The 67,648-nt window shown below is 52.0% G+C and overlaps 8 protein-coding genes across 11 annotated transcripts; 4 read left to right on the top strand and 4 right to left on the bottom strand.

The window, feature by feature from the left end:
• Nucleotides 1-12,159: 12,159 nt before the first annotated feature.
• LOC100906387 (uncharacterized) lies at nucleotides 12,160-14,476 on the bottom strand. The gene is made up of 5 exons (XM_003738432.2): nucleotides 14,323-14,476; nucleotides 13,496-13,587; nucleotides 13,199-13,378; nucleotides 12,820-13,058; nucleotides 12,160-12,691 (listed from the first exon to the last, which is right to left on the bottom strand). Exons 1-5 carry the CDS (start codon nucleotides 14,396-14,398, stop codon nucleotides 12,562-12,564), a joined length of 717 nt encoding a protein of 238 aa, XP_003738480.1. The 5' UTR covers nucleotides 14,399-14,476; the 3' UTR covers nucleotides 12,160-12,561.
• Nucleotides 14,477-14,773: 297 nt separating this feature from the next.
• Gos28 (golgi SNAP receptor complex member Gos28) lies at nucleotides 14,774-16,945 on the top strand. The gene is made up of 7 exons (XM_003738431.1): nucleotides 14,774-14,940; nucleotides 15,432-15,537; nucleotides 15,641-15,728; nucleotides 15,838-15,940; nucleotides 16,043-16,193; nucleotides 16,305-16,449; nucleotides 16,605-16,945. The coding sequence occupies exons 1-7, from the start codon at nucleotides 14,925-14,927 to the stop codon at nucleotides 16,695-16,697; spliced, it is 702 nt and encodes a 233-aa protein (XP_003738479.1). The 5' UTR covers nucleotides 14,774-14,924; the 3' UTR covers nucleotides 16,698-16,945.
• A 233-nt stretch (nucleotides 16,946-17,178) lies between these two features.
• On the bottom strand, nucleotides 17,179-20,304 carry LOC100906534 (cofilin/actin-depolymerizing factor homolog). 4 transcript variants are annotated; one of them, XM_003738433.2, is made up of 2 exons: nucleotides 20,211-20,304; nucleotides 17,179-17,990 (listed from the first exon to the last, which is right to left on the bottom strand). In XM_003738433.2, the coding sequence occupies exon 2, from the start codon at nucleotides 17,865-17,867 to the stop codon at nucleotides 17,427-17,429; it is 441 nt and encodes a 146-aa protein (XP_003738481.1). In that variant the 5' UTR covers nucleotides 17,868-17,990; nucleotides 20,211-20,304; the 3' UTR covers nucleotides 17,179-17,426. The 4 variants fall into 4 exon arrangements, with proteins under 4 accessions (XP_003738481.1, XP_018497222.1, XP_003738482.1 ...); XM_018641706.1 differs by having other exon boundaries at nucleotides 17,179-18,003; nucleotides 20,211-20,291; XM_003738434.2 differs by lacking the exon at nucleotides 20,211-20,304 and adding an exon at nucleotides 19,494-19,549.
• Nucleotides 20,305-21,467: 1,163 nt separating this feature from the next.
• Nucleotides 21,468-25,890, bottom strand: LOC100906098 (solute carrier family 15 member 4). Its single transcript, XM_003738430.2, has 10 exons — nucleotides 25,629-25,890; nucleotides 24,595-24,693; nucleotides 24,325-24,476; nucleotides 23,927-24,217; nucleotides 23,566-23,811; nucleotides 23,209-23,412; nucleotides 23,049-23,120; nucleotides 22,675-22,899; nucleotides 22,399-22,576; nucleotides 21,468-22,310 (listed from the first exon to the last, which is right to left on the bottom strand). The coding sequence occupies exons 1-10, from the start codon at nucleotides 25,735-25,737 to the stop codon at nucleotides 22,111-22,113; spliced, it is 1,776 nt and encodes a 591-aa protein (XP_003738478.1). The 5' UTR covers nucleotides 25,738-25,890; the 3' UTR covers nucleotides 21,468-22,110.
• Nucleotides 25,891-27,095: 1,205 nt separating this feature from the next.
• Nucleotides 27,096-28,174, top strand: LOC100897575 (cytoplasmic polyadenylation element-binding protein 1-like). Its single transcript, XM_003738457.1, has 4 exons — nucleotides 27,096-27,164; nucleotides 27,254-27,445; nucleotides 27,556-27,752; nucleotides 27,889-28,174. The coding sequence occupies exons 1-4, from the start codon at nucleotides 27,096-27,098 to the stop codon at nucleotides 28,172-28,174; spliced, it is 744 nt and encodes a 247-aa protein (XP_003738505.1).
• A 2,409-nt stretch (nucleotides 28,175-30,583) lies between these two features.
• On the top strand, nucleotides 30,584-31,658 carry LOC100897425 (cytoplasmic polyadenylation element-binding protein 1-like). Its single transcript, XM_003738456.1, has 4 exons — nucleotides 30,584-30,652; nucleotides 30,752-30,943; nucleotides 31,046-31,242; nucleotides 31,373-31,658. Exons 1-4 carry the CDS (start codon nucleotides 30,584-30,586, stop codon nucleotides 31,656-31,658), a joined length of 744 nt encoding a protein of 247 aa, XP_003738504.1.
• Nucleotides 31,659-33,451: 1,793 nt separating this feature from the next.
• On the top strand, nucleotides 33,452-41,871 carry Dna2 (DNA replication helicase/nuclease 2). The gene is made up of 18 exons (XM_029113039.1): nucleotides 33,452-33,496; nucleotides 34,733-34,946; nucleotides 35,253-35,581; nucleotides 35,677-35,958; nucleotides 36,062-36,277; nucleotides 36,393-36,557; nucleotides 36,643-36,786; nucleotides 37,199-37,392; nucleotides 38,264-38,496; nucleotides 38,703-38,957; nucleotides 39,098-39,240; nucleotides 39,386-39,705; nucleotides 39,861-40,134; nucleotides 40,258-40,369; nucleotides 40,475-40,688; nucleotides 40,938-41,067; nucleotides 41,333-41,506; nucleotides 41,701-41,871. The coding sequence occupies exons 1-18, from the start codon at nucleotides 33,452-33,454 to the stop codon at nucleotides 41,869-41,871; spliced, it is 3,615 nt and encodes a 1,204-aa protein (XP_028968872.1).
• Nucleotides 41,872-45,547: 3,676 nt separating this feature from the next.
• On the bottom strand, nucleotides 45,548-46,909 carry Pli (E3 ubiquitin-protein ligase pellino). The gene has a single exon (XM_003738454.1). The coding sequence runs from the start codon at nucleotides 46,907-46,909 to the stop codon at nucleotides 45,548-45,550; it is 1,362 nt and encodes a 453-aa protein (XP_003738502.1).
• Between the last annotated feature and the right edge of the window lie 20,739 nt (nucleotides 46,910-67,648).

The raw sequence follows: 67,648 nt of genomic DNA, 5'->3' as shown, positions 1-67,648 counted from the left end.
GGGGATCGACATATCGGGAGCCAGCCGGACGGAGCTCCGGATTCCCGACCATGGCGACCGCGCAGATGACGCGGAGATTCATTGCGTGAGCTGTCGCCGACAGCGTACAAGACATCTGAGGTCGCCGGAAACGAGCGAGGATCCTCGTTTCCGGAAATCTCGGAGATTCGGATGTGAGCAATAGGATTCCAATTCTGCCCCCTGGAGCATTGGAACCAAGAATCCATGATTCGACCTACGGGATCTACATAGGTCCTGTCTCTATGCGCGATGGGCGTAAACAGGTGCTCGGACTTGGCCCTGAGCGCACGTAGGACGAGTTTTTGAGCGAGATGGAAGTTACCTATGTCAATGCCTGGTGAACCGTCGCCGACTCTATTCCTGAAGCGCGAAGCTAGTATCACGATGTGTAATCGAATTCCTCAAGCCTGCACACTATGAGTTCGGGAACCTGCGAAAACACGGGGAATTTCTTCTCCCTGGAGCAGGCCCCTTCGACTCTTGAACTCTAGAGGCGGGATTAAGATTCCTATCTCTGGATTCGCCGGAGAGTATATATCGATACCAGAGGATCAATTCGATTTGCTCGGCGAACTCGCCTAGCTAGATACGGAACTCAAAGAGAACGCAGCCAGCAGGGAAAGGGTTGGTGGGAGTCCTCGGCCTTCGAACTGCAGCGTCGAGTATCTCAAAGTCTGTACTCGTCTCAGAAATGAGTGACAATTTGTTGCGGTTCGTTGCTCTCTTGTCGTTCCCATGCGAAAGGGGCGATTGCGCCTACCGGGCTTCGTGTCGCAGAGGGATCACCGCGACCATCCAGAATCAGCGGCTTTCCAGCCGCCTTGTCCCGGAAGTTTCACGATAAATATTCATCGCGATATCTCGGGGAAAACGCAGTGGATCCTCCCGTCCCTGGTGACGGTTTCGATTCGAGCAATCTGGTCACGTAGTAGAACAACCGACTCTAATTCTCCGCAGGGTGCTTTGGTCTTTTTGAAGCTCGCTTTGCTGATCCAAGGGCGCCGACAAGAATCGATGGTTCATGAAACTCTTTTCTCCGCTTCTCCCGTCGATGAGCTGGAAAATCAGAATCGATATTCTTCGTTGGCATTCTCCACGCTTCTGGCGTGTGGAGCACGTAAGGAAATCGAGGACGTACCTGCCCTCATTCGTTTCCATAGGACGGCGGAATCTCCGAACGACATAACTCCGGGGGAAAAACCTAACTTTAGCTAGACTTTCAACTCAGCCCCGTCTCCTTCGATTCTCCAGAAGCACCACCTGGAGGATAATCCCAGCCCATGTGGGGCTACGGAGTGAAATACTCAGGAAAATCACGGGGAGGAGTCAGCAGCGCAGGCTACACAGAGAAACCTCCCGCACACGACGTTCGAGATCCGCTAAGCATTCGACCGTGCGTAGACTCGAACCGCAGCTCAGCCGGGAACCTGCCAGGCGTGATATGCGCTGCCGTCCGTGGTATCTGTGGGATGCATTTCATCTCGTCGCTACATCACCAGCTGAACGTGGACGTTCAAACCCACGGAATCATTCGCCTGTGGCAGGAGCAGAGGCATCCGGCTCGCTGGAAGCTTCCCGAATTCCGAATTTCCCAGTCATACCCGGGGCCGAGTGAACCCTCGCGGAAGCGCGGTCCCCCACCGAGAGTCGCGTCCGAAGCTATCGTCGCATCGACTTCCAGCTCACGATCATCTAGAGCTCGAACCTTTCCCGAGCTGATTTCCACATCCATTGAGAGCGAAGCTTTCAATACGCTATACCTCCTCCGATCACCCTGATTGTGAGCGCTGAGCGCACGCTGCAACCATCTCGCAGACGATAAGATTCACCAAACATCACCCTCAGCGAAACCCTCAGTCACGTTTCGATCCAGACGTATCGTCGTAGCTTTTGAGCCCGATGTTTTTCAGTTATCGAGTCCGATCTGCGACCCCTCCCGAGCCTTCCACCCAGGACCGCCTCGAGCTGACGCCGGGGAACGTTGCCCGGCGAAACGGTCCTGTGGTCCGCACGTTGGAGTTACAATATTAGGGGACGGGGCGGAGATAATCCTGAGTGATATTCAAACGAATTTTTCCAGAAAACCTACGCGGGGGAAAACTCGAGGCTCTGGCGCTTTGAGCGAGAACTTCAACCGTTCTGTCTAGTTCCCCACCGTCGTGGTCGTCACACGTCGATCCGCCAGAGATCTCGGGGATCGTGTCTCCAACCGAGCGGAGGCGAGAGGAGTAGCCCGAAGGGAGCTCCGAGCGAAAGCCAAACAAGTTTTTCGGCGAGTCTGGAATTATACCAAACATTGGGAGCACGCTCGGTGCACCACGTCAAGCAATCGAATTCCCGGAGCGGGCACCTACCCAGAAGCGAGGAACATGTCGGAAACTCAAATCTTTCTCTCTCCGCCGAGTAGGCCTGGTCGACTCCCCAGATGTTGGAGATATGTGTGTCCGCTGCGGCATAATGAAGATTCTCCTCTCTCGGAGAGACGTGGAACTCAACGGCGAGCTCAACGACCAATTCGATTTGCTCGAAGCTATCACGTCCCGTTTCGAGATCCAGAGATCGGGCTACGAGAAGGAGCGTTTCTACCTCTCAAACTCTGGTTACAGTCACCTGGCGACCCTTTTGCGTCTACGAGGTTCCCCTCGAACCGGGTCGACGTTGCACCTTCCGCGGTCGACGTCACGCCGCACCGTTTTGACGCGTCAACGAGGAATTGAGCCTGCCGAGCTTCGCTTGATGAGGGACCCCGATGGTGACTTGAAACCTTTTCGCGCGTGCTCAGAGCCGTACTGTGCCGTGGACACCGCGACTGATATGCATGGCGATATTCTGGGTCGAACGGAATGGGTCCCGTCCGTCCCTCATGCCGGATTAACATTCGGGAAATCTGGTCACGTACAAAAACCAAGCGGAGTTCATTAAAGCGCACGCGGGAGCTCTTTTCCATCGCTATCGAAGAGCCGGCAGGCGCCGCCGTTGAGTGTCGATGATATATTACGGTCTGTTCGCGAGTCCCACTGTCACTTCACCCACTGGAGGTTTTCATTCGGCGCTTTCCGGCCCGTGCCTGCACGTAATCATGCAAAACGTCGTTTTTTCTTCATCGCGGCTCAGCGAATCGACGAGTTACACGCCGGTCAGTGCCGCTTGACCCGGTCTGTTCACCTCTGCGGCTCGAAGTGACAACTTTAGAAGCTCGCCAAGGTTCCAGATCCTTTGCTCTTCGGGCGGGACTCGACTCAAGTTCCTTTGCTCCCTCGTGAAGAGACAAAACTTTGGCGTCTCGGCAATCCAACCGGAACTCACAGAGGGTTTCCGACTTTCGTCTAAGCCGGCGTGATGTGACTCTGGATAGTGTCGGTGTAGTTGTTGCTTAATTCGGGAGCATCCTGTTCACTTATTGCTCGGGGTGAGATCAAGGCGAGGAGGCTCCCGATGTAATTCCATTCGAGAGCAGAGACAGGAGCGTCGTCGCTTCCTTCAGTGTCCTGTTGATCCGGGAGTCGGGATCCACATTGATGTTTCAATCCGTCCGCTCACTTCCGTGACTCGGTGCTTATTGCGGATTGTCTCTTAGACTGCATTTTCCTCGCTGTGGAAAAGCTAGAGTGAGCATTCCAGCGAAGTAGTTGCGTCGGTAAGAGTGCGGAACCTCATTCGGGAGAGGCTTCAGACTGGACAGCGGCCGTCAGAATACAGAGTTTTAAAACTGAGAGCGTCATGTTGAAAGCTGAGGCTTGAGTAATGTGGATGAGGGAGGCTCTCGGAAGGCGGTTAGAAAAATTTTGATTGACTCTCCGCCGACGTTCAAGGACTCTGTGCGAAACTCGGTCCCGGGCTCTCTAAGCGCTGAGCCCCCTGAAAAAAACACCTCCCCGGCGGCATCTATGCACGGATGTGAGAAATTCGCCGCATGCAGGGGCTGCCAAGAATCTGGCCGCAGCTCTTCGGAGTTCCGGGCTCTCTAACAGCGGGTATTGCCCGGGCTGCTTCCGTCGGAGGAACGTCGACTAGGCTCCTGCCTGATGACTGATGAGTCGAGTCCTGCGCTGGACACAATTAGACAGGAGCGTAGCTGAGGCGTAGCTCAGTGAATTTTCTAATTTGGATCTTGGAACAGCTCAGAATGGGATAAAATACGGCGTACTTTCAAGGGGGATACACATACATATGAGCATGTCGGGCCATAGGGTTCTTAAGATACGGTTTAGGTAAAAAGCCGAGCTCTTACGTGTTAGGGGGCGAGTCTGGATCGACGGCGGAATGTCTCCTATCGAGACTGTGATTTTCCTTTCTAGAGAAGGCCGAAAACGCCGGAGATGGAAAAGCTTAATGCCCTATGAGCAAGCCCGGTCTTCTCAGGGCCCTGGCTCACCTCCACGAGTGAGCGAGAAAACTACTTTGGAGACCTGCGCTTCGTCCTGGCGGAGCCCCCCGGATGTGGTGTCGACGAGGTTCCAGGGAGCTTCGCATTCCTGGAATACTCCGCAAGGTCCCCGAGCGCTATACATATCGCTCTTGGGAATGACCGAGGAAGTGTAGAAACATAGGAGTGACTGAAACCCGAAAGGAATTTCTCTCCATATCCTACAGGACGAGCGGAATCCATGGCATTGAACAGAGAGGCCAAGGCAGAGTAGGAGGGGAAACGCAGTTGCACTTCCGAGCCTTCCCTGTTGTCGGTGTGCATCCAGCCTTGACTCGTTTTGCGCTAAGTAGCCTTGTCGTTTGTCGAGAATGAAGATCAGTGTCTTGCGCTGCTCACTTGGGTCGAATACCGGGAACGCATTGGGCTCAATATCGAAACAAATCCAATATCTTGTGACAATGATGTCCCGCGCGGAAAATCCGAAGATCAAGAGCATCGAGCCTAGTTCGGCCCTGTACTGTAGACAAGGAGCCGATGTTTTTTCTCTGGATCGATTAGACGGACGAGGTAGCCGATTCGCTAAACGACGGAAATACCTAAAAAAGTTTTCTCCCCTCCCGCTCGAGCTCGTCGGATCGCGAGTCTTGTTAACGACGACGCTGAACAACAAGTTTCAGCCCGCCTAATTGATGTGCTGCGCTTCGTCGACATCGGGCTGAGCGGGCAACTGGCGGCGACACTCGATTCCGGCCCCAGAGAGCCGAGATGCGACGAGGTTCTTCAATCGCGACGGGAATCGAGTTACGGTTATTCCGAGAGCGAGCCTCGGAATCGAGAATTACCAAGACAATCAAACTCTCATCAAAATACCGGAACTGCTGAGCAGCTCTCGTCGACTACGGAGAAGCGTACACGCATATCTCTCTATCTATCTGCGCCGAAGCGGTGGGTTCGACGGGTAAGCAATTCGCTCGCTGAACGGAATAAACCGGAAGAGGAAAATCCCCCATATGATATGCATGTACATAAAACAACCAATAGAGATCCTTCAGGCCTGCTCCCGGGGCTCTGTCTCCCGGCTGTGCGAAGAAATACCGACCGGAAAGCAAGGCTCGTTCGATTTGCGTTCGCAAAACTTCTTTTCGCTCGGTTTCGGCTGTCCAGGGGCAGCGACAAGAGAAAATAGAACCGTTTCCATCACTCACCTTTACAGCGCGGGGCTGTAGGACTTTGCAGCTGACGCTGCAACAGCCGAGGCTTCGGTTTTCAGGGCGTCTCTAGTCTTGGGCCGTTCCAAGCCTCCAACACGATTTTTATGTTCAGCCCGTCTCCATTATTCAGCAAAGATTCGCATACCCGATTCCGTGGCCCTGGAAGGGAGAGCCACCAAGCACCCCTCTGATCCGACGCTTGGTTTTTGGCATGGAGTGGATTTCCGACGCTCGAGTGCGGAGTTCGGCTCTAGAACTCTCGGAGACCGCAGAACGTAGCTTCGGCGATATCGATACTGTGTACATACCTTGTGTTTCTGCTTTGAGCGAAGTTATGGCTCCGAGTGATACGTCGGGATTTTATTCACATCCGGACCCCCATCCACGGTGTCGCGGACGCGGGTCGAGAAGCTGCGGATTTCTCCATTGTCATTCAAATATTCTCCTCGCCCCCCCAGGGACTCCCGGTAATTCCGCAGTCAGCGTCACCGAGAAAATAAACGCATGATAAGCGTCTCGTGCGCCCAATGGCATCGACGATATTCTGTAGTGCAAAAAGCAGGGCTGAGTCCTCCAGTCCCTCGATTTCCGGCAGACTGAAAGCATGGCTTTCGCTGCATTGATTCGAAGCTTCCTCGGACATCCGTAATCCTCACAATCAGACGACCCAATGTCAAGCGAGGGGCGTATGTAGATTGCCCAGGACTAATTGTTCCACCATGCGCGCCGTATATCTCACTCGAGCTTTTCGTCCCGTCGTGCGCGGGCCTGGCATAAACTATAATCTCTCCAACAAGCGCGAACCTGAGTCGGAAACTTTCTCGGCTCGCGGGGTTCTCCTTTCCGGAGGAAAAATAAGAAATCACGAGACGATGGGAATGAGTTTCTCGTAGCGAAGCTGAGACGTCAAGAACATGAACGCGCATATCTCCACGACAGAACCTTTCGTTCCCTTTCAGGTTGACACACAGCAACCCGAGAAGCAGCTCCGAGCAGACCTGTTTCTTTCTGTTCCATGCGGGAGGATACATTCACAGGAACGACCTGACCTCGGCATGCTGTTCACGGCCGCCTTGACCGGTGGGGTTCCCATTAAAATTGTTGCGCAGGTTCGGATCGCGTGCCAGGTAATCCGCTGCGTTGGAACTTTCTGGCGAATGAGCGAATTTTGCGCTAATTTTGACGTTGAATAAAAGAAAAGCGGAGCGAGGAACCCCGCTTACGGAGCAGTTGGGAATCGCTCCTGCGACATAGACGATTGACAAGCTCTCTAGACTCCGAAATAATTATCGACTTTGTTTCCGTGGTCAGAAATTTTGCCACAGGACGGAAATTATCGATTCGAGGTGGTCGGTCGAGCTCGATCACGTTCCGGAATCTGCTGGACTTCGCGTTCAGATGGACGTGACACTCGAGCTTCCAACGGAGCGATCGATCGATAACGATCCTACGGCGCGGGCAAAGGGCGTATGGGCTGATTCCTGCGATGAGGGGACTTCCTCTCGCAAGGAAATTCGAGGCGTCGGAAGTGCGTAGTCCGGCAAGCCGGATCACAGAAGTCGTGACAGGATAGCCCCTGAATTTCGACCGGAGCGCCACCGTTGAAGTATCTTGCCAAGAGGGCAACAGTCGCTCACTCGCCCAAAGTCTGTTTGTTGAGAATTGGCAAACATCCGTCCTGGCCGCATGATTCGATCATCGCCGGCGCCGCCGACGCCGATCTCATAATAATGATGAGAGCAGCATCTTGGTGACTCCCACACTCACTCAGTAAACAGGCCAACCAAACGGCGAAGAGCCATCTCGAGAAAACAAACATCCCGGCAGGAAATGGGATCAGGGCGGAACGGTTCACGAAAGTGCAACGGTTTCCTTGCCTCTTGCAGAGTTGCCTGCCTGCCTGCCGGTCCGCTCCAGCAATCTATTAAGTGGAATCATGACCCCAAGGCTTTGACGAGCTACTCATGATGTCCACGACCGCAGGACGGTGAGAGGGAGGCTGCGTACCGTTAGAACGATCGGAGTGAAAACAGTCCGAGAACGTGTGGGTAGAGAAAAGCGAGTCTGATGGCATACCGGGAAATCCGAATCCACACCTTGCCGCGCCAGATGGAAAGAGCCCGCGGGTGAGTCGGAGCGGGATTTGTGAATTATTCGAATCATCACCTGGTCGACAGCTTCCAAGAATAAATTCTCCATTCAGTCTGCATCGCGATCGGGCGTGGGCCGGTCTATTCTTGGAGAGAGCCGAAGCTTAATGCGACGAGAATAAGTTCCCATTCACAGATGAGCTGGTCGAGGATAAATAAAGCTCTTGCAGCGACAGTGCTATCGATAGATCATCAGATGGAAGTTCACAGATATTTGAGTCGACGCCCTGTCCTTCTTTTCTGTTTGAGTTACATCGAGATCCGGCTTCCCGAAAGAGATGCGATTTTGCAAAAATATTTCGATCACCCTTCGGCTGGGGAAAAGAACCGCACGTGAGCCGCTGCGCGTCCCATATTTGCATTTGGGAGCGAATGCTTCGTCCGTTTTCCTTGAGGTATTAAATTATACGTCCAATTCTCTTCCGCTACAAGATGTCGCGAGCGAAGGTGAAGTTGCCCGGGATATGCTCGGACATTCCAGAATCCGAAATCGATCCCTCCTTCTCCCTCGGTTTAGCTAGCGCACAACCATTCCTCCAACGAGGAACACGCCTCGCTCGCAGGGGTACCTTCGCATGGAGGCGATTCCGGTTTTCCGTCAACCTGTCTCCGGACATTCATCGGAGGGTAATTAGGAGGGGTAACCTAGTATTTGTTCTGGATCGTTCCTTCTCCTCTCTGAATGTGCCTCTATCGAAAGGCCAGATGATTTTCTCGCGTCTCCAATTCAGGATATCGAACCAAATTTATCAGATGCACTACATTGATCCATTTAATCCATTGCAACCTTTTTCGACTCGGGGACCCCTACGAGGGGTCCATGAGTCTCGTGGACCCCTTTCGGGAAAAAAATTAACGAAGACAAGATTCTCGAGAATCCAGAAGCTTCCCCAAGATTCTCTCGCATACACTTACCTCGTATCGAGCATATATCGCGAGAATCTCATGTATATTGCTCAAAGCGCATGTATACCCCTGACAGTCACCACAGGGTCAGAATATCTCCCAGCTCCGAGAACCCCCAGGGAGAGCTCTGAGGACCCCCAGGGATCTAAGGACCCCCGGTCGCGGAACACTGATTTAATCTCTTTGAATTCCGGATGTTGTCTCATTATTTTCGAGCAGAAGGGACCATGCACATTGGGCAGGGATCGTCCGGCCATTCATGGCTCCGTGGTTCATTATATCGGACCTTAGTATCGCAGAGCCAATCTACTGAATTCAGGCGTGATAAATCTCAGCGGATCCTTATAGTTTCCCGCTACCAAATCTCGTTGGACATTGTCGCGGGAGCAAGACTTCCTGACTCGAATTCTCGCATTGCCATGTCAGGTGGTCGAATTCATCGAAGAGAAACCTATTTGCGAAATATCCTCGTGGCCCTACTTGTGAGTAAGTCTATGCAAATGCAATGTAAATGCGGCGCTCACTACTCGGCAATGAACTCAACCTCGATGCAGCGAAGCCTCTCCGTCAGTCGACCTGCAGCTGTGCACTGAGTGAAAAAAAACTCATTTGGAAGTCAGAAACCCGCCGGCAACACGTCAAATGGAGGCGAAACCCAGGCGCACAGATGTTTTGATGCCGAACTCGGGTAGTACAGCTCCGAAACGAGTCCTACAACGAGCTAGCTCCATGTTTCGACAAAGGAAGGAGAAGTGACGATATCGAATTTCGGGACCTCCTTTCATCGAAAGATGGGCCGAGTGCTCCCGTCGAGCCCGGCGCTTGATGGAAGCTTTCCGCCTCCATCGCGAGAGACGTCCCAGAGTCGACCCACTGTCCGCAGGGTCATTTCGTCGAAGTAAGCGTCCCGTGGTCGCGTAGGGGACTTGTTTGGACGACATAAAATATTGATCGATATCGAACACCGGGACGCGGAGCTGTCGAGGAAAAAAAGGACCCATACGACCAAACTATGATGAATCGTGCGTCAGCGGTGCATATCCACTATGAGACGCCGACGATGTCTTCAGTCAGTCGATGGAGCGCCGCGAAGGGAACCGGGGCCGATGGAGAGATGAAGCTACGAGAAGATTCCTCATCTGGCAGTTTGTTGACCAAGAGACAGATTTGGAGGTTGTTTCGTTCCTTAAGAGAGCATCTCAGTGGAGAAGAGCATTTCTGGAGAGCTCGAGCTCAAACCGAGACGCGGAAGAACCTCTGGAGTACCCGTCCTCGGTCTTCCATGGTTAGGAACCAGAAAGAATCAAATTTGATAATCCCGACGATTGCGAATATGTATTATATCTACTCAGCCTACGCTCCGTCAACTGTCCAAAAGGCTGGACACTATCGGACGCGAGCGGATGCTTAATACCCCTCATTCAAACTATTTCGTTAGATTTTCCACCGCGGAGCTCTCGGTCACGATTAAATTAAAAATACGCGACTGAGCCATACGCGAGCTCCGTTGCGGTATCATGGTTCTCCCGAGATCTCGAGTTCTGATGGTGGAAGCCGCGCCTCCTGATCAGGGTGCTTCGAGATGACATGGAAATGCGGGAATTCCAAGTGTCTGATGTTGTGCGCGGCGATGTTCGCTTCGCCGCGAGAAACACGCGTTTCACATCATCTCCCGGGCTACAACTCCCTGAGGCGGCTCTGAGGGAAATTTCGGACAAGAAAAATGAAGCAAAGAGCGAAGCGGAAATACTAGTTCGCGACGCCCCCGCGAGCTGAGCAACGTCATGAATGCTAGATAAGAGGATACATGCGGGGTACACGTGTTCGACGGAGCTCCTTGTTTTCATCTGCTGCATGCATGCTCACGAAGCGGCCCACGCGTGGATTCCCACGGATGTGGAGGATGCAGCCCGCGGAAAGAATCGCCGCGGGAATCTAGATACAAGAATTGGAAGACCAACTATACCCCTATCGAACAACATCGCAATGTCTGTCTGTCCGTCACAGAACCAATTTTCGGCGCTTCCCCTCCTTTGAGAGGCTCCAAACTTCTTCCAATCGATGCCCAATCACCTCAGTTATCGAGATGTTTATTTCAAGCTGCCTTGACGCCTTCTTTCCACGAGCTCTACGCGTGACGCGCGGAGCGGCGCCCTCATGAGCCCTCCCAAGCGAGGGCATGAATGCAGGAGCTCTTAGCCTATCGATGGGATGATTGACTTCTCCGCTGACTCGGCCTTCTGCCGCCTGAGGAATCTTGCCTGGCCGACTCTCACCGGGGCGGCCCCGGTCCACTGTCATGTCGCCTAATGAGCGGAGTCTCGAAGTGATACATCGCCACAGACGCTGTGAACGTGATGTGAAACAAAATTAACGTTCTCATCCGATATCTTGTGGCACTTGTCCGACGGCCTCGTCCCTTTGGGAGAGACGTGGACAATGATAGATGAATGATGAGAAATTATGGAATCGCTCATCATTGAGGAAGAGCAAGCTGCCGTTGAAGGGAATTGCAAGGGTCTAGGACTTGGGGCTATGGGATGATCTTCCTCTGACGAGAGGCTTGAAGAATAGGCTTGTGCTGCCTGGAAATCGAGGGGAGGGAATCTTGAAGTTCCGATATGTCAAGCTCTGCGGGAGACGAGAGAATGCCTATGAGGGTCCATCCAGAAGCTCCCATGGCTTCAGAAAATGCCACCGGCGCCATTTATGTGGGAGAATAGTCCGTCACACGCTGCCAGTTTCCGACAACGACCGTTATTTCCTCGTGCCGGAAGCGAGCCGAAAGTCCGGTCGGCATGGACCAACCGAAATGAATTGAGAGCACAGATTGCCTTGTACTTCTACCGCGGGAGAGGCAGAAACGAGTTCGTTTAGATATTATCATCGGACTCAGGCCCGTCTGGGACCGTCTCATGGGCTCGGAAGATCTGATCGCTCCCAGCACGGAATTTCGCCGATATTCGACCTTGTATTGCGGCTCAGAATGATTAAGAAAATACCGAGTTCCCAGGAAAAGTACCGTGAGGATACCGAGTCACAGCACAGCGGTCTCGATCTTTCCCCACGAATTTCGAATTCGCCAGGTTGAATCCGGGAGCCAGCTAGTTTCCGAGGAATCCCACCGCGAACCGGGGATGCTCTCCATTATGGCTGAGTGGGCGAAGTCTGCTTCTGTTGGGCTCACTTAACAATCCATCGGAATCGACGGGAGCAAGCGATGTAAGCGTACGACATCGAGTCCGCCGATTACCTAAGGGGCGAGGATTGTTCATGCGTAACGAGGTCGATGATCGAAGGCTAGTCTTTCCTGTGTGAGTCAAATTTATTCTCGGCACAGCGTGCCCTTTGGATTTTCCGCATGTATTCACTTCATTAGACATAATCTAAGAATCGGAGGGTTAATGTAAAGGTGCAGTAGGAAATTCGGGTCCGGGTGGATCGTGAGCTGCTGTATGCAGCTGTCTCAATGGATCGCGAATACGTTCAAATTCGAGTTCCACATGATTCCCCCTTCCGCGTCATGTTGCATTTTTTGTATTGTTCGTTGCATACTGTTGAAAACCGGTTTACTTTCCCGAGCGAGAATGTGTATTCGAAGTTAATCCTCCTCTGATGAGTTTACCCTGCCCGGCGAGCTGAATCAATCACGAAATCGCTTGTTTCGCAGATGACAAATACAGTCTTTCGAATTCCTACGGATCCTCGGCAGCATAGCAGAACGGGGCTAGCGCCTGGGTGCTGGTAGAGCTCGGCTCATGATCGTAGGCCCAGTTCCTAAGGACCGTCGAAACGAATGCCGAGTTTATATTAGAGATAAAGTTGTGCCCCGGTCCGGCTGGATGTACAGATCTTTCCGGAGACGATTTGTCGCGAGCTGCCGCGAGAGAGTCGCAAAGATGCCTCAGAATTGATTGTGCTCTTGTCGAGAACGGTCTCGGATACTACGGGTAACCGAATTGAGTTCTTCGAAGCCACGCGTGACGTCTTCAAGATCCTGGCGGAACTTTCCAGTGGGAGTATCCAGCAGGAGCCTGGAAGTATGACGTCTTTTAAATACTTTCAAACCTCTCAAGATTAATGGAAGTCGTCATTGACCCTCAATGTTAGAGAGTCATGCCAGAGAGCGTCGCGGAAGCCGAGAAAAACTTCGCGGCCTTACTTTCGAGTTGTTTGGGTGCCCTTCTTAAAGTTCGGCGTGTTCCCAGCCGAACGCCGGCTTGACCGAGCCGCACGTTTGCCCTGGACGCTGTCCGGAGTTTCGATAGAGAATGGCGAATACATTTTCACCGGCGTGTCGCCTACAAGAGGGTCGTAGAGAGTCTTGCGAACGCTTCGGCGTCTCGTCATCTTCAGCTTGGTGGACACGTTTTCGACCGCTTTCGTGAGATTGCCCTTCACCTGTCAACCAAGAAATTCGCTGTTGGGTTCATCGCTGTCGGTCAAGATCCTGGTCTCCGGGGTCTCAAACTCGGTCTTCCTTCAAAATGCGGAGAACATTGAGGTTCTCCACCCGCTGCTGCATCAATCGAAACACTGACCTCTTGAAGAGCGGACGCCATAGAAACCGGCACTCTGCGCCTCGCCATGCGGATTCTAGCCGGCGATTCGGTTTCCTTGGGATTCGGAGTTCTGTCGTTTGATTTTCTCGCGCTCCTGGGTTTCGTCTTTCTGACATTCGACCGGACTGGGGTGTTCTCGTCACTGCGGGCACGGGGATTCTAGGAGAAGGAGAAATCGTTGAGGTACACGATTCCGCAGTCAAAGGATGTGTCTCGTCCGCATCTCGGAGCGTACAGAGTTGTCAGAGTCGCGCGGCCACGATGATTGGAACTCACCCTGACAGCAGGACTGTAAGACTTCGCGGTTGACGCAGCGGTAGTCGGGGATCCACTTTTGACGACGCCCCTACTCGTGAGCCGCTTCAGACCTGCAAGTTAACGTATGCTCATATTTAGTCCGCGCCGATCTTCGAGTGGCGACGCCAAGTTTCGAAATCATGAGCTCGTGCGAAGGCTTCCGCGACCACGCTATGGGAAAACAGGAGCCATCCATTTCGAACGGAAGTGTTACAACTGTCGCAAGTCGAGAACGTTCTGATCCTCATACAGTTCTTCTTTTTGAGGATTTCCGTATCTCAGTAAGGCTTTCCCATGCTCTGGACTCGCCGAGCTCCAAGCCCTGAATTTCGAAGCAGTCCAACGAATCGGTCGGCAGCATTATTGTACCACCACGTACGCCGCCATCACGCCCGTTGGCGCATCAGAAGCCATTTTTCCCTGTGGCCAACGGTCAATATACGCAACCGGATCAAGCATCACCAACGCTCAAGCATGGCAGAAAAACGAGATGGAAGTTGTAGGACAGAAAAACAATATTGACGTATCGCGATGAGCTCCCCGCTTGAGGACTCTCAGCTGCCCCGATATCTCTCGGAGAATTGAGATACTGGATTTCCGTGAGAATCTCTTCATCGTAATTCGAAATCACAGCTCAAAGACTGCCTGGGAATCTCACGATGCCGTCAGCGCAGAGAGAGCTAGATAAGAGAGTAAATGTCAGGAACCTCTCGCCGTGGAGCCTTCGATAGCTCAGTCACAGAAGCTTCGGACTTTCGACGAGCGACGGGAAGATAATACAGGCGTGAAATACTTGACACACGAACCTCGGCGAGTTTTCTCTTTCAACGTAGACACAGACAGGGACGACTTCATCTTCTTCAGTGTCCTTTTGGGCGACATGGCGGGGGAAAATCGCGAGTTTCTTCAGGATAGTCGGCACACCAACTTCGTACTCCGAGTACAAGCACCAACTGCCGCCGCTGCGGGAGCCCGCCCATACGCGATGGTGCAAACGTCCGCGGGATCGAGTTTAAATATTACTTCCATCTGCAGATGATCCATTCAGAACGTCAGGTCCGATTCAATGAACGGATCGAGGAACACTGAATCTTGTCATATATTTTAACGAATAAATCGGATTTGTAGTATTTTAATCTGATGAAATTCTCCCAAAAATTTTCGAACAACCGCCAAAAGCGTCTGCTGCTTGTTTGTCAACAAGAGACGAAATCGTCGTGGAAATTCGGAGAGAGCATGTTGTTCTCGTCGCTTTTCGGAGTGAGCGACTACTTAGACACAGACACCGGACCAAAAGTTCTCCTGGTGCCGTGTCGAGCGGAGGAATTCTTATGCCGCTCCACAGTGCGGCGAATTCCGACTTGGTGTGATCTGTTGAATTTATCGAGTTGTACGCGCAGCTTTAAATATGTTAGGCTGGGAAGGTAAATCGAACTTATACTTTCGATTCTTTTCTCTGTCACTCATTGACGCATCCTCCAACGTTGTTCCGCAGAACAGCTGTGCCTCAATGGTGCAGCTCGCGGAACAAGTTCCCGGGACTGTCGCCGAGTCTCCTGGACAGTTGTCCCTCGAGCGGAGTCGACCCACCAAGATATATCCGGGGGGGTTCGTCAGACCTCATTCTCGGAAGTCAGAAGAGCTCGGAGCGTACCGTCAGAGCACCTGACGCAGATTGACAAGGGATTCGAGCTGTGGAACTCTTTTAGAGAGTCGCAAATCTATGAGCCATCTGCCGTGGCCGGCGTCAACCGCAAAATTTTTCATCCTCGGCCATACTCCCTGTTCGGGGCGAAATCACATTCCCAGGGGAAGCGAGCCACGAAACTATCGAAACTGAAATGATTCAAGCCGCGTCAACCACGTCCAGCTTGAGGAGCCGGTATGAGATAAAAAGCTTTATCCTTAATTACAGAGCTCCGCAAACAAGCGCGTCACCTGGAGAACGAAATCGATCTCAAGCTTGTCTCCTTCAGTAAAGTGGGCACCTCGCTCGGTTCCCGAGATTTCACGCACGAAAAGTGAGTTGGCGAACGAATCGATCCGTACAATCTAATGCCATCCAATGACCATTACTAGACGGCCCGAACAAAAACACCCATTGACTCGAAATTCTTCTTGCAGCAGTGACACGGTCCCGTTATTGAGCAGCTCCGCATCGGGACATGTGGTTGATTCCATGACGGAAGAAATCGAGCACCTCCTCGGTTTGGTGAGCATTGCATTCGATGGATCCCGGGAAGGTCCGGGTGATCAAATAAATCATTTGAGCATCTTGGGTTTTAAACGCCGAGTTGAATCCGTTTTCACATTTCCCGCAGCTGCAGCAAGTCAACGATGAAATGATTCAGAGCGACGGCGGTGGTGCCTCACGCCAACACACACTGCAGAGACATCGAGATATCTTGAAAGATTACACCGCAGGTTGGAAGATTCGCGCTTACGGCATTCACGATCAGCTCTGGGAAATGATTCTTCCTGAATTTGTTCTGAGTCAATTCTGATATACTATTCCCGTCTCCGCAGAGTTCAGCAAAACACGAAATAATATCGAAAGCCGGCGACAACGCGATGAGCTTCTCGGCGGCTCCACGCGAGCTGCTGGTGACAACTTAAATAAGAGCAGCCTCAACAGACGATCCGACATGTTCCTTAAAGAGCACGATCACATACAGAAGTAAGCTGATTTCCTATCCTTCGTTCCGATGTATCGAATTTTCGTTGGTTTGCGACGTGAGGTCGCGGAGGAAGCGTCCAAGTTCTAGAACTCATGGCCTGCCCTTCACAGTTCCGAACGTTTAATCGGCGATCAGATAAATATTGCGATCCGGACCCGGGAAGAACTCCGCAATCAGCGTACAACTCTGAAAGCTATACAGACCCGCATGACGACCTTGGCGAATAGATTTCCCATGCTGAACTCATTGCTCCAGGTAAGGCCTATCTGGGATCGAGTAGTAGGACGGTGCCGAGAAATCCCCCGAGATCCATCCCGCTCGGAGATCTCTACAATCGCCTCCTCCCTCCCTCTATTGCCTCAATGGGCGCAAATGGAATACCAAAAGACCTATGATATAATTTCTTCCAGCGGATACACATACGGAAGCGACGCGACTCGATCATCTTGGGAGTCATTATCGGGATATGTACCCTACTCTTAATTCTCTATGCCTCGCGTTGAGAGCTCGCAAGCTCAATTTCACTGGACGTCCTATCGATCCCTCCACGGTGTGCTCTCCGGGGGTCCTATCAAGGCAGACTCCGAGCCCACAGCTGTGCCGCGAATCATTGACCAATACCGTTAAAACCTCCGTCAAGGAGGATATTGTTATGAAAACGAGAGAGGGTAGCGAGGGTCGGGGAGGAACTGTGAGCGGAGATCTTCGTCTTCGCCCGCGAAGGCGACAATAAAGCAAACTTCTATCTTTTCGAAACAAATTGTGTTTAAGAATATCAAACCCGTGAATATACGGGGATCGAGCCCCGCAGCTTCCCGCAATCATTGTCGACACCTCATTGATTGATCGAGTGTCGAGAATAGATGAATATACCCGGAGCGGTTGTGAATTGTGAACTCTCGACAATCATCGGAGGCTCAAATAAACTCAGAATTGAAACAGGACGAGATGGCATGGAGTGATAGAAAACTTCCGATAATAATGCTTCAAGAGACACGTTCAACCATCTCTGTTTATTGGTATTTGATGTCTAATGGGCGATATCAATCTTGAGTAGTACGACTCCGTCTTCTTTTTTCGAACAACCTTAAGTTATCGCCACCACGTTTTTGAATCTCTCGACGTTGGATGCTTTCCTCACGCTGCCAACGGTATCAGAGACACTCGATTGGTGGGCTTGTACGTTTGCTGTTCCGTTTAAGGATGACTGGACGCTTTGACAAGAGCTTGCATCACTTTTTCTTCAGTGCTTCTTCGATGGCCTCCTGCGACAACTCCTCAAAATCGCACGCTTGCACGTATTTGTACACTCCGACAAGCGATTTCTTCAGCGCGTCGTACGAGGAGGCGTATAACATCTTCTGTTTTACGCGCGCACCTTCCGGACACCAGGTCATCAGCACGAGACGATCGAGCGCAATCTTCGAGGGCTCGTTGGTTCCTTCTTGGGGAGCTTCGGCGGGAAAATCGAACAAGCAATACCTGCACTGGTCTTTGAGCTCTTTCATTTGTGTCAAGAAGTCCTGGTACGACGCGTTTCGATCTCCTTTGATCTCGACGCCGATCTCCCTTTCATCCTTGATGCAGTATATGACGTACCGATGGAGTTTGTTTTTCTTGACGTCGTCGTAAACTTGTTTAGACTCGGTCGAAACAGATACTCCGGATGCCATTTTCTAAACGGGCTTGCTTGTCTTAGTGTGCGTTTCTAGACGAGTGGGGTGGGAGGATGCGCTCTGCGGTCGGATGCGCCCAGCTGAGAATGTGTCCGGACCGAGCTCAATCCGAAACGAAATCTGCAAGTCGAAACTACGAAAGTTACTTGAGATCTATTTTTTCAGCTTCTATTGAGAATGCTGCGAACGATACTGATTCCACGACGACGACACGAGCACGAGGGATTTGTTTATGCGCTTCGGGGCTGTGTGAAATATTAGCGGGCACCATAACCAGAGAGGCCTGATCTAGGCTCGTAGCTACAACGACGCTCTGACTTAGGCCGACAGAGAGACTCGGGGATGACGCACAGGTCTAGCTTGAAAGGGTCCACGCCCTGAGCGCCTCGACCGATGTGGAAGAAAGCGAAATCGAGGACAAACATAGACCTAACCGGACTCGACGACTTCACTCAAAGCGGAAAGTATCATTCCTCGCGAATCTGACGGGGATGGGCCGCGCCGCCAAAATATCAATTAGATCGCTGAGTAAGTTGCCCCATTCTTATAGGGGCGCGAACCGATTAAGATTCAAGTTAAAAGATCAACTCCATGGCTTCGACCCTGAGTTCGGCTCGTACGTCAGATCCCATAAGATCTCTCCGATATCACTGGATCCGTGACTGCACTTCGGTAGAGGAATTTTCCGAGGCTCATCGTCGGGCGGGTCTCGCGATAGATAGAACGCCGACTCCCGTCCTCGAACGATACCCAGTCGGAGGGAGATCGTGCTGCATTAACACCCGTTGAAGAGGTTAGATAATAACGGTAAACCACCACAACTAACCTCGTATCCAGCGAAACTGTTGGCTCGGATGCGGAGGAGACTCTAACTGCTGCCTGCCTAGCTTAGGGTACTTGAGCATAGACACCATAAGAGAGGGTGGAAACCCAGAACTGGGACTAGCCCACATAGGTGTGCACTGTGAACGACCGCGCACCAGTAACTCCTGCGTTAGAGGAACTCAGCGCGCTGATAGTCATGGATGGAAATGGACGGGCTGTCGCCGCCGAAGATCTCCGCTAAGGAAAAACCGTGGAAACAGCAGCGATTCCGGAGCGAGCGCTAGCATAGGGCCATTCGATTTTTGCATCCCATTTAGGGCCTCGGAGATCTTGGTTCGACCCGGAAAGAAAGTCATTTCCCGGCATCGGAAAATATACTCTGAACCGTCCAGGGCGACGGTCGAAAGATGATGCGGCCCAAGCCACCGCATTCCCTTCGCACCCTCTCAGGAGGAGCGCGAAGTGAAAAAGAATCTCCGAGAGAATCTCCTCTGAGGAGTCGATTTGGCTCCAGTTTGGACTTGCCACGAGCAAAATATTCTTCTCGGATGACATTAATGTCTCCCCCATGAGCATTGAGTACCTTCTTTTCATCCATTTTCCGGACATTGACTACGGGTTCCCATGCGATCGAATTGCTCCACCGATGCGATCCGGATGGCTGTGCAAATCCTAATCAGTGGTCTAATTTCTCTACAGCTCTTTGGATTCAACATCAAGATGAAGGTTCCTCTTCCCCGGAACTCACCCGCAGATCTCGTGGTCGCCATCAAATGTGGAAAATGTAGCAAAACTCACATCTGGAACTCCGCGTCGTGGATCTCGGAATGTGGACCGTCCTACACTTCGTTCTCCAAACAATTTGAATGAAAAGGATCCAGGACTGATTATACGGGGCAATAACGATACAAAACGATGCACGCACTATCTATGCTCGTCTTCAGAGAACGATTCTCTGCGCGATACGAGCCGCGGAGGCGGTTTTTCATTCCTCTCGAGAGCGAGCCGAGCAGCTAGAACTTCGGATTTCCGACGAGGAAGTTGCTCCGACTCCTCGAGCTTCGAAGTCACCGGAATACTGCGAATTATATGCTCAAAGCTCACAAAGAAGGAATCTCCACCCTCGGTAGAAAATGAGATGGGTTCTTCTGACCAGCAGCAAGGATCTCAATTTTCGAAAACAGTGTGGAGGGCGAATGGAGGAAAATCAATTTTGCCCCCAAAGAAGGTTCATCTATATCGTGGCAGTCATCCATGTTATTCAGGCAAGAGGCTGCGCCTCAGCTCTTCTGGTGACTGGGTAATGATCCGGGGAGTGATTTTCGACAATTTCATCTTTATCGCGATTCTCGGTTATTCCCGCTTGTCACGATCAATCGTTATCAGAACTATCTACAGAAAGCTGCCGCGCTCGAGCTGAGCAAGGAGAAAGTTGGTGTCGATGACAAACAGCGAGGGCTCGCTCACAATTCGGAAAGCGATCTTCCTGGACTTCCTCATAAATATTATACTCACCCGAAGTGATTGTCCCGCTTGCAACTACTCATGAAACTTTTCCACCATGAGCCGGTCTCCCTTCGAGGGTCGCGGCCTAGCAGTCGGATTGTCTGATGATCGTCGTCGGGGTGGGAGCTAGCAGACGAATTCAGGGAGAGGAAAACGGGCTGTCGTTCAGCGCCCTTTGGCTGCTGGAAAAAGCGCGGAGGTTCGAATGTCGACGGCATTCAGTCGATCGCTCACTGAATGACGCCTGTCAAATCATATGGGAGAGGTGCGGATGATCTTCGTGATGTTTCAGAAGAGGGACCTTCGACCGAGGCGAATGTTCCCCTAAAGATACCTAGGAGAATAATCTGAGACCGATGCTCACGACCGATTGCGCAAAGTAGGTACCTGTACCATTCCTCGCATCGAATCTCGACCGAGTAGATCTTCCTTGTGGACCTCTCGACAGGGGAGGCTTGCCTAGCTTTATCAAATTGGTTCCTCCTGCCGGTCGAAACATCTCCCCAGAGAATCCTGAGAGAAGGACTTTCCAGCCGAAGCTACCGATGGCATGCTGTGATCCAATCAAGCACCTCGAGGAGATTTAGCGCGAATGGCTCGACTATGCATCCGATGGAGTTTTGCGACGGAGTCCGATGCTGCTCGAGGGAAAAGCTCGAGTCAGCATGAGCTCGAGATAGAAGCTCCGTTTCGACCCACAAACTTCTCGATCTGGGAACGATACTCCAGAACGGATCACGTTCGTGACTCTAGGTTTGACTGTAGATGTACCTAATTGTTCCAAAATCGACTGCTAGTTTCCGATGGGAAATACGTCAGAGAAAGTTTGCTGCGACCTTCAAAGACAGCTCACACCTTCAGCGTTCAAACACAGGTTGTTATCACCGACTTCTGGGAGAGACCTTGGAATTTTCCCACGCTCTCCGGAGGATGGTGTTGTTGATGAGTAGAGCGATGGCAACCGTCACGACCACGTGGTCGAGGCTACGCTCACTCCCACAACGATCTCCACGTCAGCTGTCACTCAGTTGCATCTTTGGAAATGGCGGTTGGCTCTGACGCCCGGACGCCTTGGTTTCGTGACTGAGAAGCGTCCCCGGTCCCCGCGAGCCCTCGCAAGTTCTCGCGAGCCAACAACCTGCGCTTTCACTGGTCAATTCCTGATGTTTTTCTCAATAGAGGGCATCTGACTGAGTGAGTCCTGACGCCTGGTCAAGAATGAACTTGTCAGATAGACTCCCAGAGCAACTCGCTCCTATATAATTGATGTAAAAACTTTATTACATCGGAAAGTTCGTTCCGCAGTCCTCTCCATAGACTTCTCTTGTATCTATGATTCGGAGCGATCACTCAATCTTTGGGATTGCCTCAGGGATCGTTGTAACATTCATTTCCGGAGATCCCAAACAACGATACGAGTAACGATACGAGTCCGCCCTTGGCGGACCCGATGGGATAATCGAGCATAGGGAATGTCTTTCCATGTCGCCTTTCAAAGCTCGGTCGCCGATGGCATTTCGATATATGTACTTAGGTGGACGATGATTCTTCTGGGCGATGCCGGAAGATTCCTCCGGGGACAACACTGTGTCTTTTGTGCGAATTGATCTCACTCTGCTAAAAGTTTACCCCCTCGAGCCGCTCAGAAGTCTTCACGGTTTCAAGTACAAGGTTTCGCTGTAAAATTATGGCATTCGGTAGGTAGACTACATATTTCAACGTGTCGGGGCGCTGTCCCGGCACTTTGGAGGGGCTTTCAGTCTTTCGGACTTCTGTCGGGGCTTCTAGATCTTCTACACACGTTATGTTGGAACTCCGATGATCTGGCTTACGCGATGGGACTCAATACGCCTCCCCGACTCGGTTTCGAAGCTGCGTGTACAATTCCTGCGGCGCTCAGAGGAGCTTTTCACTGAATCGATGCATAAGTATTGATGAAAAGATTGCGGCTCCTCCGCACGACACAGAGGAAGAAGAGGATGGACGACACCAGCTGAATTCCAGCGAGGAGCCAAAAGAAGAGATCTAGTCTCGAGGTGTTCGGACTCGAGTTCAACCAGTACGGCGAGACCAGCGAGAGCAGAAGCGAACCCGCGAAACAGCCGATTCCTGGAAGGGGAGCATGTTTTTCTAACGGGAGCTCGAGGAGAATATACCGATAGATCGTCCGAGGAAACTACCCTCGCTCCTGCCTTACCCGTTGAAAGGTAGAACAATCCCATCACGATGCCTTGCATAGAAACCGGTGCGTGGCTATAAGCTAATTCAACGCCTGATATCGATGCGAGAATCTCCGACAGACCCACAAAGAAGTAGGAGGGTATCTGCCAGAAGACCCACATGTCTGCGGCAACGTAGTCGGTTTTATCGATTATCTGTGCGAGTAAAGATGAATCGTCAGTTTTCGGCATCGGAATCCTTGCCCAATCGAGAATGTTTGTGAAAGCTCTTAGACGGTCGGATCCTAACATACCTGAACAATTGTTCGATTCTCATGAACTAATTCGAGTCGCTTGACTTCGACCCCTCCCGCGCATAGCATGGCTAACACTGCGCAGAGGAGACCGAGGAACATTCGCAAGTTGATGGACGGGCTGCTCTGTCGACTTTCCAAGGACGGATAGATGCATTTCTCAAAGACTGGTACAAACAAGATGACGAACATCACGTTGAACAGAGTCAACCAAGCGGCTGGGATCTGCAAGAGTATACGGGTCGACTTGATCGCGAATCCTTTCGGGTTCCGTGACAGAGAGGGCAGCATCAGAAGATCTTGCATCCTCCGTATGAATGATGATAATGCTCGAGCTAGGGCCCGAGTCCCCGAGGTTCAGGTTCGAGCCTTACCGTGAATGCATCAGACTGGTTGATCGGGGCGAACATCGACGATGGCAGCAGCCGCATGTGCAGCCCTTGTTCCTGGAATTCGAATACGTTTTACATGCTCCTACTCGACAGAATACGAATATCTGCGCAGGGCTTGCGCTAACCTGCAACGCAAGCTCACCTGGAAACTCGTCTGCATCTGGAAATACACCACCCAGTAAGGTATGAGCAGCGCGAAGACTCCGAGCACGAATTTCAGCTGTTTCACATCTTCTACGAGTTCGTTATCGAAACGTCCACCGAACTCAATCTTCGCCGCATCCAACCATTGACGGTTGGGGGGTCTCTGATGCACACGATTCTGCTGCCAAGCCTCGACCAGAACCTGTCGAGAGAGAGCACGTGTTCGCATCATAAAGTATTTGTTCGAGTTCGTCGGGAGCGAGACTATCCCTCGCTCCCCGAGAGAGATGATTCAATTCCCAGAGCCTCGGGCTCGCAACCTGACGCTGAGAAATTATTCAATAAGTCTGCATACCTGGAAAATGTTGTACAGAATAGGAGGTTCGGGCTGTTCTTGCACGAATAAGCCTTTCGAAATCCAGAACAGGAAGAAAGCAAGGACGAGGATGACGGTCGGGATGATGTATCCCAAACCGAAACCGCCTGACGTGCTTTGTTGGATGTACGACAGTATAAGGATCGACAGGAAGGCAGCTATATTGACAACCCAATAGTAGATGGTGAAGTAGCGTCGGACAGCCATGCGATTCTCCTGTTTGACCTGGAAGCGACGGGGAAAAGGGTGAGAATGCCGTGAGATCGAGTTTAAGACTCGATCCATGAGCAATAATGATAAGATACATGATTTCTCTTCCCAAACTTTTTCCGTGCGGTACCTGTTCAGCTCCGAAAGGTACCACGTTAGCTTTGATCCCGCTCGACGCGAGTCCTGTTATCACAAGTAGAACATATATCGTGGCTCCACACTGCATAGTCGCGCCTCTGCCGTGCGAGGATGCTTCCGATTCCGTTTGTGGGTAAAGCGAGGATAGTAAGCTCGAAGAAGCTAAGATGTTGGTTCGGTTCTTTATATGACACAGTCCGATGAAATCGCCCCCTCTACCGTTCTGGTATTGAGCTATTGCGACGAACGCAATCAGTCCAACTATGTAGACGAGAAGAGACACCTGGAAGAATCCATATGCGATTCGATAAGATCAGCATGACCCGGTGAGTATTCGGGGATCGAACCGAGAATTCAGATTGGGTAGTCCTACTCGATGAATTCACGAACCAAAATTATCCTGAAACGACCCAGGGCATCTCCGAGGTAACCCGTGAGGAAGGCGCCGACGAAGGCAGTCCCCGTGAAAACTAAAAGTGCTGTCATTGCACTGGTCGATGTCCATGCCAAGGGATGGTGATTTAGGAAGAGATACAAATTGCCTTTAAATGGAATGGGAACAAAAATCATTCTGCTTGCTCCTCCGGTTGTTCATTGAAAATAAATTCGAGAGCTTTCCTCCCGGAATCAACTTTTTCTGCGACCGATTGCCGTACTGACCGGACAAGGCGTAAAAGGCAACTCTCTCCGCGAACACCGTGAAGAGGATGGAAGCACATGCCAGATTCCTCTTCCTCTGCAGCCGGTTGAACAGAGCGACTGAAATCAATGAAGTTTCATTAGCGTCATGGAAGGGCTACGATAACAGGAGATGCCTCGCAGTGTCATGGACATCGAGGATATTCTTCCGAGGATTCTTCTTCCGCAAAAAGAAATGGGGGTCAGCCCCCGACGCTTCGCGCGGGAGCTCGGCGACCCGGTATAGCGTACGGCAACGATTCCTGCTGGAGCTTCCCTCCTCTTAGGATCTATTTCGTTCCTCGGGAGCCAGGGAAATAATTTGACTCTGTCTGCTAAGGGAGACTTGTCAATGACTCTCGGATTCCAATCGATAGAGCTAGGAGAGCGAGAGCTTGGCCATATCCCTCAGCGCGAGACTCATAAGAAAATATCCATGTTCCTCCCTCATTTCCGAGCTCTGATTTCGATCCTCCGAAAGGAAGGCAGACATGAGGCGGATACGCTCTACGAATTAAGCTCTCATCGTCAGTATCAGATCATGAACTCGCTTCCTGTCTCGAGAAATTCTTTGGTCGTCGACGAAGAAAACGGAAGCCAGCAGATGGCCTGGAGCTGCGAACTTGCATATCACACCGAGGTCTGAACGCAGATGTCGATATCATGCGATTTTCATTCCGGAGAAGTCCCGGGCCATCCTCAATGCTGACCGAAATTTTCTCGAGCAGAAGCTCATCTACACATAAGTAACCAGGAGCTGCTCCCTGGAGAGCGATCCGCGCTGACTGCAATCCCCCTCTGGAGTTATATCGAGAATCTAGGTCTCTTATCACGCCGACAAATAATCCTCCACCAAGCATGGCTAGGATTTACGCCGATCAGCTGACTCCATGGAACGTGATCCTCCGAGTTTCTCCAACTGAATTCAACTTCACAAGTTTCCGGCTCAAGCCGGACTTCGAGTTTCCTGAAAGACGCCGCCTGCGACGTTGGGGAATGATCCTTCGATATCTCACCTGGGACTCTGTCACCTCTGAAATCCACGCTCCGACTGTAGTAGTCCTCCGAGAGTGACGTCGTGTCGCCATCATCTCCGTCCGATCTGTGATTGCCGCTCGTTTCCATTCTCCGCAGTCGCTTGGGATATGGTCTAGATGTCACTCAGCACATAATTTCACAGCATAAATTCTCTGAGTGAAAACATAACAGAAGACGGACACAGCCACAGGAGGCAGCAGTGAAGCCGATGAGAAGTCGTACTCTGACTGGATCGTTCTAAATTGTGATCGTCGAGTGGCCGCGGCGGAGATTTAGAGGAGTGAGGGAAGCGAATGAACGCATGCTCGTTGACGCCAGGCGCTCCGGAGAAGCGCAGCCGTCTCCTTTCATTTCGATTGATTGGACTTCTCACAGATAAGCAAAACTGGATAATTTCTCCGGAATTTCTCAAAGATCAATGCGATTGTGTGCACCGATTCACCAAGCTCTCGCCGTCACGGAGGCTACGCGCTTCAACCTGGGAGGGGAGATCGAATCTCGGGAAATTATTTCAGAAAATATTCCCCATTCTCATCGGAGCTAGAATATCTGTTTCGATTGAGAACCGCGGCGATTGATCTAAGTTTTATTACCAGCTTTCAGCAAATGTCATCTCGTCACCCCGGAACGGTACGTCATGCGAGAACTCATTCCTCGCGATGATTGCCGGTCATCGGAGCACCACATTACAAACCAAGTGCGAACTATCACGCGCAGCATATCCATCTTAGCCACAAGTCGTTCCAACATCTAGGTGTTCTCGTCTTGCTCCCTCAGCATCGCTTAGATAAGGAATGTTCGCATCTCGGGAAAGCTCGTTCGCGAGCTGATCCATCTATCGCACAAAGGATAAAACTTGTGGAGGCTCGCGACGATCTTTACTAGAACCCCGGACTTTGTGCGAGACACTCGTTATAGAACTCGTGATCGATTTTCGCGCTCGCTATGGATCGTGGTGGTCACGCGTACGACGAGGATGAGGATTCTCACGATCGGCAAGTTCCTGATCGACGACAGGAACCCGAGGGACAACTTCGCGCGTCCGCCGCCGAAAGACCGAGATCGACGTGTAAGATATTTCCATGAACGGAATTTCCATGGCTAATAGATCATCTGCATGAGCCTGTTTCCACGAGTGAGAATTTCGCCGGTCCACAGCACCGCCTGATAATCCGCCCGGGACTGCGAGAGCCGCAAGTTCGTTCTCGTTCCGGAGTCCGGTGGTACTCCCGCCCGGCTATTACCCCGGTCCGCTCGGAACGCCTCGACCCCAGAATGTTCCTCTATCCATGCCCTATTACTATCTGGGGAGCGCGTCCTGGCGAGACTATCGGCCCCTCACCTCATCGCAAGGTAATCTCTTCAATTGGCCCGGGGCAGAGCAATGGGATGTCTCGCGGCCCGAACGCGATAGAAAGAGGGACGCGTCGCTCCGCAGGGCAGCGATGACGTGGTCGGAGAGAGGCTACCAGCTCCCAAGAAGACATCATCAGGATGCGACCTATTCCCGAAAGGTGACTAAACTTTCCCGCTGAAACGTTCTTCTGTTCCTCCTGGTTTCTAAGAATGATGGATATCCAAGGTAACCCGATCCTTTTCTCAGGTCTTCATCGGTGGCTTGCCCCCTGATTTTGACTCGGCGAAACTGGTACAGAGTTTCCAAGGATGCGGCTCCGTGAGAGCAATTAAGAAACCGGGGAAGGGTCACGCGTATATAATCCTAGAATCTAACGACCACGTGAAAAGCCTCTTGTCGAGGTGTCAGAGATCGGTATCCGGCGACTTCTACTTCTCGGTGAGGTTCTTCCTCCGCACGAACGATGAGGAAACATAACAATCATGATTAATTCAATTCGGGCAAAGCGTTCCATCACTGAATTTCTGGAAACATATTCTTCCGAGTAGATCGTTGGCCGGGCGACCCAAGTCATTCCGTGGGCGGAACAGGATAGTGAATGGGGGACGGAATTCACGTCGCCGAGAACCAACACCATTTTCGTGGGGGCACTGCACGGACAAACGACGGCGGAGCACGTGAAGATCATCATGGAGGATAGATTCGGCCAAGTGCGGTTCGTGAAGATCGACACCGACAGCTACAAGTGGGTTGATTCAATTCTGAAGTCGAATCCGTGTGAGAATCCGACTCCCCGTCGTAGTCTCCGGAGTACGGAGTGAGAGCGAGGGGAGCTACAGATGCTGTGTGAAGCGAAGTTAAAGCATCCGAATCTCTTGCAGCTACCCGAACGGCTCCGCCAGGGTCCAATTCGTATTCCACGAATCGTACTGCGCAGCTATAAACGTCAATATACTGAGGGTCGTGACCAAGGATTACGAGCGCAACATACAGCTGGAACCGTTTTTCGAGAAAAATATTCCGTGTAGCAGACGCTGTGGATCCATGAGCTCTGTCATTTGCAGACATTATCTGTGTCTACAGTACTTCTGCAGAGCTTGTCACAGAATACATCAGAACCAGCAATCCGAAAATCGGGACTTGCACAAACCCATCGGGCTTCTTTAACGCGCGGACGGACAGCCCAGGGTCAATCGCTCGCAGCGTCTCCTTCGCTTCAAGAGTCGATCCGAAACTCAAGGACTCCTAGTTCCTGATATTTCCTGGCCTGCTCAGTATCGGATACCTTCTCACCTCTCCGTTTCGCTCGACCGAGTCGAGTGTCGACCCAAGGGTCGAATCGGCACAGAGGCATGCGACTCGACTCCTGTCCTCCGATGAGGCTTGTAGTCCCTACTCCTCAACGACACCGTCAAGTCCAATTCGAATGAAATAATAAACTTGCTGTACTTGCATCCGTCAGCTGCTTCTCATATATGTATATGAGACACTCGCACCCGCTGCCGAAATCTGTCGCGTGAATCAGACGCATTACGAATCGTGGCAGACGGTGTACTTCGCCGAAATCCTCGATCGGGCTCAGATTCCGGGTCGATGAACGGGGAGTCTGAGTTCCGCTCAATTGATCATGCCCAGGTCTACGCCTGAGAAGACTTTACGGCAGTCAGAATATGTGTTCGTGTATAATTCGCCTAGGCTCCGGGATGGAGCATGCTGACATGAGGTCTCCCTCGCAGGATACGGGCCGCTTCTGGGTCGGCTTTGAGCGAATCGGCGCTTTGGGAAGAAAATGAGCGATCTTCTCACAGATCCTCCAACATTTCTACCGCTGAATGTCTTATGCCTGTCCAGAGAAATATGTTCAGTCACGGCATCCGAGGATAATAAGGGCCTGACATGCCAGAGAATTCTATCGTAGGACTGGGGAGCATAGCACAAAACTTTCTGATGCGAGAGGTGTGGAGCGGAGTCGGACGATCCCATGTAAGGGGACATCATTGCGTCGCGAGAATTGTGTTCAAATCGTACCGAGGAGAATGTTTTCGCGTGTTCCTCTATAGGAGCATTCATCATTAGAATGATTATGATTCCTAATCGATCTCGATCTCATTTCACCCTCATCACACTCCGTGCAGATACCGAATGAGGATCATGAGTTTCGGCCACCATAAGGACCAGGATAGATCCGTCTCGTCATGAGATGTACCGCTGTCCACGACGTGAGAATCACACGCGCTTCACAGAGGGGAGCGAGCTGAACGGATCCGAGAAGTTTGGTTCGATTTGTCCCCATCCTCGGTACGAATTCGATCAGAATCTCTCTGAAGAGACTTCTCAACAGCCAGGTCCTGCTTCGCAGATAATATTGTTCTTGAGAGAGAAATCCATTCGTTGTTTCTGTCGAGCCTGAGCCACTGCTGGGGATTTTCCAAGACTGATAGCTTTCTGCGGGACATGACGCTGCGTCAGAAGTTGTCCGCTCATTCGGCGTCAATTCTCAGCGGCGTTTCCCCTGGATGGATCTAACTATGGAGACACGGGATAGCATCTAGAGCGCCAATCCGGGTGGCGGGGCGAATATCCAGCCTCCTCGGGAACGCTGCGGGGGCCATCGAGAACGGTAGCGAAACCGCGACAATAAGTGTCCAGGAGATGGCTCCTGAGGATATAGTGTCGAATTCAACGATCAGCGTAGTTGGATTTTGCCTTGGCTTTGGATAAGGCTAGCTCTGCGAGCCTCTGCCAAGCACAATCCGAGAATGATATCTCGACATTTTCTCGTCGGCGATCATTCGCTGATCCCCAGCATCATTGCTTGCGCTGATTGTCGCTCATCGGATTTCCACACAGACCCAGCCTTCATTATCACTCAGAATGTCTGTAGTGTAACTAAACCTCATTTCCACATTGAGGTGTCCTTCTCCTGCCTCGTGGAAGAAGTCTACGATAAGCAACGTTCGTATCTCGGAGCATAATCGCTCAGCAGCGAGGTCCCCACCAGAAGCGCTCAGGATAAAAAAGAGAAGCACGCGACAATTCCAACTCAAACTCCGAATTTCGTGCGGAACCTCCGTCCCGCTCGTGCTTCCCAAGTTCTCAATGGATCACCGCGGACACCGCTTCGATGCTCCAGACCATGCAGAAGATCGGCAACCATCGGAGCCGCGTCGAGAACCCCAAGACGATCTGCGTGCATGCGCCGCTGTGACGCCGACTTCGACGGGTAAGGGACTCACACCTTCAGTGAATCGAAGTGATTTTCGAGATCAATCCAGTCTGGAAGGAAATTTTCGTCCAGGTCCATCCACCGATCGATCGGGAGCTACCGGAACTGCGGAATCGGTCTTACCCCGAAGCCCGGCACGCCCCCCGGTCGGACAAGATCCGGGTGCGCCGAATACCTCACGAGCTTCGGCTGTTGGAGCGCAATATTCTTTGAGGAGCTCTTGCGGACGCATTGCCCGTCCTCGTACCCGGCCGGATGATGATAGTTCCGATACCGCTCGGGGAAATTCACCGAGTTCAAGGCGTCCGGAGCGCGATGGGAGAGAAGACGGGTTGCTTCGTTCCGCCAGGATGACGTGGTCGGCAGGAGAAAGTGAGCCGTATAGGACTTATCCTCCGGATACGGTTTTCTCCCGGAAGGTACGCCAATACTTCTAGCTCCGAATTCCCCATCTATTCCCAGTGATCTCTTCGCAAATGCATCTCACAGAGAGAAAATTCGCCCGATCGATGATCTAGGTGTTCATCAGCCGTTTGCTGCCTGAGACCGAGCCTGCGAAACTCGGTAGAAGTTTCCAAGCCTTCGGCCTCGTCCGAGTCGTAAAGAACGCGGGAGACCGGCACGCGTACGTCATTCTAGAATCGGACGCCTGCGTGAAACTTCTTTTGTGGCGATGCTCGAGAACCGAATCCGGCGAATATCTCTTCCGGGTCAGCTTCCCTTGTCGCATTCAGACTTCGCAACCATTCTCGACCATATTGTGAGCGTGCTCGAACCCTCCAACCCTATCGAGTCGCGGTTGATTTCCACAGATTGCGAATCGGAAGATCCGAGTCATCCCATGGGCTCTTCGAGACATCGAATGGGGTCGCGAGAACACATCGCCGAGGATAAACACGATTTTCGTTTGGCCACTGCATGAGCAGACCACGGCGGAGCTCTTGAAGATCATCATGGAAGAACAATTCGGCCCTGTGCGATTCGTCAGGATCGACACAGACAATTACGAGTAAGTGACCTTGGGGGCGCCGAGTGAATCGATCTAATCAGGCTGAATATTACTGAATATTCCATTCCTTCATGAGAAAAAGCGGACAAGTCAGAAAACTGCAGAAATGGGTCATCTGCATATTTTTCAGGTACCCGAATGGCTCAGGAAGAGTTCAATTCGTATCTCGCGAGTCTTACTGCGCGGCAATCAATGTCAAAATATTGAAGATGTTGACCATGGAGTATGAATGCGATTTGGAGCTGGAACCATTCTTCGAAAGCGACGTTCTTTGCAGCAGGTGCCGTAGGGCGATCAGCTCTGCCATATGCAGACACTACTTGTGTCTGCAGTACTTCTGCGGACCCTGCTTCGAAATTCATCAGGATGAGCAGCCCGGACTGTTGGATCTCCACCAGCCGTGTGGACACCCTTGATCGACCTGATGACGACCAGCGTATCACACTCGGCGCAGAGAGCATTCATCGTTGGGATCATTCAGGAAATTCACAGGGGTCCCGTTCGAGGGACATCGTCCTCACACTAATTAGATATCTGCGAATTAGATATTCGAGTCACACCTCGCAAATCATGAGAAACGATAATGAGTGAATAAACATGGAGGCAGTCTTATCTCACTTCGGGCACACTCGTCTAACTCGCGAGCATGTATATCAAGAAATGTGAGGTCTTGTGGTGGAGACGGATCGACAGATTGGCCGATGGATCTCTGGATGAATGGAGTCGGGAATCGGAATTCATTGGCGGAAGTTACGGATCTCGTCGGCCGCGACATCCCGACACGGAAATCTCTGAGCATTGACCCAGAAATTCTCGGGAGAAAGCTGGAAATTGCTTTGCGACTGATCTGCATCCATACGGATGCTAAAATCGTGAGTCGGCTCGAAGAGCAGCTGGAGCCGAAACTTTTCAAGGCTTTGGAAATAAGTCTGATCTTAGAAATGGAAGCTCTCTGAAGAGCTCCGTGAGGACGAATAGCCTTGATTGAGCCGGCAGAACTCGAGGAAGCGAATTGAATCGCGGAGTGTTGGCGGGCGGTCATGTTGCCCGGGTCGGAACCCCTTCGATGCCCTGGCCTGGACCTCGATTTGATGCCTCCTTCGGAGTTTTTCTCGGTTCCTCCCAGCTTATCGCTTTGGGATGAAGGATTGCGAGGTTTTCTGAAAGAGGCCGTGAGTTGAAACGTCTCACCTCAGCGGAGGATCGCGCCTCATCGGGAAAGTTCGTGCCCTCGGACACATGATGCCCGGTAAAGGTTGCTCCATCCGGTGCGCCTCTGCCGATCACATCGCCTAGCTGCTGCATATGTCGCCAATTTGACAGAGGCTATACAAATAGATTGATTCAATGATGCTTTCTCGGAAGAGAAAACCAAAGGTTCTGTCTCCTGGGCATCGCGAATCAGCCCATAAGATCGAGAATCACACCGAACGAGTGTCCGGATGATTCCGTCTGAGCTGTGCCATTCGGCCGGATGACTGTCGACTGTCTCGACTTATGCAATCTCTCAACTACGGAGAACGGACTCTGGCCGGAAAAATGTCCCGGAGAGAAGCGGAAATCTACAAATAATCGGCGTAGCATTCTGCCCCCGATATCTCCGTTCGGGCCGCGTATTTTGTCGAGCAAAATGTGCTAAGGTTCAGAAACGATCCGATCCGACTCGAATTCGAGCTCAATGGGGGCTACCGAGAAATCAGGGGGCGGCATAAGCGTGGATGTTGAAGCTCCGCTAAAGCCCTCGACCCCTTCCAGAATCTGAGAGTTCCCGGAGAGAAGTAACCGAAGAACAGAACAAAATTCCTCCCTCGGCCGAGAGCTTGCTCTCCCTCGGCCCAGGAAAAGCTTCATACAACAACCGTCTTCTCGTACGGCACTCCTCCAACAAAGGCCTAGGGTTCTCCGTAGCCCGGAGTTTTGCTTCCGGAAGTGGCCGAGACGAGTAGCCATGCCGGAGCGCGGAATGGGGTCCCAGACACGAGCAAGAACGATTCTGTTTCCCATCAGCGTGGAGCGATTGGCGCGCGTAAGTCAGCTGTGAGCGAGTTGACGCGCTCCATCGCGAATAAATTTTTTTTTCTCATGAGCAGTGCCAAGCTAGCAATTATGAGTATATTTGAGGAAAATTCACATCGGGAAGCGGTATGATTCACGCTCCAGAAAGTCGATGTGTGCGTGCCATTAGTGGAGCGCCGCAAGTTCCCGCCCGATGATCAAGAAACTTGCGGTCACCGCAATCATGTCTAAAGCTCAGGTAAATTATTATGCTCCCTCCAGCTATACTTCCCGACAACTGACACCGCGGGTAAGATGATCCGAAAATCGAGGTGATCGAGGAGCGGAGGGTAGACGATCGTAAACTCGATACAGAGCATCGTGAGGTTCAACGTTTTCTGTCTCGAGACTTTCGAAGATATGAATGCGCTCCTCCTCGTTTCCCCGTTCCGGAAAGTCTGCGTTACTCTAACGAGACAGCTCGAGTGTCTGATCGAGGGCACGGTTTAAGTGACAGATTGTGTCCCTGTTCCCCTCGAGAATCGACGAGCACATCGCTTTTTCGCTTCGATTGACTTCTGTCTTTGACTTCCATCGAGCCTCAGCTCCCGGATCAGGGGAATACAGTCTTGCCCCTTTCTCGTATCCCGATATCCCAATGCTCTCAAGAGACTTACTCCCCTGTTTCCTGGTGGGAATACCTGTATCTGGAATCCTTTCCCGAGTGATTCTGACTCTGGATACCTCTCTCTCTTACGAATTATTCCCCACCTTCCTCCCGCTCTATGCATCATTCCAACAGTCAGCTGATTCCATAACCACCTCAGACAAACTCGCAAGGAACCCGACGAGTTCGGTGTCATCACCACTAATACCAGAGCTTTCGATTCTTATAATTACGCCGAATACAAAGGATTACGCTCACGGTGAGATGACCCGGAGAGTTGACCTGGGAGAGTTCCGATCTGAGGCTCGCATCGACTTGTCAGGGAGTGTCATTTCCCCACACGTGGCGACACCTCATTCGTGATCTCGGTTGCATAGAACAGCGGGGAGAGCCTCGTTCCTGCAAGTAATTCCCGCGGTCGCGGGAATTACGGTCGCGGTCAGCTTGATGAGAGCCCGCGATTTCTCATCAGACTAGGAACACCTGCAGAAACGGAATCGTAACAGCAATCGGGTCGACTTGCGCGTCTTCGATTTCTTGGGCGAACACGGGAAGAAATCGAGCTCCGTCTTTCTCGGGGTCGGATTCTCCTCGGTAGGATGTGCTTCTGTGAAAGGGACCAATTCAGCGAAGTTCTCTGAGGTCTTCGGGGACTGCGATTTTTTTTTCTCACTGAATACCGTGTTCTGCCCTGGAAATCCACTCGGATGAAGATGAAGCACCCAGTGGCGGGGATGTGTTTTGCTCTACCTACATTTTACGGAGACGAGTCTGCAATCAAATTTGCTGAGCAGGTCGTCGAACCCATCTCTCACCTACCTCCCACAGGCAGCTGCGAAACTTCTTCCGAAGGGACAGAAGACGTTGGAGAGGTTTTTCGGAACAGGAACGGCTCCCGGTTCTGGCAAGAAACTCCCAGCGGAGGGGAAATCGGATTCAGTCAAGAGGAAACGGTCGCCTAGTTCGAAAAAAACTGTCACGCTCACCGAAGACGCGATGAAGCACTCGATCGTTGTGATCGAGGACAGTCCCCCTGCCAAGAGTAAGTTTGCGGGAACCCCGTCGTCGACGATTCATTCTTGCTAGGCGGTGTCCATGCACGTATTTGCTCACAGTGATGGGGATGAGGCGACAGGAAAATCGAACTTCTTCTCCCGAAATCTTTTTCGATGCTTGACAACGAAATCGTCTAGACATGCAGCATACCCGATACCCGACTCGGATGTTCCGAGAGAGGGCGGAGAGCATTTTTCAGAGACTCAGAGCGTATATCCAATCCGACGAAGCTTTCATCCGAGGGCCCCATCGAAAAACATTCGTCTGGAACCCCCCTTCCTCCTACCCACAGAGCTACAGACGGCGATATCAGCACGGAGGTCGAAGACAGAGGTTTCCGACTTGCAGCGAAAGACCGAGGGGCTCGCTGGAAAGCAGAAATCACCATCTCGTAAGCGGAAAGAGCAGAGCGGAGCAGCTATCACAGAATCCGATGCGAAAGGGGAATGTGCTTTGCGGAGGAGTCCGAGAAAGAAAAACGAAAACAAAACGCTGGCCATGAAAGAGTCGAAACTCTCCTCCAATGGAAAAGTCTCAACCGAGGCACCGTCGAAGGAAGCCAAGCTCCCGCTTGCCGAGAAGATTGCCAATGGGATGCCCGAATCCACTAAGCGCGACGAGGCGAGTTATCTCAAAGCTCTTGGACTACCTAAACTCGACTCCAGCGCGTTTTCTCATCTAAATTGTAGATTCTAAAAAGCCGAAGACATTTCCAGGAGCCGGCGGGTAGTCGAACCCCTGAAAGACTGATCTCCGATGACGAAGACGATCTCTTCGATATAGCAACACCCGAAAAGAAAACCAGAATAAGGTTACCCGACGTTTCTGCGAGGCCAGCTGCGTTCAAAGTAGTCCGTTTGAAAGTGAAGGATTTCGAGCGCTCCTACTCTGAAGGAGTGAATCTTGTAGTTGGTGATGATGTTGAGAGCGATTCCAGCCGAATATTCGTTCTTCTCTCTGGAAGTTGGCTAATGACAAATCCCGCTCTCGACACCGAGGTGAGCTGTGTGGATCGGAATGGGCGGAAGTTTGTCGTCCGGAGTCTGCAGTTTCTCTTCCCTCTCCAGTCTCTTAACTCCAGTTTCGCTCCTCTCATCGCAGATCTTCGTGTTCGGAATGTTTCAAGAGAATCTCGGCAAAGTAGATTCACAATGTGGCTTTGTGGTTCTCTACCCGCAGCACCTGCTGTCTATAACGACGATCACAGCCGGACTCTATTGTAAGCGCAAGTCTCTCCTAAATCAGAAATTTAAGCGCATCGAGCCTTCGAATTCGCACCTGATCGTCGGGACCGTAGCTCACGAGGTTTTCCAAAGGGTGAGACTCTATCTTCCTCAAACAACTTCAAGGGCCGCTTCTAATTCTCCGAGAAGCCCGAGGCAGAGTGCTCTTTCAAACGGTAATTGTATTTACTGACATCACTCAATTCCAGGCGGTCTCAGAGAAACTGCAGAGGGCCGAGATCGTAGCCGTGCTGGACGAAATTCTGGCCCGGTCCGAAATCGTTCACGACCTATACTTGCTGAACTCGGGTCACTACGAGATCAAGGCTGCCGTTTTGCAAATGATCCCCCACATCCTCAGCTTCATGCGAGATGTAAGCATTCTCCTGCATACAATTACCCGGAGCTTCGCCCGATTTCCGTGATCGGCACCTAAACTTTTTGAACTTCTCTCCCAAGCATCTCTCACCGAGTCGGGCAGCCTTCCAAATCGACGAAATTATCGATATCGAAGATAATCTGCTGTGTCCGCGATTGGGCGTGCGAGGAAAAGTCGATCTGACCGTGAGGCTGAAGACTCCAGACGGTCGCGTCATGCCTCAGGTAAGGAAGCTGCATCTTGACGTCGACCGGCGGCGGAGATATGAATACCGTGTTCATTACAATATATAGGGGGGGGGCAATGAAAGTTGGGCATACTCTGAAAGATGGGCATCCTGAGATAGTCTGATGAGAGAGCCAGGCCTATTCTAGAAGACGGGCACCAGGGAAATTCTGGAAATATAGACGAGCATGTTTCAATGGGCGGGCGACTCGAGTCACGGAAAACTTCTCGTAGGGAGGTATTCTCGGAGGGAGCATCAACTCAAGGAACGCTTGAAGAGAGTATCGGAAGGAAGGCGAAGATGCCCATCTGTCAGAATAGATTGAGTACGCTCATTCAGTCGTCACATCTTCAGAAAGTTCCGCTGTGAGGAAAACTTCCATTCGCCGACGACCTACGAATTTCCGGCAGGTACCATTGGAGCTTAAAACCGGCAAACCAACTTTCGGGAACGATCACATGGCTCAAGTGTTCTTCTACACAGCGATGTTGAATGAGAAGAGCGGCAAGGCGCTCTCCGATCCTGATTCATGCGATACCGGGATTCTGACTTACATCTCGCGCAGTAACGACTCACGCCTCGTCAAACCCAACAGATTCGCTCTGTGAGTACAGGCATGTTCTCAACGAATAATTAGGGTTCCGTTCCTCCTTCACGCGGGGCCGGACCAAATGCTACCGGGTTCGTACAGCTTCTTCGAGACGTATTGTACCAGGGAAACTCACACACCGGAGACTCATTCACGTCGACCTAATAAGGGACTCCAAGTCCATGAACGTAGGGGGGAACATTCATTCATCGACCGGATCATCATCTTGCCGTCCACCGCGCTTTCGCCGACGGGATTCGGCGAAATCCCGCAGATTTCGCAGAATCGAATCAGGTCCTAGTGGTTGAGGTCCTCAACGTAAGGGGAAGGGGAATGGCGTAGATGGCGGCGGATAGCGGCAGGACGGGGAACGGAGAACAAAAGGGACGGGAGAAGGAATGCGGGGACAAGCTCCGAGAGAACGAGGGGCGACAAGGTAGGAGGGAACGGGAGAACGAATAGGGGGACCAAGGTCACAGGGAACGCTGGGTAAGAAGCTTGGAGGACCTAGGGGTAGAGCGGGATGACGCAGAGATCAGGACAGATTCTTATCTGATGATGATAATCGGACCCCGTAATGTCTGAATGTATATTCATCATCATGATTACCAAACGCGACATTCGCACCGTTGCTCACTCTGGCGATTCACTCATGGCGGTAGCGGCGCGGCGCTCGACCCAGATTGTGAGTCGCTTCCCGAAACACGCTCGCTCTTCCGCTTCTCTCGGATGAGGAAGACACTTCCACAAGTCTCGTCGCACGACTCTGAACGCTGTCTCTATTCGAAATATTCAGCGGAGCATGATCGTCAGTCCGAGCAGAATTATGGATGAGCGACCGCATCCAATGGTAGACAGATCAAAATCAAATCTTTTTATCCGTCAGGCAATCTCTCATGCAGCAGAGGAATGAGCTAGCGACATCGTGGGAAAAAATTCAAACACCGCGGAAAGGACCGGAGGGAATCGAGATCGACGCTGGCTCTCTCGGGGAATTCAAGGAAGATGAGAGAGGATGCTCTCAATGCTCCTGTAGAGCAGTGTGCTCCCTTTACGCCAAGATGACGAATGACCTCCCGGCCGGGACCGTGCGAGCGAAAGTCGCGGAGGAGTCTCTAGGTAAGAGTTCGGGAACGAGCTGATTCCGAACGCGAACCTACCGTCTATCTATCAGCCCTCTCCGCTTGAGACGAGTCCACCATCTTTCGTCTGAAAAGCTCAATGATGCTCGATCCTAGATTGCATTTCGGAGAACTTCGTGTCGCTCGCTTTTCTCTATCATCAATCATCACTCACCTCGAGTCCGATTCACGATAACCTTCCAGGAGATCTGAGCAAAGAACAAATCGATTACGTGTGGCATTGGCTCCGCCTACTGGATAAAGAGTGCTCAAAGGCTTCGAAAAAAACTCCGAGTGCTTTTTGGATGATACCGCTCGATGAACGAGTCGCGTCGGGCAACTGCATCAAGGATCTCCAGATCGATCTGAAACCTAAAAACGGGACAACCTCCTCGATGGGTGGATCGTATCTGCGATTGAGGGGTCCCATCGACCTCGAGTCGACCTCTTTGGCCCCGAGTAGGTGTTGGCTCACTCGATGAGGCGAAACCTCGAGCTGGGAGAGTTCCCTCCGAATGAGAGGAAAATTGTTGAACCTATGGGAATGTCTGGAGAAAATTCCGATTATCTCAACGAGTCCGTCGACTGTGATCTTCCAGATTCTTACATAGCCGTCAGCGAGCAGGGAAACAAAACGAGGGTTGCAAACCGCACGGGTTTCGTGCATGAGATAGGCCAGGACTTCATCACCCTGAGCCTAATCAACGACGTCGGGGCCGGCACGCCGCTGAATCCCAATAAGGTCTGAGGGGATCCGATCTATTGCTTTACGCCTCAGACTGAGCTCCGGCAGGCATTCCATCGAGGGGATGAATGACTCGAAAGGAGAATGGAAACGTTCCCAGAAGGTTTTGGGTCTACATTGGAGACTTCGATATTCTTCTCAGGTTTATTGCGTGGACAAGATGAACAGCTCATCATCCTCCAACACCACGTACACCAATTTGGTTCGGATTCTCCAGCCCCAATATGTTCATTTGCGCGAGCTAGTGATCGACCGCCGTGCTCCGACATACGAGCGCGATTATCCACGAAAGAACGTCGAGCTCTGCCAAGAAATCTTCAATGATCTCAACGATACACAAGTACGAGCAATCATCAAAACCCTCATGAGCAACGACTACCTCCTCTTGAAAGGTATGCCTGGTACGGGGAAGACTTCGGTAATAGTCGCCACCGTTCGCGCGCTCGTGAAACTGAATCAGAGGTAAGTCCTGACTCTGTTCTTAACAGAGGTCTCAGACTTGTAATCGAATTCAGAGGTTATACGGATGTCATCGTTCTCTAGAATTCCGTCTTGCTCTGACCCCGAGCGAGTCTGAACGCGAGAGCTCCGAGAGACGAACCAAGCTTGTTTCTCAGGGTTTTGGTGACGAGTTATACCCACAATGCTTTGGACAACATTCTGGAACGCTTGGATAAGTTTGGCGTGGATTTCGTTCGTATCGGTAATACTTCGAATAAGGTTATTCGAGCGAAGTCCACCGCTGTCGAGTTGGCCGGCGTGAACAACGTCAACCAAGTCAAGAAATTCTACTCCGAGAAAATGGTGTTCGGAGCGACCTGTTTGGGGACGAACAATGTGGTATTCGAGAAGGAGAAATTCGACTACTGCATCGTGGACGAAGCATCTCAGGTGAATTGAATAATGCAGCTCCCTGAATGCATTAAAGCGATCAGATAGTGAGCTCTGAGGAAACTCGATGCTTGACTAGTCGAATATCGGAGCGGGTTACGGACATGGAGGATTAATTTCCAGGTCCTTCAACCTACATGTCTAGGTCCCATAATGTGCGCGAAAAAATTCCTCCTGGTCGGGGACCCAGATCAGCTGTCGCCGGTTATACTTTCGAGGAGCGCTAAACGATTCGGTCAGGATTTCAAATTTTCCGGCTTTTTCCCAGACAGACGATATGGAAATTGAGAGCATCATGCTTGTAATATCGATATCAATCTTATCCTCGGATCATTCCCAGGCATGGACGAATGTTTGTTCAAGCGTCTGCAAGCTGCAGACTCGTCGAATCTGATCGCGTTGAACTATCAATATCGAATGAACAGTGAGATCATGGCGCTATCAAACGGCCTAGTCTATGAGAACAAACTTGTTTGCGGCAATGACCAGGTCGCCAATCGGACATTGAAATTGGACGCGACCAAGGACTCCAAGTTAGAAGATTGGCAGAGGAAGTGAGTCTAGGGAGGGCCTTGTTTTATTGCTAAAGTAGGTACTCTTCGAGCTATCGCTATCTAGGAGGGAGATACTCTGGACGGAGAGGAATTTCGTCAGAAACCTCGTCTCAAGCGGTGATCGAGTCTGCGGCGCGGTGCCGCAAATATCTCTCTCTCCCGTCTTCTCTAGAGCCCCAGAAGAGCTGCGGACTTTCTCTGACCACTGAAGCGTGACACCCGTAAGCTTTATAACGACCTCTATCGCAGATGTGTGTCGGGCAATCTCCGCGACGCTGTCGTCTTTTTGGACTTGAAGAAAAACAGCGAGAGCACGAATGGTCGGGACAACCTCGAAGAAGCCAATCTTATCCGAAACATCATAAATCTACTAATAGAGGTCAGTGGGGTTGGTGTCCGCCGCAGACGAATCTGCGGCTCGACCGATCGGAATCTATGCGCGCATCGCCTCATCATTACTGTCATTAGCTCTGAGAGTATGAATTCGTCGATTCGCTCAATTGTTTGATTGAGTCGACCCAGGTACAGACGGTCCATCCGACCGACTCAATCGTCCATCAATCTTCTCCGTCCATAGGCTAGGAGAACTCACCGTCTACATTAAGTTGACGGAGGAATATTCCTGACCCGCTTCTTATTTGCAGCGTGGCCTCTCAAAAGCGGACATCGGCGTGATCAGTTCATATACGGATCAGGTCACTTGCCTCAAAGGCATTTTACCAGAGGGCGTCGAGTCCAGTACTATCGACCGGTATCAAGGCAAGGAAAAGGAAGTCATGATCATGTCATGCGTTCGGACCGGAACGGACGCAACCTTCGTGAGTGTCGGGCTCGATCTGGCGGAGCATTATGAGATGAATACCCTTGGATCGTCTATCAGTGAGATAGATATATCGAGGGGCTCGAGAAATCTGTCGAGAGATATCCATGAGTTCGCAGAAAACTTGGACCCACCGGCAATCTGAACTGCCCCGAACTCTTTCCGATTGAGCCACTTCATTTTGTGTTGCAGGAGAACGAAATCATGAATGACTTGAAGCGAATCAATGTTGCAATCAGCCGGGCGAGATCCAAACTCATCCTGGTCGGCTGCAAGCGTTCCATCGGCGAATTTTCGTCCTGGGAGAAGTTGTTCGCGATAATGAGAGACGATCAGTTCGTAGAAGTCGAAACGCTTCTATAAACGACGAATGCGGAAAGTCCGGTGCGCCCACGATGGCCCATCTGATCCCCTCCCGCATCGCGATCTTTATTTTTCTAGGCAGAAAGATATCTGCCGAAGTCCAGGTCGAGCATGACCGGAGCATCTACTTATATGGACAGTGTGTCCGCTAGGCATTCCGCGACCGAATTGACCGAATTTCAAAAAGACATGCCAGCATTTACGATCGCTGTTTCGTGACATGACATCTCGAGCCTTAATCGGGAAAGGATTCCTTGTGTAGTTGGTTCGAATAAATGATGTCCCTGAATTTTGGTTGAGTCGAGATTGGAAATCGATAACAAAAATGATAGAACCTTTTGATGGCTCTCTAAATAGAAGACCCTGAACGCAAAATGAGCTCTGACACAAGATGATCCCAGAAGAACTGAATGAGCTCTTCGAGCATCCTCATCGTCGTGGGGGGTTTCACCATCAGCCCCCCATTGATAGTCAAAATCATCATGCGACCGGGCGGATCAGGATATAACTCTGAACCTCTGCCCCCAATTTTGGCCGGACCTTTCTCGGCCCGGGTTAGTCGAGAATCATTCGCGAGTCTCATGTTTGAGAGTGATTTGGATCATTGTATTCGAGCCTTCGTCCGCAGCTTTATTGAACATTCATGTACGCGACTTCGAGCTTATACATGGATTACACTTATTTACATTCATCATTAGGGCGAAGTCTTTCTCGCTCAACGAGGAGCGCCGAAACTATTTTTTCTCGCTTACTTCATGATCCGTAGTGATCTCATAGAGTTCCTCTGATATTACATTTGACTCGACGTCCCATAATAACTCATTCCACGAATCGTAGTTTATTATGTTCCACTAGGCCATAGACCTTATTCGGAGTGTCCCAGTGCTCAGTATGAGTCATCCGTTCCTCTAATTCGCGACTGACACACGCGCAAACAATTGATTTTGACTTAAAATTGTTCCTATCAACGATATCGTCAATCTCTTCCTATATTTTAATTCGTCGAATACGATCCCGGTCAGTGATAATCAGGTACCTTTGTCCGGCCATAAGTCATTTCGAACCATGTCCATCCTCAAAGCGAAATCATATCTAATATATCAACTCTCGTGGTCGTCCTCTCGTCGGATTCGAGAAACAAGGAACTTCTCTCCAAAGTGTTACGTTTCGAATTTCCGTTCGCATTTCATTAGTCTTGCTCCTTCATTTCGTTCGTGACTTCAGCCTCTACATCATTTGTACCAGAGCCGTATACGAGAAGGGCGGGATCGAAACAGTCGGTGCTCTGCTCTGCGTGTACTAGGGACTCACTCGCCATTTCCCGATCTATAACTCGGAAGAGCATCACTCGGAAGAATACGTGACCTGTACCAAAAATGAATGAATGTATGAAGTCTACGTGCAAAAAGTAATTTTCATCGGGTTCCGACACATCAGATCCGATTCTCCTTACTTTCGCCTCCGAATATCCGCAATAAGAGGTTTGTGACAAAGCTAGCATGTACTGGTCTCCGGTTTCATCTTCGTCAAGCGACCACCCGATGAGGGCTCGCAAGGGAAGTCGCGGTGGATGCCGCTCACTCAGTCGGAGCTCGCCTCATTAGCAGAACTTCTCGTCCTAGCGGGTCGTCCCAGCGGCTTCGTTAACGCAGCGTAGCATCGGACACGTCACTTGCGCTTTCCCGCGGAAATTCCCCCAAAAGGCTCCTGCTGGTCAACGGAGATTCATGAGACTGGGTCAAAAGTTGCCGAGCCACTTATCCAATCTTGAACAAAATCTCCGAAGGCTCTAATAACGTGGTCAAATCTCTATAGATGACACTGGATGGTCAGACTCCCCGATGATTCAGAATTTGATATCATGTGGTGATTACAGTCACTATGAGCTCACAGACGCTCAGAGTGCGACGATGAACCGAACGACTCGGGAAATCACCGAGATTCGATATTTCACGGAAAAATTAGGAACACACGAGAAGCATCCGGGTGACTTGAACACAATCGAAATACTGTGACTTCTGATCGCAATCATCATAGGTTTTAGAACAACGATTCCGAGTACAATATATATAAAAATACAATCAAGAGATAATTTCTAGACGTTCGAGCGTAGTGGGAGAACGAGTCGTGAAGTGACAAGAGAGTCGGATGCGCGGTGGAGCCTGACTTTCACAAACAGAGGCGAGGTTCAGTCCTGAAAATTATGACCGATGCGGACGAATCCTTATCGGGGTTTCGCTCACAGCCGCCGAGACTGTCCCTGCCATCCCAGGACACCACAAATCACTCTAATAGCATACCGGCCTCTCGAACTCAGCGAAAGTCCTCGAGAACACTGAGGAAATATTGTTCTTGGCAGACAAAGACGTAAAACTTGGCAACGTATTCCGGGCGAAATGTCTTGAGAAGACCGACCACAACGAAACGCTTCGCTTCAAGCTGCCAGGGCGGCTACCGGCGGGAACGCAAGCGATGAAGCGATCTGGCGCCAGCTAGCGTAATATTCCGTGGTCGAGGCTGAGTAGAGGATCCGATGCTGGTCAAGTCAATTGTTTTGGCAACCATCTCTTGCAATCTGAGTCTCATTTTTCCTTCATTTAATCCCGCTACGTCTCCGAGTCATTTGATACGGTCACATGGCGTAGGGTGCGGGTCGTCTTGTAATTATTACGATTCGATTCCTCCGCCGGGATCCAGAGCCCAAGTACGCAATCCAGCGTCTTCTGGGAATTCTGCGGTCTGCGCACCGAACAACGTCTCTCGCGAATCTCGGTCAGACGCAACTCCTCCCGAGAGAGAAGACAAAATTTTGCGGAGGTTTCAGCCCGGGAAACGAAAAGGACAAGAAGGTCAAATCCACGGAAAATTCCGAAATAACGGAAAGTGGTACCCGAAACATATGTACAGCGCAGATACAATCGGTGAGATTCGCAATAATGACGTATTTTCGACTCGGATTCGTCACAGCATCGAAACTCAGATCAGATCTCTACATTCCGCGGGAAATCACTCGCATGTCGAGAATCGTATGAACGTTGAGTGAGACCCCCTTCATCGAACAGATCGCCTTATTTGTTGGAAGTGTTGAGGGAGCTGTCTGATACAATTATCGCCAACGATAGAGGCAAGGAGTTTCGCAACGAGGTTTAGAGATTAGTTTCGGGAGGGAAGGAATGGTACATTTCCATATCAAGCGATCCAAGATGCGTCCGGGAGTTTTTCGCGAGGGAGAATCCGTGAGAGCCTCAAGGAACCTCAGGGGAGGGAATGTGACAGGGCGTCATTTCCGAAGTTTTTGGGATTTTTTTCCGCCTATATGCCGCAACTCTCCCGTACATCCTGTTCCGCCATGGTTCCTCCGGCACAGAAATCTCACAGAGCTCCAGACCCTAGTGAAACTGCGCGTTCGACGCCCATATCCGGAGTGGCACGTCGTAAGAAAAGCAACGATAGCATTCTTGTCGTACTGGCTGGGACAATTATATAAAGTGTGCGTGATTCAATATCGCTTCATAGGTTGCCTAAGAATCCTCATTCAATGATAATCTGCGCCACGTTCGATCGTGATCAACGGAAACCCCTCAGTTGAGGTCTCCGAGCGCATCGACAAGATTTCTTGTGCAGTCACAAAGTCTTCCTCTTATCGCGCCCATATATTGATTGATTAATTAATCGATCAATCGATATTGTCTTGGAAGATCAGTCGAACGTAGCCCGGGGTGTCGGTGAGCTGAGCCGCGCAGAAAGGACATATGGCATTCAAGCCATTGGTTCCGTGGGGCGTGGGCACAGAGGCCCAGTATTTGACAGTCTTCTCAGAGGCCATATGACCACATGGATTGAATGCGTAGTTCGGATGACCCCTGTCGACATAGAACGCTGGCTCGATCCCCATAACCAGCTTGACGACAGGCCCGCACTTGAGACACATGGGACACTTTTTCTCGTTGCTGTTCTGAGAACCCCAGCTATGCAGGCCTTGGACGTGGCCACACTTTAGATAAACGTACGGCTGTTTCTCGCGATCCTTGTGCGACAACGTCGATCTCGAAGGCACCACCAGCGTGTTCAGACCGACCGGACACTGCGGTCGACCGGCGTTGAGTTTTGCGACTTTTTCCAGAAGTTCAGATTTGGTCGGCGAGTTTGAAAGGCCTTCCACCGAGCGGAACAGTAAAGTTGCTCCACAAAGATCGATGAGTGAACCGTCTTTGAGTTCATTGGTCTCGTCTTCGATTCGGGGACCAGCCCTTCTAGCAGCGCGACTCTCACGAAGTCCGTAAACTCCGCCGTCGACACTGACTTCACGCCAGATGCCTGCGCTCGCGTCTTTGCAGAACGTTCCCATCGGATGCATAAGAAGAATGCCGTTCGTGGTCAGGCCGTCGATCGTTCCTCCGGCGCCTTGCCATGCGCTGGCGTTCTCTCCGAGGAATATATTTGAAGAGGCGTCGAAGCCCGCGGCGAATATCCGGGCCGCGTGTTCCTCACCGTCGCGGTCTATGAGCAGTCTACAGGCGTAGCGAGAGATGCCCGAGCGGAATTCGCCGTTTTTCTGTTCCTCGGCGATTGTGTCCATCACGACGAAGTCGATTTGGCTCTCTTTGCTCCGCCCGATCTGAAACATATCCGTGTGGGGGTCTTTCTCGTACAACACGATAATCGACTGGTGTCGCGACAGCGTGTAGGCTATCGAATGCTGATTCTGGTCGAGGACGGCCGCCGACGCCGCCGGATCGGCGACACTGACATGCCGAGATTTTCGAATGCCGTTCGCAAGGGCGCGCCGACTGAGAATATACTTGCTCCGTCGACGACCCTTCTCGTTTTCGTGCAAGCTTCCGTTGTAACCGAGCACGATGAGCTCGCCGTATTTGCTCGCCAACGAATTGCATTGCTGCCGATGCGAGTGGATCACTTCGGAGAGATGCAGATTCGTCAGCAGGTCGTCGTTGCTGATCGGACCCAGTCGAGAGTCTGCCGCTTCGGAACAGCAGTCGCCCATGGCCAATTTACTTTTCGAAGGTTTCGGGGACATCATAGCGATTCGCCGTCGTCCAACGCAGCCTCCGTCATCAGGTGTCCGCCTAGACCGTCCTGGGAAATTCACGACCGCACTCCGGCTCCGCAATTGTGCTCGTCGTCTCTGCTCAGGTGGAGAACAGCTCTGCAAGCATGTTCTCGCTGAGCTTGTTGAGAAGAAGGGGAGCTGAAGCAGCCGGGGGGGAGGGGGGCTTCACGAGCAGTTCACGTCCGACAGCTCACAAACAAACACTTTCCCTGCGGTCAGGCACGAGAACATCTTCGTTCCTTCGGTGGGGATTCCCCGAATCATCATCGGGGAAACACAAATTCACAACGAGAATCGTTTGCTTATGCTAGCGATCACTCGATTCTTCCAGCGAATGTCTGACTGACGTTCGCCTCCGTGGATTCCGTGAGCTTATATCCGGTGATGTTGCCGATCCACGACGACTGACGACTGACAGACGGATGAGCTCGACTGACTGTCCAATCGGCCGACCGGCCGGCAGCTGCTACTGTCTGCGGCTTGGCCGTTCGGCGAACGTGACGCTGACCGAATTGTAAGCACCCTCGACAACGACGGGGGAGCCGTTCGGAGTTGAATCTGCGCTCTGCTTATATCCACACACGCACTTCAGGAGTCGACAACAGTTGTATCGGGAGACCCCACGTCAGGGGATACCACGAGCATTTACCCTCCTTATGGCGCGCGCGTTGGCACTACTCGAAATCCCTCCTCTCGCGTAGACAGCGACTCCGGCTTGCACGCATTACGTGGCGCGCTTTCATGCGCTTTCACGTGTCCTCGCAGAAGCCGGGAGCTGTACATTTTCCAAGTCCATCGGGAGCGCGTACACGAGAGCGGTGCGGGGACGGATTCCACAAAAAAAAATGGATTCTCCCGCGACGACAGCAGGGGAGAGGAGCGTAAACAATGATGCCGATTATCTTTGCTGGGAGTTCGGACGGAATCATCGGGCGGACCCCTCCATGAGGGCACATCCGGGGCAATTGCGTGCGTCTCACGGCGGAAAACGTCGGGAGCCTAATTATTAAGGGAGCTCAGTCCTGCTCTGGTGGCATCTTCGGAACATCAAGCCTCGGCCTATGCGGCCTTCCCGCTGCTCCGTCGCAGCCTTCGGTAGAGGAAGGAATCCATAGGTAGGTACGTAGGAAGTTTCAGATATCTTGACCAACGTGGACACTTTCTCCGTCGTGAGGATAATTCTCTCGCAAGCACTCCTGACGCACCAAAGAAAAGTTTGATGTGGCCTCAGCCGATCGAGCTTGAGGGAAAGACGACAGATGAGATCCGGCCGGATGATCCATGATCGCTGTGCGCGCCTTCTGCAGCCCACGCATCACATCACACACTGGGATGGTACATGTAACATGTAACCTGGATCATCCTCCCGAGACTTTGGTTTAGCTACAGGAGAACGGGTGCAGGTATTGCGAACCGAGAAGAGGGTAGCTGTGGAGATGCGGCTCATGTCTCGATCTTCAACTTCTTGCAGAGCGGACGAGCGGACGAGCTTCGCATCGCTGTTCTCTTACCCGAAGAGTGATACGGGGGAATCGAACGAAGGCGGAACCTTCCTCATTGGTTCCGTTTTCCGTTCCAGGTCGCTCCTTCTGATCTCCCATTCATTGACGACACTGTCGTGTTGTCAACTCAAGCTCAAAAATCGAAGATCTCAACCTTTTGAGCCGTTAGAGCCCAATCCCGAGTCGGGTCTCGGACCTTACTCAAGAAATGCTCCGAGATGACGGTCTTCCCCCCCCCAACGGAGCGGACGAACGACGCACTTTCCTCAGGAATGAAAGGATAGTGAAACTGACACCGACATCCAAATCCAATGAATGAGACGTCCGCGAGAGATTCAGCTGCCAAAGCCCGTCCGTCGGTCCCCTGGTCAGGCGCTCTCGGACAGCTAGGAATTCGGTGAACGCCGTGAACTCATCAGCTCCGGACTTTGCCGAAGATCCTGGAGTAGATCGAGGGTTCTCTTCAAGACGACTGACGGACTGACGACGCTTGGCGATGGAGGGGGATTGAGACGGACGGTTGGAGTCAACCTTCCTCACCGAGAGACTCTACGGAAAGCTTCGATGAATGGCACGCAATGCGGTATCGGTGCCGTCCTGGGCCTGGCCTATTGTCGAAGTTCGGTGTTCAAACCTTCAAACTTCGTTCACGTCGACCCCATATTCCAGGATGATCACCGATGGCAGCTGTCCGAATAGAGGGGGAGTGAACCACCCTCTCCCGAATCCGGAAGAGCGAGCGCCGCGCCGCGGGAAGTGAAACCGTTACCTTGATTTCCCGTTGCGTAGGAGCCTCTTCCTCGTTCTCAGAGAGCGTGAGAAAGGCGTGGTATCCCCGTGAAGGGAGGCCTTGAGGAGCGCTGCCCCGGTGTTTCCTTCGCCGGGCTGCAGAAGTGATTAGGTGCTCGATGCTCTCTGATCACATCAGATACCGGGGGTTCCACCCGTGTTTCTTTTGTTCATCGGACGAGAGAAAACTTGCCTCGTGGGCAGACTCGACGAGGGAATTGGCGGTCAGGTTAGTAATATTTCAGTGTCCAGTTTCCAATATCCGCTCAAATGCCCCCCCTTTCCCCCGTGGCTCCCGAAGGTGAAGTTCGGACACTGGCGCTGTCGGAGAACGATCTACTCGGGATCCACCGCACGAAAAATTCTAGAAGCGGAGCGGCCACGACCATGGCATGTCTGGGGAACTTCCGAAGGTCAGCTTCGTCGCTAGAAGAAGAGCATCATTGATCTGGGAATCCGCGGGCGCCCTCTGAACTGAAGACACGATGAAGATCCTGAGCGATAGAAGTGTAGACCGTTTTATGACGGGACATCTACAAACATGAGATCTTGCCACCAACCAACAGTTCAAAGACTATCTCCGGCTGAACTGAACGATTACATCGAGAACTGCATGAACGTGAATGTGTCCATGGCTACTGATGCGGGGATAACACTGTCCTGGCACACCCATCTACATCAATGTTCATGAGGGATGATCTGAATAATCTGCGGTGTTTTCTTCGCACCATTGGCGTGTTCGGAAACGTGATTTCATAAGAGACCGTGTATGGATCCGGAGAGGAACTCCGTTTCCTGTCTCGGTCAATATTGAAGAAAATTACTTGTCTCATCTCTTCACCTAGTGAATGAAGCCCCAAGGACCACCATGAAACAACACGATGAGTGGCTCGAGTCATATTTTCATCAAAGCTTGAGGGAACTGCCTCAGATAACCACAGAAAATAATTTCTGATTCACCGAAAGGAGAGTCATGATCCATGGTTATGCTCTTCAATCGCTCGTTGATAGAATGATGAAGGGCCTTTATCATTTATCATGCTCATTACCTTATCGATGGAAACTATCTCGACATCCGAGAATGCATCCCGATACAGTTGCAGCGCCTCGAAGGACGGGCCACCACGGCGTTGCATTGTTGACATACTGAATGCATGATGATCTATTGCTCCATTAATCGCAACCGTAGCTTCGCCGGTTGACGCAGCGCTGATAATGACTGCAGCGACGATACACGACTGCAGCGACGATATAAGCATTCCTATCAGAAATATGAGATTCAAGCATGAGAATATGAGGAAATTGGCTCACAATTTTTTTCCCAATCTCCCCCCCCCTCACCCAAATCCTTGAGCGTAATCCTCCGCTAAAAGGACCGATTTCCCGTCATTCGAAAGTTTATTGGAATCTTTCCATTAAACTTCCTAGAATGGGCAGAGCTCTGATGGTACGCTACTAGTGTGCGCGATCGCGAAGGCTGCTGACTGAGTGCTCGGGGCGTATTCAAGCATGGGTACTTACGCCGACTGCTGACTCGGTATCGGAGGAATCCACCTCGATCTCAATGAGATCGACCCGTAAATAATGGCACGAGTTTCTCAATCCGCTCCCTTCCTTGCTGTCTGTGTGAATAGCGTAGACTCGAGCTCCGCGACAGGAAGACCGCCTACGGCTACGGACCCCGGTGAAGCTAAATGGAGCCGCGTCATCCCGGGTGCTCCTCTTTTCCGATGCATCTCGGCACCGAGAGAACTTATGCTCCTCTGATAGAGGAGCGCAGCATGCAGGAAGAGTCAAACTCAGAAACTGGACCGGCGCCCGCGCCAGCGGTTAGGGCGGGCAGTACAGAGGAGACCCATCCATTTTCACAGCACCGCTGCGTGAGCTCCCAAGTGCAAGATTGTCTTCACCTGGGGAGAAACAGCAGGCAGCGTTCTTCGATATTGTGGTGCAGCATTCCGACCAGTTAAAGGAAGATTACGCAATGATAGAGAGACAATTGTTAGAAATCCTGATAGCATGCGAGATATCTGAAAAAGAGAAGCTTCACCGTAGAGACTGACTGAGCGCCTACGGTCAGAAGTTCCCTGCCTCCAAATACATCAGTGGGAAGCAGAACACGGTAGCGGACTGGCTGAGTTGGGATGCGATTCCTACGATCCGGACGGCTCCATCCAAAAGGAGCTCGCAATCTCCATTCCTTCAAGTTTGAGACGTCAGAAGCTCGAGATCAAGCACCCGAGCCCAAACTGACATCGACTTCCGTGTCCATCCACTCCCTCGGCGTCCCAGGCCAAGCAACAGAAAGAACATATGGTACAGACATCATGAGCCACGTTTCTTTCCCAAGCAGTGATCCTAGACCTGCTCGGATTCCAAGAGAAACAATGACCCCTTACCGTCGAAAAGTTTTCTCGGAGGGGCGTTCGCGAAAAGGAATTATCCCGGCAGCAAAGAAGCGTTCCTCGCGTCATCGAATTCTGGTCGAGCGACACTGCGATCAGGGACCTCAGATCGGGCGAATCCCGACAATTTGTGACCGACTGGTACATCCCTGTTATCACCAGCTCACCATATTCCGCCCAAGGCAAGAGGGAGACAGAGGTGGGGTGGAAATCTCGAGAAGCCTCTGAACTAAGAAAGTGCATCGGACAGACGATCCGAGGCCGGAAACCGCATCGGTCCAAAGTGACTTTTCAGCCATCACAGAACCGGCACGAGAAACTCTACAGCCAGCGGAGCTCGTTCCGAGCCCCGAGCACCCCACTTCTGGACCGGAGGGCGCATAGCAGTCTGAGGCTCGTCGTGGGACGGGGGAAAAGCTAATCGTTTCAATTAAACTCCTGTCCAGTGCTCTGTTGATTATGGCGATCGATGTTCGTCCTCAGATATCATGGGAATCTCCTTAACTTCTTGAATCAAGTATATAACTTATATGAGAAGGAAACTGTGCCTGCATTGGAATATTGGAACCTCTTTTGCCCGCAGAGAACAGAAATCCTAATTTGCAAGGAGATCGCCCCAACTCCTCTTCTCCTCAGAACTCCGCCCCAGACTCCTACTAAGGGAAACAAAGAACAATTGAATAAACTCTAAGCAATTTCGATGCTTTATTCAAGCGTTGTATTTTCTTTTTAGCGACAGGGTCGGCCGTTAACGATAGGGTCGATAGAGTGAGGCGGCAGAATGATGACTCGTAAGGAGCTTTCCAACGCCGCGTCTCGATCGGATCTGTCTTGACGGAGACGTGGGCCTTCAACAGCAGCGTATCCGCCTCGAAGCTGGCTGGGGCTCCAGCCCCCCCCCCCCCTTCCATCCCGCTCTTCCCCCAAGACATTATTTCATTAGGCTAAAGTATTGGAGTGAGTCGCCGCTTCGGATTCCAGCTCCATACAGCTCAGAACCCAAAGCCCACCCCAAGCCCCCCAGAAAAAATTCTGAATACGCCCCGGGTCGAAGATGGAACGTCTCAAAGTAGGTGGGACACCGAGCGTATCCCGATCTGGGCATTCATGCTCCTCTCGGCCCACAAGACCTCCTGTGGATTGTTCATTGCTCCGTCACCGATGGGATTCTAATCTATCAGGAAGGAATCTTCTATTCTGAAGTAAAACTCTTCGTCGGCGAAAGGGACTGAGCAGAGACGAAACAGACGAGTCGTTCAGTCCTCTTGTCATTCTCCAAGAAATGACGCTCATCAAGAAAAAACGAGGGAACTTCTTCCAACTGAGTCCGATTCTGGTCAAACACCTCCGGCTTGATCTTCGATCTTCTTGGCTTCCCCATCACCAGGAAACCCGAAGTTTCGAAAGCCGCGCAGTCCACTATCAGCGCCCTCTAGCAATATGGCCGCCCTCTTAGCCAGCGACCCTGCCACCACCACCAACCACCACACGACGCCGCCATCTTGAATTGGAGCTGTGGTGTTTTCATCTCTTCGTTTACATACACACAAATGTATTCGTTTATTGTTGGTGCTGGCTGAGGAACGCTAGGGGAAATCAGGACCTGCGTTGGGCAGCGTGTTCTGGTGTCTGTTGTCGCGAGCTCGACGTCGACTACGGTACGTATTCCGAAAGAGCGTCCAGTCGAAGGGGAGCCATCATTCATCGACCTACGAGCGATTTCAGATGGCGTTCAGATGCGCCAGCCATGTCGCCCTGTGTTTTATTTCGGGAAACGTAACGTCAATATGCTGTAGTCAGCTCTTCTCGCTGAATCGTTCGCCGCGAGTTATGCTCCGAATGCCGGCATGTATCGGAGCCGTCATCGTCGGCGACTCGAACACTTCGTCAGATTCGTGCCCGCTGTCGAACTGACGAGCGAGTCAGGTCGGAACGAGCGATCACCCGATCCGAGAGTCAGTGCGAGCGCTCTGAGAAACCTGAACCCGCTCTCCCAGGTACTCGTCTCGCGAGCAGACCCAAGAGATGACAGCTCGCTCGCTCGCTCGCTAGACCTGACTGACTGACCGACTGGCTGGCTCTCAGTCAGACTTGTCTCTCCGTCGGAAGAATCGTCTGGCCGATCGGGCCAGGCGTTTTCTCGTTCGGTTGATTGACGGAGTGATTGCATTCATGAATCGCATCCGATGACCGCGCCGGGAATTATGGGATACTCCGTGCGGCAGAGATAGATTGTTTCGAAAGTTGCCGAAAGCTGACTGTTCGTGTCTGCGGGTTCGTCGCCGCAGAGCCGGTTCGCTTCTGCGCTCAGTTTGATACAATGGAGTGGCAAGGTAAGTGCGCCCCCCGAGGAGGGCTCAACTCGAACTCCGGTGTTACTCAACTCAAGTGGCTGTCTGCCCGTCCGCCGCCATCGTTGTCGTCGTCGAGATGGATTGTGCAGAGACAGGATTCACCAAGTTTTCGGTGGGGATTTGCTCTCGGTTTGAGAGCTCCGCGGGAGGGTCTGCATTAGCGTGGCTCACGAGCATTTCGGTTTCTTGTGCTTTCGTCACATCGGTGAGCGTGCTCTCGCCCAGGAGGAGCTCACGCCTTCGCTGATCGAATTTTTCCGTCGCAGGTGCGAACATTCATTTGTTTTGACGATCCAAAATCTAGCGGTCAACCCGTATTTCGCGGGTCGGCGGCCGTCATTGCGCTTCTCGATTGGCGTAGGCTCATACATATTCGAGTGCGCAATTCGTGACTGTCGCAACATAAGTCGTCATGGGAAGGCTTGTTCGGAGCGGTTAAGGCAAATCTGCATATCACCTCTCAGATGATGCGGAGAGATCACAGAATAGACTTTTCTGTTCCATGTCCAATATTGTCAAGTTGTTTCACATCCAATACTCGCAAAGCCCAATGAGATGCAGCGCAAACGCTGTCGGCGAAAGCGCTGAGCATTATCTCATCCGATATGAAAGGGCTGGAACTGTCGAGGGGGAGGAAGGGTCACCCATGAGCCGAGTCAGCGCCATACGATTCCTTCTATGAAAATTCAGCCCTGAAGTGTTTCATGGATCCATCTTCGATGTTGTGAAGTCGGGCGGGACATATGTAGCCTTAGAATCGCGAGAGTCGTTAAAAAAGTTCCTTCTTTCGCAATCAGACCAATGATGACCAATGAATGAGGCGTGATGAAGATTTCCCCCGTAGAGATCGCATGAGATAAATTTTCTGTTTGTTCTCCATCATCGAGGAGCCAATCGACGCAGTGGGATATCAATTGTGAGCCTATTTCCGATGACGCGCACCTGAGCGATTGACTTTAGGGGGGCTCCCGAACCGCCTTCCCCAAAGCCGATAGAGATCCGGATCGCAGGAATCGCTCCTCATGTTGCGCTCATTGGGTCCGAAATCTCAGCCAACCGTATCATGCGAAACGGATCTCCCGGGTCCAGATTGAGGGAAGGCTCCAGGTTGTCCCAGCTCTTCCAAGTCGATCGTCAGGTATGGGAGACTTCCGCGGAGAATCCTTCCCCCTGTTTGAAACCTCGTTTCTGGACGAGTCTTTCCATGGTGTCTCGACCCAGTGAAGGGCTGCCAACGGGACTCCGCATTGACGGACGAGTTCGTCCAGATCCCACTGGTTTGGTGCTTATCGAATAGCGCTGACCGAGTAGCGGCTCCTGATCCAACGGATGAATTTCATCTGGATGCAGCGAAAACCACTCGAGTCGCCGATGTACCTCTTGACGGCTGCCGATGGGCTGAGCCGACTCCTCTCTTCGAAAGAGTTCTAGGTCAACTTCGGACTTCCGAACGCATGTGGTTCGAGGATCTTTCCCGTGGTCCGCCGACGGACACGCGAGCGATTCCTCTTCGCCTCGAACGGTGTACCTCCCTTCGTCTGGGGGTTGCAACCCCCAGCCCTTACCTTTCGAGCGTCGGGCGCCCTGGGAGCCATCACGGTCTTCCTTGCCACTCATGTAGGCGGGCTTATCTTCCTAAACGCGTACTTTTCCTCCGCAGGCACTCGAAACGCTTGGGCGACACCTCTCTGAGGGCTTTCAGCAGCCCGTCCGGTTTTCCCACGTCACTCGAAACGTGAGTACGATCCTCATCGAGCAAAGATCAGGGAATGTCCCGCGCGGGCAGGGTCCTTGTCCTGGGAATCCAATTAATTGTCGCTCACCGGTCTCGGTTATCATCTCCGCGTCATAATCGGCGGTCAGAGCGAGAGACAAGAAACGCAGCAGAATGAGCAGACCTCAGAACCCTCTGAAAAAAAGGGATGGTTTTCGTCCTGTGCGTGGAGCGGAATATGGAAGGCCGGGCCGCGAGCGCTCCTAGTTTGCGGGTGGCTATTTATCACCGAGAGTGGAGTTTAGACAAAGAAGAAGTTTTTGTGGACGAGCGATCGTGTAGCGATGTTATCGAGTCGACGGTCAACTGCGTTTATCAGGCTATGAATGCGACCGATGTGCTGGCTAATGCAACCGTCCGGGCATTTATCCACTCGGTCGTACAGTAGTGTATGTTAACGGCCAGCAGCGGCGGCAATATGGAGGTCTAAAGCCTGATGTGGGTGCTGGTGTTTCCTGGCTAACGGGTCCTGTCCTGCGGCAGCAGCGGCAGACGGTGGTCCTGAGCTGGATGAACTCCACCCAAATAACACCACTCGGTCGGGTGATTACAACACACGGGGATGAATTTGTTGTTCGACTCTTTGTCCGTCTGTACTCCCGACGGCGCGGCGAGCTGTCGGCCTGCTATTGCCAAACAGAGAGATCTAAAAGGTTGCAGAGGCAATTGGACGCAGTTTCGTCCTTGCGGAGATGGGCGCCATGCATCGGCGCGCGGACCGACATTTTCCCGGAACTGGATGCGACAGACAGTCGTTTTTCCTGCCGGGGCTCCCTGATATCGAATCGAAACGGTCTCATGCCTCGGATTTCCCTCCTGCCGAAGGGCTCGGATTGGATATCTTGAGGAGTTTAGGCACTCGGCGAATCTCTGGGCCCCGGCTCGAGAGAGGGATGACGATGAGGGGAAATTCCGTTCAAGCACGGAGAGTTCAGAACCATCGGTACGGAGGCAGGGAGACCATCGACAAGCCAACCCCTCATTGAATATCGGAGGAATATTGATGAAAATAATTACTTCCTGATTATGATGATTATCGGACCAAGCGAGAGCGGCTAGATCGATGGGAGGGAAAGGTTTCAGCGCTTCAGAGAGGAGAAATTCAGGTACACTCCGCTCCGATTCTCCGAAACGAGCCCGCTGAGCTTCTTCCAAGTTCTCGTGTTGGACGTCTTCGGTGGAGACGCGAAACTTGCACTTCGTCGACTGGGACGCTCGAGAAGAACATTGTAGACACACTCCAGCGGACGGATTAAAAAATCCGCGCGAAGACACGGAGACGGCGCATTGCAGAGGAGATTTTTAGCGGCTAAACAAGCCACCCTAACCAAACACAGACCCTTGAGCGGATGCGAAACAATCCTTCGAGCCGGGAGCTTTTTTCCCTTCATCAGAAAGTTTCGGGTAAAAAACTCTCGGCAAAGGTTTCCCCGACGCTATTCCTTCGTCATTCCTCGAGTCGACATTTGATGTCCTTAATTCACCTTCGTCGTATAGCTTTTGTGTTTGTCGCTGAGCAAGGCGTAGGCTCGTTTCAGTGCACTCGAGCGTTTGGGCTCACCTTAATGAAGGGTTCCTCCCGTCAGAATCATTTATATCATCCATTTTTCCGAATGATGACAGACGATTCGTGCCATCACGATCCACCTGCTGCTGCTGCCGCCGCATTAGTGCTGACTATACCATCGAGCCGACGTTTTTTGTTGTTTCACCGTGCTTGACCACGACGAATATCGCCTAAACTCCGAAAGTGAGCCCCGAACGCGGACTCGTCCCGAATATAGCGTTCCCTGAGAGAGCAGCGTATAAAGTTTTTACGGTCTTGCCTTACCACAAGCGAAATTTACGTCTCGGGGAAGATTTCTTTCGAGGGAGACTGCTCCCAGTTCCGAGACATGCCGCGCTGCGAGCTCGCGGCGGCGTCCGAGAGCGGTTGTGAAAACCCAAAACGGAAAGTTCTAAAGGTGTAACTTATACCGTATGTGTTTCCGTTGGCCCCAGCCGAAAATTCTGCCCAGGGACCGCCGCTTGAAATTAGCGGCAGTGCGAGGCTTGATTTCGATTGAATTCTTTTTTGCCCCCCTCATGGTTTTCCCGCCATCTCGCAGTCGGATTATTTGCGCTCCGGAGCAACTCGGTGCAGCTTCGATCCAGTCCGATGGGTGCGCGTACATATCAAGGTCTGTAGAAACATCGAATTCAAGCTTCCTGGATTAGAGCTTCCTTGTATTCGTAAGAACGCGAAGGAAACCGTGGGCGGGTGGGTAACACTGGTACATCGTAGTGTTTTTGTCTGCCCTTTCCGTTTTGCAAGTTTGGGTTTCCCTCACCATCATCGTGTAACATCACCACTGGCAGCTGCTGTAGCCCTAGCGGCGGCTCTGTGACTCTAATATATCGTCTCTTTCCACGGTGGGCGCCCTCTCTGCTATGTCGAAGGAGCACCACTGACTCACGCGCGACCAGTTCGCACTGAAAGCTAAAGACGAAAGAGGCGATCATTGAAAAGTTTCCTCACCGACGTCGCTCAGAGAGTTGGTGTTTGTGCGTGGTGCGTGAATCCATGTTCATCCGTTGATCCGTATTCTGGTTGTCTAGCCGACCGGCAGCCCTTATGTGCAATCATCCAAAAAGTCGAGTTCGCCGGACTGTGATGACGTAACGTCTTGACTACAGTGGTCGGATGTGAACTAAAATGTTTGTCGTGATGGACTCGCTTTAATCAGCTGTAGCTAGCAGCTGCCAGATGGCGTATTTTCTATGTGATCCCGCCAGTTCGGCGGCTGATGGTACTTCATCTGGTTCAGGGATGCTTTCGTACACCGGTCAGGCGGGTCCTGGTCCACCGATGGCCTACTCGATACCCCCGCCGGGCATGGCACATCTCGGACATGGTTTGAATGCACCCACAGGTCTTGTAGCGGATCCTTCACTGACCATGAGCGATTCGCCGAGTGGAGTGACGGCTTTCAAAAGAAGTCGGAGATTCGTGTAAGTGAATATCCCTCTGGGCGGATAACTCGACTGTTTAGATCTCTGTTCGAGACTCAATCACTGCGAAGAACTTCGATTGTATTCAATCATTATCGAACTCCCTAGATAGCGGGGAATAACCGATGTCATTTGCCGGTATGAACGTTTTTTCTCGACTCTCCGGAACGCCGATCCGGAGGACCGTCAGCCATTTCGATTTTGTCGACTCGTAATCTCTCTTGGGAACACGAGCTCCGAGGACCAGGAATAAGTGATAAGGTGGTATTGATCCTCGGCCCAGACCAACGGAACAGAGAGATCTGAGTAAACACGGCTCGGACATGTCAAACACATTGCTCCGACACTGCTCTTTGGCGAGTGATAAACAGTTCCTCGAGATCGATGCGAATCGTTCTCATCAATCTCGCCGGGAGATATTATCGCGGAAGCGGATGGAAAACTCTGGAACTTTTCAACAATCGAATTGCGTAACTCTCCGTCGGGGAACGGAGCTCTTCTATTCGAGGGATACGATGAAACGATGGAAAGTGTTTTTGTATTCGAAGAAAATCGAAGGCCATTCTTGTCGAGGAGGGCTTTCGGCTAGGGGGAGGGGTATGTGCTCTTACCGGGATCGTGCCCCCTCGGGTTCGGATTTCGCTCTCAGAGCCGTCATAGGAATTATATAATTTTCGTCTCTTCTACTCGTGTTTCGGAGCCGAGAATTCCGACCGCCCGCGCTCTCTGCCGCGCTGCTGAATCGGGGGTTGTAGTGCCGGCTCCCCGGGATAGGCGCATGCGGCCCGACTGATCGGGGCGCCGTTGGAAGCTGAGGCATTTGGGAGATACGATTCACGTAGTTGATTTGATATCTCCCGTGGGTCCATGAGCTAGGCGTCGAGGGATGATAGGCTTGAATCTGGGAAAAATTCTCGCGTCTCGAGCTCGCCGACGAGGTCTGTCGGGCAGGTGTGGCTGTCGTATGAGGATTGGTAGAACGTCGAAATCATTCAGAGAGCGAGAGTTCCGGCTCCTCATTCGATCTGGGATAGAAAAAGCTTTGCGTATGGGAAGATACCATGACGAAGTATGAAGCCATCCCGCAAGGAATGCATCCATCTCGTTGACCGTCGCCAAGTGACCGCTCGTAGTTTCTCCCGATTTCTGGCCGGGGGACGTGGACGGTCGGAACCATATCGAGCGCATATCCTGGAATCGAAAATCCCCTCTCATCGAGATGCGAGCGGGAAGCGGTCGGACGGCGTTATCGAGAGCTCGATGTTGAGCGCACTGCACTCACCGACGGAGTCGTCGGTCTCAGCGAATGATCCGTCCGATGCAGGCGGCTGTCCACAAACTGCCGCTGCAGAAACACTAGACGGCGCTCATACGAACAAAAGAAGCAGCGGAAGGAATATCTGACGGATAAACTTAGCGGCGCTGGCTACAGTGCGCTGACGGCCTCAGAATCGTTTCGGACGGCTACGGTCGGCGGTAGGCGGCGGGGCGGCCGAACGTCCGACCGTCCAGTCAGGCTGGCTGGCTGCCTAATGGCTTGCAATTAGTTCTGAATTAAATCCTGAAGCCGGGATCGCGCGTTGTTCAGCTGCAGCCGGCCAGTCAGGCAAACAGGCAGGCGGGCAGTTTAAGCGGCTAGGCGGACATCCAGCCAGCCAGACCGACGCGGGAGAGTGTGAGTAAAGTCACGACCAAGTATGATCTCCCACAATCCTTCAAATGTTCGGCCGGCCGCCTGCCTGCCTACCTAGCTCACTCCAAACCAAGCAACCAGCCTACCTTCTTTCCTCGGTCGCTGGTGAACTGACGCAACACCGACAGATCCGCGACGGCGGATGCTCGGCCGCACATTGATCTATCTCATTCCTATATACAGACGTTGTTGACGAGCGCGCTCTTGAAAATCCCGCATGCAAGCGACCTGATAGCAGATTGCTTAAATGGAAATACTGATCGGCGGACGTTCGACTGGTCGAGTTGATTTTCCCTGAGCGATCCCTCGTTTTCGACGCCGACGAACGCTTCGTCATCTGGAGTCCTTGTCGGCCGACGCTTGTGTCTCAGCCCTGCCCCGTCCGAACCCCCGACATCAAATCAGCGGGCGACATCGATACAAACGGCCCCCTGTAACGGAACCTGGGGAGAGGCCCATGCCTGACGTCGACGTAGACATCATCCGACCGGTGGGATAGCCGAGCAACCCAACAACCTACAGAAAGATGTGCCTAGAGCACAATTAGAGCGGCCTCGCGTCACAAACCGATCGCTTCACGGTGCTCCAAGAACCGTGTGTTTTGAATGGTCGGATGAATGGGCAACATTCGATACGTCGCAACGATCCGTAAACGTTTCCGGCGGCGTATTCTCGAACTGAGAATGGAGATTCACTCCTCGCTCGTCTGATGAATGCTCCACGATGAGAGGATTCGATTACTCCTGGCGGATGATCGGCCCGCGGTCGTTGTTTCCGATTCGGGCTCTCCCTTGAGTCGTCGATCTCCGATCCTTCGACCATGAGCTTAGGAACCGCTGGCCAATTGGCGCTTCGGGCAGGGAATGTGCGACAGATGAGAAAACTTCAGCGAAAGCGAGAAGATCGCAGACTGGACTGTCGCCACCTCTGTCCGTTATTCCCTTCCGCGGTGGGAATGCCGTGGCGGGAGGGTGGAATCGGACGAGAGCGGGCTCGAGAGTCGAGGAATGAGCGAACCGATTGAACAAATAGCTTTTCGCTCCAAAGTCATAATTTCCTCACTCGTTACACCGGACTTAGCTTCTGTCCGAGCGAATGATCGCCCGGCTCCTTCCACTTCACTAAGTGAGTCAGACGTGAATTCTCATTAGGTATATGTACGGCACGGGATCCCAGGAACGGCGACCAGGAAATCCCATTCGTCCGGCAGAAATTCGACAGGGTTTTCGAGTTTTCCTTTCGACCTCAGTCGACCCTCGAGCAAAAGAGACGCAACGAAACGTGAGAGAACTTTGCATACGGCTCGTGATGATGCTGCTGCGGCGGCTGCATTGTGTTATTATTTCCCTCCGTGGTCTGGAACAGCAAGATTTCGGAGATATGATGTGTCTGCCGGCGTGCGAAGCTCCCTCAATGTTTCAGCACAAGGCCGCGCTGAAAATTGGATTCCTCCCATCAGCGAGATTTCTGCATTTTCCTCGTCCGGAGGAGAAGGAATAGCTGAGCGGGCCCTCGCGTCCCGTGCTTTCATTTTGTCTGTGAGCGAATATTCTCATCGCTGTGTACTCGGAGTGAGGCAGTCCCCGTAAGAGATGACGACGAGCAGTCAGCGTATCGAGTGAGTTAGCCTGCTCACTCACTCACTCACCGAGCAGACAAACAGGCAGGCTCGGTCGGTCGGATAGCCGACGACGGATGTCTTCCCTGCAATGGTGTCATCCTGTCAAGCTCCCGGTGACTTGACAAAGACGTGCGTTTGCATGAACTGCAAGGGTTAAACAGGTCTTCGACATTGCTGGTGATGGCGATGTTGTTGTTGTTGTGGGTCCCGCGTCGTCGGTGTCGGCGGCACTTCGTCGGTGCTTGCTGTCACCGTCGGGGTCCCGCTCCATTCTTGAGGAAAATAATAATTTCCTTCCAAGGAAGCCTTATGTCAGCATCGGAGATAATCGGGCGGAGAGCTTCTGGGGGCCTCCACTGCAAGTAATCGAAGTAAAGGGTCCGCGAACGCTCGCAGGTGGACATCAATTGTTATTAGGCAGAAAGACGACGACGGTCCTAGACAAGCAGCGCGCGTGTGTGTGTATCTCTGAAAATAGAGGGACGTTGCCATAGTTGGGGTTCCTCCTTAAGCGAGCAGGAACACAAGAGCCCCTCTGGGCTATGGCCCGCTTGCTCTTTCCCCCTCCATTCGCTCGATTCTTCCTCTCTCGCGGAGCCGTATCCACATTACACTCAAGCTCAGCAGTAGGTAGGTGGGTACGTAGGTAGGTAGGTAGCTAGCTAGCGAGCCAGCTAGGTCGGTTCCTCTGTTTCGCCAGAGAGGATCCAAGGAGGGTTTTTCGAGTCTCCTCCTGTTCCCCTTAATGGAAATGAATGACCGACTCACCGAGCGAGCGGGCGGGCGGTCGCTCTCGAACGGGGGCTACGAGCTCTTCCTTTCTGCTGGGAAGGGGGGGCGCTGTTGCTGTTCTTCGGCCCCGCTCGTTGCTTTCCTTGACTCTCCTGCGCGCGAGTGAATGGCACCCTCCCTCGATTCATAGCTTCCTCGGATACATTCAGAGAGTCAGGTGCGATGATCAAACGAGTTGAGACATTTCTCGCTGAAGACCGTCGTCTTGTCCTTCGCGTAGCCGTCCTGGACGCAGACGAGCGAGCGAACGAAACGAGATAGCAGCTTTGGGAGCCACTTGGCCGGATCGTACGTGAAGTCCAATTAGTTCCATCAGCGAAGACAGATAGCCTCCGACCACCACCACTGTGGCCACCACAACAACCACCATCGCCGCCGCCGCCGCTACATCTGACCTCCTGAGGCTTCAAGCAGCAGCTGGCTCCGGCAGTGGCGGTGGTGCTTATGGTTGCCGGCAGTAGCAGCGTAATGTGCCTGTCCTTTGCAAAAGCTTTTCGCCTTTCTACTCGTTCGGCTGTGCTTTTTTCCTCTCCTTTTTCCTCTGGGCTTCCCCTCGGAGGCGGCCGCTCCTATGATGGCTTTCGTAGCCCGTGATGGTTATTTCATGACAGGGCTACTTGGACGAACGTGACACAGCCCGCTCCGCGCAGGGAACATGAAACAACAAACGAGTTGAAACAAGATGATACCGTCGTTTTCCGTTTCGTTTCCCAGCTCCCGACCTCAGTCGGTCGTCGCCCGGCAGGCAATCCATGGTAGATATTCCCATGCGGGAAAATTCAGCTAATCTGCTCGTTCGAGAGCTACCTCCGAACGCTTGATCGTTGTCCGAACACCCCTGAACGACTTCAGATCATGGGGCGGGGAATTCCGCGAATTCGGGGAGACCCCCGCCGTCGACTTCGGAACGAAACTCTCCGAGCTCATGTCACTGCTTTATCGCACATCGAATATAGAAGTTGTCCCACATGAAGCGGTAAGGCTCACATCGAGTGAAGCCTCTGCGGTAACAATGGGCTTCCGAGCTCTTGCGCTCTTGTGGGAACAGAGGCATATGCATCACGAGAGGGTATGCTCGCCCGCCCGCCTGCCTGCCCAAAACTGGCTGCTGCCCGCTTGCTCGCCCGCCTGCTCGCCTGCCCGCTCGCTCGCCCGCTCGGCTGTCGAGCATAGCCCCGTCGTGCCTATTCAAACTTCACCCCCAACCGACCGTGCACGAGGCTTTCCCTCGAATTAGTTTGTTCCCTCGCAGAAGGAAAAGGCCCCCGTCCCGGAAAGCTCTGCATAGAACGTATCATGGCCGCTCGTTCAGCCTGTCCATATCTATCTTGCCCAAGTGAAGTTGCTCTCGTACCGCTACAGCGCAATACAATCCTTCAGGATCTGTCACGACTCACGCAGTTGTGTGGGTTCGGCCTGCTCCGCTCGTAGATTTTGAGAATGTAGCTGATTCTGAGGAGATTTCGACGACGACAATAGATCCAGAGAGATTTCCCGCGTTCGGGCTCTTTTTTCTCGGATACGGAACTCTAGCGGAGTACCGAGATCCCAGGTGGGTCCAATGGACAAACATTCAGGTTTCCTCATCGACAGAAACTACCCGAGCCTTTGTCCTGAGCGGCGGAAGTCTCTCTCGCGCAGCAAGAGCTGATTCAACCCCGACGGATCCCGCGGGATGAACGACGATACGACCGGAGCTCTCAATAGATGTTCCATGTATCTCCTCAAGAATCGTTCGTCCTGGACTCTGTCAGTCAGTCAGTCGATGAGATTTCTTTACGGAGGTTCCCGCTGCACCGTAATCGTCATCCGACTCCGCCGGTACCATTGTGGTTGTTGTCGTCGTCGTCTATGCACGCTCCGTCGGTCGGGGAAGCTGATGGCCGAAGGGAAATTCAGATGTGAAACAGTGATTCGACATCAGAACGACTTGAGAAACAGACGACGTGAACATTTTCCAAAATGGTCGTTTCCTTTCTCAGCGCGATGCTTGGAGAGTTTATATGGGCTTGAATGGAAGCATCTGTACGACGCTGTTCTCTTGTCCGAGGCTCTCGAGTTTCGATTCCGTTCTTCGAAGTTCACCACGAGTCGTACGAGGAGCATCGGAGAATAATTTTCGTTGGACGTCGAGCCTCGGTGTGTTGGCGAAAATTCCCGTCGGGACTGCGACGAGGATCTTCAGCCCGGAGTAGGGTCGTCGATTTCCGACCCGGGCTCGGGAAGCTTGCCCTCTGCCGCAGTTGCTCGGCAAGCCTAAGTTTGTCGCTGGACAGCGTTGCCACAAACTGCGACCCAAACTCGAGCGGTCAGGCCGGCGGGCGGTAAGCGTACCTTGTCGTGAGTCCGCGAATGGTATACGAGAGGAGTCGAGCAACGAAGTGATAACCCCGTTTGATAAGGCACAGCAGCTCGCCTGTCTGTATCGAACGTTTCTACTCATCTATCCAGCCAGCCAGCTAGCTAGCCGGATAGACAGACGAACGGACGGACGCACAGACGGAACGACCAAGCAATCGACCGACCCATCGTTCGTCCGACCGGCGGGCCGATTAGCTACTTCTGTTCGGCGCGTACGCGCGCCCGCCGGCGCCGTAGCGCGCTTCCATATAGTGGAAGGCAATACCTCTAATGAACGACGGCTTACCGTTTTCCCGAACTATTTAACAGCCAGCTAGGCCACAAACAAAGCAGCCATGCATTCTAGCCCGGGCGCACGATAAAAACCCGTACAATCGTCGAATGAAGATAGGTTAACAAACCCACAAACGATGGTTAGCTGCGGGTTTTCGAACGAATTGCGTGAAAGTGGCGATCGAGCGATTGTGGATTCACGGCTGCTACTTGAAAATCGAGGCCATGTCTCTATCGCGACGGCGGCAATCGCACCGGATCCAAAGGTTTCCAGGAATCTGTATATTCACTCTTCTGCTTTCGTTTTTCGGAAATCCGACTCCGGTTCAGTTTTCGAAATCACTCTCGACGGCTCCAGGGGCTTCGGGCTGGACACTCATTTTATGGACGATCGGATAAGTTGGCCTGCCGAGGGGCTCGCCGCCGATTGTGTCCATACGATGTCCGATACGGGTTCGGCGTGTCACGTATCCCGCTGCATACTGGCTGGAAAAATCAACCGCTGGCGCCGTTCCGAACTCTGCGATCGATCTCTTTTTCGGAGAATATCGATCGGAAGGGCCGAGAGAAAAGTCGCAGAATCATTGTCCGATCCCCTCGCCGGAATGCGCTCCATGAGTATTTCGATCCCGGTGTCCGAATTTCGACCCACATGTGGCTTCATTGAACACTACGCCGTGTCCGTCTGGTTCCCCTGGTCGAACATTGAGACGTCTTTGAATGAGACTTGTCACGAGAGCTGGGCTCCGATAGCCTACTTGAGACGAAGTACCTACAAATATCTTACAGGGAAAACTCCGTCACTGAGCCTCTCCCGTCGTGTCGAATTCCTCCGAGAGATCACAGATCCGTCATTCATGGCTTTCTCTGCGGAGAAGCGGACTCCCTCCCAGAATCATGAGCCGAACGATTTGTTTATCTGTGGCTCGGCACTGCGTGAAATTAATCGTCCGCGAGCGCAGTTTCTCCTGAGCCGCTCGGAATTACGGCGGTGGCAAATTGATGCTCCTGAGAGGATGGGTTTGTGTGCGGCGCGCGAATGAATTAACTCGTTACAACTACGTGTGCCGGTAATTATTCGGAACGAGGAACGCGGACGCTTGCAAGTGGAGCCCGGCGCCTCCTTCAGTTTCGAGACGGCTGCAACTGCTTTCGTTCCGTTCATCTGGTTCACACTGGAAATAAATCTTATTAGTCGGCGGCTTCCATGACTGAATGTTTCTGCCTCGCAAAGTCTCCGAGAGATCTCGATGATTACTGCCAATGTTCACTGTCGATGCGGTTCGCGCTTTAACGCTCCCGTTGCATGGGTGTCAGTGAGTCGACACCTCATGCGTGGAATACATCTCCTTAGAAACGACAAAAAAGTCCTAGCATCATGTTTTCTTTTCTGTCGGACAAATCGCGGCGTTGCGTTCTCTCTCCATCCATTCATTCTCGCTTGGGTGTCATTTACACTTTCTTCCCATATTCCGCCGGCGCGCTTTTTCTGACTGATTGTTAAGGGAGCTGATAGAATTTCTCAATATGGAGAGAGGCTTTCTCACGTGTTCCACCGGTCGCTTCAGGTATGACGAGACTTTCGTGACCAGTGCTGTTTAAGGATGTGTTTGTCGCATCGGTGATCTCTTCTACTTGCTCGGAGCAACATGTTTGTCATGAAACGGCTGTGCTCGACGATCTCAGACCGACAAAGACTGGAAAGAATCGACGGACATCTCCCTGTCCTATCGTTTTCTCCGGTACCCGATATATCCGATTGAACGGAAACGAGGGCGGTTATCTCAATACGATCGTAACAAAATATACGTTCCGAAGAATCTGATCAATGGCGAGCAACTGGATCCGGACAGGCCGAGAACATTCCTCACTGAGCGACACGCTGATCGAGACATTGACGTGTGAATACACCGGATCGAGTCCGGGTGAATTGCTCAACATGCTGGAGCTATCAGAGAAGGATGCTCTTGCGAAAGCAGAAACAGGAATGGGGAACAGCCGAACCCGTGCATAATCATGCTCGCTTTCAGTTTACATAATCCGTCGAATGCTCCCCTTTGAGTGGGGCAAGCGATGACGGGTGCCTTTGATAGGGTCGCGCGGGCGATATTTCTGCGTTACCGAACTCCCTGCTAGGTGTGCTGAAAAACA

This window comes from Galendromus occidentalis, unplaced genomic scaffold, assembly GCF_000255335.2.
Source record: "Galendromus occidentalis unplaced genomic scaffold, Mocc_1.1 scf7180000075986, whole genome shotgun sequence".
Lineage (NCBI taxonomy): Eukaryota > Metazoa > Arthropoda > Arachnida > Mesostigmata > Phytoseiidae > Galendromus > Galendromus occidentalis.
This window is presented reverse-complemented; position numbering and strand designations above follow the sequence as displayed.

What these genes read in the sequence shown, in the direction of transcription:
- LOC100906387 (XM_003738432.2), bottom strand. Translation starts at nt 14,398, where the DNA reads ATGTCGCCCAAAAGGACACTGAAGAAGATGAAGTCGTCCCTGTCTGTG. An exon ending in GAAAGAGAAAACTCGCCGAG is followed by an intron (nt 13,588 to 14,322) that starts GTTCGTGTGTCA and finishes GTTAACTTGCAG; the next exon opens with GTCTGAAGCGGCTCACGAGT. An exon ending in CTTACAGTCCTGCTGTCAGG is followed by an intron (nt 13,379 to 13,495) that starts GTGAGTTCCAAT and finishes TCCTTCTCCTAG; the next exon opens with AATCCCCGTGCCCGCAGTGA.
- Gos28 (XM_003738431.1), top strand. An exon ending in CTTGAAAGATTACACCGCAG is followed by an intron (nt 15,941 to 16,042) that starts GTTGGAAGATTC and finishes CCGTCTCCGCAG; the next exon opens with AGTTCAGCAAAACACGAAAT. An exon ending in TGCTGAACTCATTGCTCCAG is followed by an intron (nt 16,450 to 16,604) that starts GTAAGGCCTATC and finishes AATTTCTTCCAG; the next exon opens with CGGATACACATACGGAAGCG.
- LOC100906534 (XM_003738433.2), bottom strand. Translation starts at nt 17,867, where the DNA reads ATGGCATCCGGAGTATCTGTTTCGACCGAGTCTAAACAAGTTTACGAC.
- LOC100906098 (XM_003738430.2), bottom strand. Translation starts at nt 25,737, where the DNA reads ATGGAAACGAGCGGCAATCACAGATCGGACGGAGATGATGGCGACACG. An exon ending in TTCTGTACAACATTTTCCAG is followed by an intron (nt 23,413 to 23,565) that starts GTATGCAGACTT and finishes CTCTCTCGACAG; the next exon opens with GTTCTGGTCGAGGCTTGGCA. An exon ending in AGAATCGAACAATTGTTCAG is followed by an intron (nt 22,577 to 22,674) that starts GTATGTTAGGAT and finishes TTACTCGCACAG; the next exon opens with ATAATCGATAAAACCGACTA.
- LOC100897575 (XM_003738457.1), top strand. Translation starts at nt 27,096, where the DNA reads ATGACGTGGTCGGAGAGAGGCTACCAGCTCCCAAGAAGACATCATCAG. An exon ending in ATGCGACCTATTCCCGAAAG is followed by an intron (nt 27,165 to 27,253) that starts GTGACTAAACTT and finishes TCCTTTTCTCAG; the next exon opens with GTCTTCATCGGTGGCTTGCC. An exon ending in ATCGACACCGACAGCTACAA is followed by an intron (nt 27,753 to 27,888) that starts GTGGGTTGATTC and finishes AATCTCTTGCAG; the next exon opens with CTACCCGAACGGCTCCGCCA.
- LOC100897425 (XM_003738456.1), top strand. Translation starts at nt 30,584, where the DNA reads ATGACGTGGTCGGCAGGAGAAAGTGAGCCGTATAGGACTTATCCTCCG. An exon ending in ATACGGTTTTCTCCCGGAAG is followed by an intron (nt 30,653 to 30,751) that starts GTACGCCAATAC and finishes TCGATGATCTAG; the next exon opens with GTGTTCATCAGCCGTTTGCT. An exon ending in CCGGCGAATATCTCTTCCGG is followed by an intron (nt 30,944 to 31,045) that starts GTCAGCTTCCCT and finishes TGATTTCCACAG; the next exon opens with ATTGCGAATCGGAAGATCCG.
- Dna2 (XM_029113039.1), top strand. Translation starts at nt 33,452, where the DNA reads ATGATCAAGAAACTTGCGGTCACCGCAATCATGTCTAAAGCTCAG. An exon ending in AATCCACTAAGCGCGACGAG is followed by an intron (nt 35,582 to 35,676) that starts GCGAGTTATCTC and finishes AGACATTTCCAG; the next exon opens with GAGCCGGCGGGTAGTCGAAC. An exon ending in CTCACGAGGTTTTCCAAAGG is followed by an intron (nt 36,278 to 36,392) that starts GTGAGACTCTAT and finishes ACTCAATTCCAG; the next exon opens with GCGGTCTCAGAGAAACTGCA.
- Pli (XM_003738454.1), bottom strand. Translation starts at nt 46,909, where the DNA reads ATGTCCCCGAAACCTTCGAAAAGTAAATTGGCCATGGGCGACTGCTGT.